This window comes from Cannabis sativa, chromosome 8 (assembly GCF_029168945.1).
Source record: "Cannabis sativa cultivar Pink pepper isolate KNU-18-1 chromosome 8, ASM2916894v1, whole genome shotgun sequence".
Classification (NCBI taxonomy): Eukaryota; Viridiplantae; Streptophyta; class Magnoliopsida; order Rosales; family Cannabaceae; genus Cannabis; species Cannabis sativa.
Genome location: NC_083608.1, coordinates 27,581,169 through 27,631,641, shown reverse-complemented (window position 1 = coordinate 27,631,641; position 50,473 = coordinate 27,581,169). Strand labels below are relative to the sequence as shown.

Sequence of the window (50,473 nt, the reverse complement as noted above, 5' to 3'; positions counted from 1 at the left end):
TGATAACATTCCATACTTGTGTGTTCGAATCCTTTTGGAACCTCTGTTTGGTCTTCATTATCTTTCAGCTTAGCATCAGCTTGTGTCTGCGCACTGTCTTCCGGTTCCATAATAGCCTCCATCTATGAACCTTCTTCTAGATGTTTCATTCTGTATTCCATTTCCATGTGTGTAGTGTTCTTGTTTCTTATTTTTTCTGCATCACACGGAGACACACTACCTTTCCTGGATGTTGTTATCCCAATTTCTATCCTCGTGACATGGCATGCTTACATGGATAGAATCTGTGCCACGTGGCAGTACAGTTCACCCAAAAGGAAGGCCAAGTTAGCATCCGAGCCAACGAAGACCCCGACACTCAAACGAGGATCAAGTGACATCCAGCTCGCTCTCGGGAGCTGGCCAGCCATGTTGGGAATATTTTACCAGGATCTATATTTACTAACAAGTATGTTGATCATTAACATCCTAAATATGAATATCTCTAAAACAATAAAATTAAACACATAAGAGTTTAAAAAACCTTACATTGATTGCAGCAGAATATAATGACTCATCCCGCTCAGATCTCTAACCCTTGTTCCTTTTTGTCGCAAAGTATTATCAAGATCTGAGCTTGGATCTCTTCTCTCCTTCGAGTTTAGTTACCACTGTCTTACTCACTATGATTGAGTACTTGACTTGCTATGTGTGGGCATGACACTCTATCACTATAGGCTCGAGTATGAAAAACAATGAAGGAGACTTAAAAATCACTATAGAAGGTGTCTCTCATCTACTAGTTGTTAAAGAATGAAAACTAAATTTGGTAGGTTGAAAAGTCAAGTGGGTGAGATGAGAGCATCATTTTGTAGTGTTTCAACTAGGACATAGGGTTGAATTATATGAAAATAAAAAAAGAATAAAATATTGGGCAAAAAATCACACTAGTGGCCGGCCATAAAGGGACCAATCTCTAGATACAATTTTGCCACTTTATTTCAACCACTTATTCTTCTTTCAATAATACCATATTTTCCAATTTCAATCCTATAAATGCCAAAACTATTTATTTGATAATTATAATTAATTATCAAATAAAATTGCCATTTATATTATTTATTAATTAGACCATACAAAATTTCTTAATTAACAAATTAACCTCAAAACCTCTTTTCTTCACAATTAAACCCTTACTTAGTAAAAATTCATTAATAAGACTTAGTCTGATTTTAGAATTATAATTGATTAATTAAAATCAACTGACTGAGTTTGCAAGCAGTATTGTCTCAACTAGTGTAGGGACTTTGGGCCTATATAACCAAGCTTCCAATAAGTAGCTCTAGAATTTACCAAGTAAATTCTCTAACTTATTAATTTCTTCTTGACCACTATAGATTTGGAATTGCACTCTTAATTATATAGAGCGCTCTACATGTTCTGCGATATAGATACGCTATGAAATTATCCATCGTTCTAATCTCAGTAATCAAAGATCCTCTATAGATGATTTACATCAAGTAAGGATAAATTTATCGTTCCATCCCTTAAGACATTTAGCTTCCTATAAATGATATTTTAGTAAATTAATATAATTACTGAAATAAGAGCTCTTCCATTTATCTCTAGTAAGCCAAGCTTGAAGGAAATCATCATTTCACTTCTATGTGCAGATAGAAGCTATAGATTTCGTATCTATGATTAGCGCTCCCACTCAATTGTACTATCATGTTCCCAAGATGTATGTGTGACCCGAACCGATTGGTAAGTTTTAACGAACAACTCTAAGAATATAAATAACACTCTTGAGATCGAACCTAACCATATCAAGATTAAGATCTTTTGATCTAAGATCAACTAGTAATATTGACTTAGAAAGATACAACGATAAGACTATAATATTCTTACCAAGATCAATATCGGTCCCATTCTAATGCATACTCTATACATCCGATACTAGGATACTTTACCAATGTCCTGGAAAGAACATAACACTTATCCAAGGTGTAAGTAAGCTTTATCGCTGACTATCACATCAGTATAAATCCAGTTCAGTGATGAATCATGGGACATAAACTTTTGAAGCATATAATCACAATTACCTTCCGTTGTGTTGACATCACTGTAATTGTGAATAACTATATGTTATGAATTTAACAGAAATTGTATATTAAACCTTAAACATGAATAATATATGTAAATATAAATGATTTCTAATCTTCTATTGATAACAAATAAGATTAGATTTAAATGAGTTTTATTTGGGACATAAAATCCCAACAACAAAAGCATCCCCCCAAAAAGATAAAGGTAGTTGAGCAAGGCCCATATCAGTGATGTGTTTATATTTTTTCTCAGCCCTACCCTATTGTTGATGTGTGTGAGGGTATGTATGTCTAAAGGTAATGCCTAGATCATAAAGAATTATTTTCAATGGTCTATTCTCTCCCCCTAATCAGCTTGAATGGATTTAATTTTGGTGTTCAACTATCTTTCAACATAGGTATTAAAATATTTGAAAACATTAGTTATTTCAGACTTTGCAGTAAAGGGAAAAATCTAAGAGAACTTTGTAAAATCATTAATGAAGCATATTTAGTACTTGAAACCTTTAGTAGAAGGATAAGAGAAGGGTCCCCAAAGATCTGTGTGCACTATTTTAAATGGACAACTGGTGATATTTTGTGAAGAGTGAAATAAAAATTGATGAAGTTTTCCATATTGACAAGCATGGCAAATAGGCATATCAGTAGAGGCAATTTTCAAAAAATTGAGAATTTTATTAAGAACTTTTTTATTAAGGTGGCAAAGTCTATTGTTCCACAAGGTTACAAGTTGAGAATTTCTTAAAAAAGAATATGGAAAAACATTGTTATTAGAATTATTACAAATGGCAGTAGAAACTGTATGAACTTGGTACAAATAATTCTTCTTTGTGACAGTAGCTGAGGGACTTGAGTGAGAAGAAGCAGGGGCCTGGTGAAGAAGTTGAGGGGTGATTTGATAAAGACCACCTTTAAGAGCACCTTGAAGGAGAGGGATCCTCGATTGATTGTCCTTGACAAAACACAAATCATGAGTGAATTCAACAATGACATTATTGTCACGAGTAAATTTGGAAATGCTTATTAAATTCTTTGTTATGGCTGAAGCATGAAGAATATTTTTAAGATAAAGGGATTTTCTTATAGCTAAAGTACTATTACCAATGTTATCTATAGAAAGAGAAGAACCATTACCTACAACAATCGTTTTTTTTGCCTTTTTAGGAGGTTTGTTGTTGGAGATTGCCACTGTCTTGAGTGACATGAAAAGAGGCAAGCATCATCACCATGAGTTCCAGTTGAAGCAACAAGAGCTTCAGGTTGATTTGGCTTGAGTTAGCATTGTTCTCATAAGGGTCATTGTAAGAAATGTCAAATCTTCTATAACACTTTTGAACTATATGGCATGTGCGACCACAGAGCTGAAAAATTGGACGATTACCATTCGAGTAATCTCTGCCACCACCATTGTTCGGTCTTCCACCATAAGAGCTTCTTCCACGGCCTCAAAAGTTGTTAGATCCACCGTGTCCATTCGGGTTAGGAGGGCCAGATCAATTTTTCTTGAACTGTGCATAGTTGGCCGAAGCTCCATGTATATCATGTTGGGTTTTATGCCCTAAATAAAACTTCATTTCAATGTAATCCATTTTATTCAATATCAATAAAGAAACATAAGTATTTTTCATTCATTTGTATGTTTTGGTTCACCATATCAATTGTTTGTCTATTTGATTTATAAATTCATCCAAACCCTTTTCACATACTTGATCCTGTTTATTGTGTTGTCAACACAGTGGAAAGTAAACATGACTATGTGATTAAAGATTCCTAGATTTATCAGAACACTGGGGTTTTATTGATATGACAATCTACAACAGAGTTTACTTGCATTTGGAGAAATGCTATGTTCTTTCCAGAGCATTGGTTAAAGTAAAGCTTGGGTTGGATGCATGGAGTATGCATCAGAAGGGACCGATATTGAACTTTGACATAGATTTATTAAACTCACCGTAATATCTATTCAAGTCAATATCACCTAGTTGATCCTAGATTAAATGATCTTAATCCTGATATGATTAGGTTCAATCTCAAGAGTGTTATTCGTGTTCTTTGATTTGTTAGTTAAGCCTACTTTTGGGTCAGGGTGATACGTACATTTTGGGAACACGGTAGTGCAATTGAGTGGGAGCGCTAACATAAATATAGAATCTATAGCTTCTATCTGGCAAATAGAAAGTAAAGGATGATTTCCTTCGAGCTTGACCAGACGAAAATAAATGGTGGAGTGCTCATTTCACTTAGCTGAAATATCATTTATACGAGGTTAAGTGTTTTAAGGATAAAATACATTGTAGGGTGTTACGGTAATCTAATCCTTTTACTGTTGGATATATTTTACCAGGATCTAGATTTACTAACAAGTATGTTTCATTAAGATCCTAATATGAATTCTAAAATAATGAAATAAACACATATAAAGTTTAGGAAACCTTACATTGGGTGCAGCGGAATATAATGACTCCTTCCGTTCAGATATCTAGCCCTTGATTCCTTTCTGTAGTAGAGCATTATCAATATCTAAACCTGGATCTCTTTCTCTCCTTCCTTTGATGCTGATTCTCCTTCTTGTTGGATGATTTTCCACAGTCTTAACTAACAAATCAAAGAACACGAATAACACTCTTGAGATTGAACCTAATCATATCAGGATTAAGATCATTTGATCTAGGATCAACAGGTGATATTGAATTGAATAGATATTACGGTAAATTCTAATATATCTAATCAAAGTTCAATATCGGTCCCTTCCGATGTATACTCCATACATCCGATGCTGGTAAACTTTGCCAATGTCCTGGAAAGGACATAACACTTATCCAAGGTGTAAGAATACCTATCGCTGATTATACCATGTCAGTCTAAATCCAGTGTTCTGACAAATCAGGGAATAAACTTTCGAACATATAATTAAGATTATATTCCATTGTGTTGACAACACTATAATCATTAACAAATTGATATGTTCTGGACTTAAATAGAATTCATACATTATGTACATATAATCATGAAATACATCATGTGAACCATGCAACATTAAATGTTATTTCTGATCTATATTAATAAGTAAATCTGATTATATTGAAATGAGTTTTATTTAGGGCATAAAACCCAACATTTACAGTGTAGATCATCTATATAGAGGATCACTGATCAAATTAGGATTATAACAATGGATAACTAATGACGTGTCTATATGGTGGAACATATAGAGCGTTCTGTTGGAATTTATTTTACCAGGATCTTGGATCTACTCACAAGTATGTTGTTTAACACCCTAAATATGAACTTTCTAAAACGATAAAATAAACACATATAAAGTTAAGAAAACCTTACATTGATGCAGCGGAATTAATGTCTCCTTCCACTCAGATCTCTAACCCTTGTATCCTTTCTGTCGCAGAGTATTATCAAAATCTGAGCCCGAATGTCCTTCTTCTTTTAGTTTGATCCTTCACAGTCTTCCAATCTATGATTGAGTTACTGCTTGCTGTGTGTGGGCACTTACTCTTTCACTAGGGTTCGAAATATATGAAGAGAAAAGAGAGAGAGGGATTTCGGCCAATAGAAGAGAATAGGGAAGGCTCAGTTTGCTAAAGAGAGAAATTTCTGTCAGAAGATGTTATAAAAACTTGTAATTTGACTGAGCCATCACTTTCTATTTATAGGCAACTACTAGGTTTATGTTAGGAATTATTTGGCATTAAAATAATGAAAATATTAATTTAAATTTCCACAATTAGTGGCCGGCCATGGTGTGATAATGGGCCCCACTTAATTAAAATAAATAATTAATTTACAACTCAATCTATTTTTCAAGAAAAAAATTCAAAAATATTGCATAAAGAAAATGCAATTTTCGAAATTGATGAATAAAAATAAAAAAATATATTTTGAAAATTATTTAAATTTAAGTTGAAAAATTAAATTTCAACTTAAAAAATAATTTTCTATTTAATTAAGTGTCATGAAAAATAAATATTTAAGTATCATGATAAGAATCAACTAAGATATTTAAATTATTCAATTTAATTAAATGTATTAAATTCAAGAAATAAATAATTAAGTGTAGAGAAGGCTTAATTATTAATTTCTAGTTTAATACTAAGAAAAATATACTTAAATAAAATTGTACCAAAATCAATTATTTAAATAATTAATTTCACAATGTATAATATTTTCCTATTTAAATATTAGAAATAATAAGTAGTCTAGAAATAACTATCTTGAAAATATCTTATTTGACTAAGTATCTTTTCAACAAAAAATTTGAAAAATATTTAATTTAAGTTGTATTGAAAAAATCTAAAACTTAAATAATTTCTAATTTATATTTAATTAAATATCAAAAATTAAGTTGTAACCACTTAATTTGAAAAATATTCCATTTTAAGTTTAAAACTAACTTAAAAAATATCTTAAGAATCTTTAATAACTAATGCGATTCCTCAACTTAATTTAAAATTTAAATAAAATATTCAAATTTAAGTTAGATAAGAAAAATCAGTTGATGCAACTAATTTATAACTTAAATAGGAATATTTAATTAAATAAGTTCCAGAATGAATCTAGTTAGTTAAAATTCTTTATTTAATTAAATACAAGAAAAATACAAATAGTTTGTCTAGAAAGAATATCTAAAACTAAAAGTGTTTTTCTTAAAATTAACTTTAAAATATTAAAATGAAAATAAATTTCATATATTTTAAAAGTTAATTATGTTGCTAATTCAATTTTATTAGGTCAAACTAATATAATTAACCTAGTACAGTTATTCAAATCAGGCAAATGAGCCTTCACAATTGGGGTAGTTCATGTGAGGGGGTGCTGGGTTCAGTATGTCGTACCCACTACTATGGCACCCAACTCTCACACAAGGCCCAAAAGAAAGGAATTTAACCTTAAAATAAATAACTGTTATTAATTGAATAGGTCCAATACTAAATGGACCTAAATAAAATCTATCATGGTGTGACATTTTATTTAGCAACAACCTATATGCATCTATATAATAAAATAAACACATAGGCTCACACAGGTACACACTTGGATGGATCCTATCATGTTGCTAGGTCATACACAGATGAAAGAAGATTGTAAAATTTACCTGTTACAAATTATTAACTTGACCAAGGGAGCCATGAGTTAAAATCAGATCATTGGATCTGTCAACAAGTTAACCATGGCTATTTGCAATCAAGTAATAATAGGTTTTGAAAACTTACACACAAGCTAAAACCACATACTCCTGCAACAAGGTTAGCTGGATAGTTGGAAGTAGGATTTATTTAATTTTAAATAAATAAATTTCGAAAAAAAATAATTAAATTAATAAATAAAATTAATATTTAATTTTTTTAAAAAATAATAATATAAAAATATAATAAAATTAATTTAATTTTGAAATTATTAAAAAAATAAATATTTAAAATTAAACCTACAATTTTGAAAAATTAGGTTTCGACTAACCTAAATATCATTTCAAAAAAAATTTGCTAACTACTTTTAAAATTAAATGTTATTTTATAAATAAAAATTAAAAAAGATAAATTAAATATCTTTTCCAGATTTCAAATTTAATTTAAATAAATAAAATAACAAAATTTAAAAGTTAGCAAAATATCTTACATCTATTTAAAATTACATGATTATAGTTATCTTATTTTAAATTTAAATAAGGTCAAATTATTTAAAAAAAAAATTAATTTAAAAAAAATATAAATATCTGACCTTAAATTTAAAAATAAGATAAGATATAATCAAATTTAAAAATAAGATAGATAATTAAGCAAAAAGATAGATATTTACTAATTTCAAATTCAAATTACACTAATATCATTAATTAAAATAAAAAAAATATTAAATAAATTAATTATGATAATTAGAATTGTATTAGGAATAGTAAATATATAAATACAAAACTACACAAAAAATTGGAACTTAAATCCATGAAAAAGCATGAAAAACGAAGAAAATCGAAAAATTTGTGAGATGTATGGACAGTATGCCAAGCATACTGTCCGCGCGCACAATTGAGGCTGCATGGGCGAGGTTGGGCGGCGCAGGAGGCTGCAAGCAGCCTGCTCCGCGCGCGGAACCCAGAATTTCAGACAAAAAAGTTGTCTGCGAGCGTGCTGTCCGAGGGACAAGCCTCGTGCGCGCGCGCGTGTACAGATGCACGACTCCGATATTTTTCGAAACTTCAAAAAATCATAACTAATTCAAATTAAATCGAAATTGAGTTTTGTAAAAAGTAACTTGCTTAATTTTTTCCATAATATCCAATAAATATAATTCCAGAAACAAAATTTCAATTATTTTTCACGAAAATTCACAAACATCAATCAATCATCATATAACACTCTATACAACATGAAACCAACCAAATAACAAATAATCGTTTTAAAGTCCAAATTTCTTGCAAGCAAATCAATTACCATGGCTCTGAGGCCAGTTGTTGGAATTTATTTTACCAGGATCTTAGATCTACTCACAAGTATGTTGTTTAACACCCTAAATATGAACTTTCTAAAACGATAAAATAAACACATATAAAGTTAAGAAAACCTTACATTGATGCAGCGGAATTAATGTCTCCTTTCACTCAGATCTCTAACCCGTGTATCCTTTTTGTAACAGAGTATTATCAAGATCTGAGCCCGAATGTCCTTCTTCTTTTAGTTTGATCCTTCACAGTCTTCCAATCTATGATTGAGTTACTGCTTGTTGTGTGTGGGCACTTACTCTTTCACTAGGGTTCGAAATACATGAAGAGAAAAGAGACAGAGGGATTTCGGCCAATAGAAGAGAATAGGGAAGGCTCATTTTTTTGAAGAGAGAAATTTCTGTGAGAAGATGTTATAAAAACTTGTAATTTGACTGAGCCATCACTTTCCATTTATAGGCAACTACTAAGTTTAGGTTAGGAATTATTTGGCATTAAAATAATGAAAATATTAATTTGAATTTCCACAATTAGTGGCCGGCCATGGTGTGATAATGGGCCCCACTTGATTTTGCAGTTTTGACAAATTTTATTTCTATTTTCTCAAAAACGCCAATTTTCCAATTCTAACCATTTAAATGCCAAAACTAATTATTTAATAACTAAAATAGATTATTAAATAATATTGTCATTTAATTTAATTATTAACTAGACATTTAAAGTCTATTAATAAAGAAATAAACCTAGAATCTCTTTTCTTTACAATTTCACCCCTGCTTAGTGAAAATTCACAAAATTAGACATAGTCTAACTTTAGAATTATAATTGATCAATCACGAATCAATTAATGAGTCTTACAAGCAGAATGTTCTTAACTAGAATGGGGATCATGGATCTATATGCTGAGCTTCCAATAAGTGAACCAAATTTACCAAGTAAATTCTTACTTATTAATTCTTCGTTGAATCCACTCTTAGAACTTAGAATTGCACTCTCAGACTTATATAGAGCATATTATATGTTCCACGATATCAATATGCTATCTCCTTTAACCATTGTTATAATCTTATTGTGATTTAAAGATCCTCTATATAGATGATCTACATCGAGATGAGATTTCTTTACCGTTCTCACCCCTCAATGTATTTTGCCCCTTAAAACACTTAGCTACCTGTAAATGGTGTTTAGTGATCTAATAATTAGTCAGTTAAACAAGAGCTCATCCATTTACTTCTATTTGCTAAGCTCGAAGGGAATCATCACTTGACTTCTATACACCAGTAGAAGCTATAGATTCCATATTTATGTTCAGCACTCCCACTCAATCATACTATCATGTTCCCAAAATATACGTATCACCCTGACCCAAAAGTAGGCTTAACTAATAAATCAAAGAACATGAATAGTACTCCTGAGTTGAGCCTAAGCATATCAGGATTTAGATTCTTTTAATCTTAAGATCAACTACTGATATTGACTTGGAAAGATATATAACGGTAAGTTTGTAATATCTTAACTTAGTTGCAATATCGGTCCAGTCTAATGTATACTCCATACATTCGAAACTAGTATACTTTACTAATGTCCTGGAAAGAACATAACACTTCAAGTGTAAGTACACATCATCGCTGATTATCACATTAGTGTAAATCCAAAACACTGATGAAACAGGGACCGAGTCTTTTGATTCATATGATCACAATCACATTCCACTGTGTTGACAATACTGTAATTGTGAATAAGCATATGGTCTGGATTTAACTGATTCTGTGTGTAAATGTAATAAACATATTAAACCATTAGCATGTAAAGTTCATGCAAACATAAATCACTTCAAATTTCTTATATTGATTACTAATCAGATTGTAAAGAGTTTTATTTAGGGCATAAAACCCAACACGTTCTATATACTGAGAGTGCAATTCTAAGTTCTATGCGTGGATTCAACGAAGGATTAATAAGTCAGTGAATTTAGGATGTAAATTCTTGATCTGCTTATTGGAAGCTCGGATATATAGACCCATGGTCCCCACACTAGTTGAGACAATATTACTTGTAAGACTCATTTAATTGGTTTTGATTAATCAATTATAATTCTCAAATTAGACTATGTCTATTTGTGAATTTTTTTCACTAAGCAAGGGCGAAACTGTAAAGAAAGAGTTTCTAGGGTATATTTGTTAATTAAGATACTTTGGTTGGTCTAATTAATAAATATAATAAATGACAATGTTATTTAATAATTATTTATAGTTATTAAATAGTTGAAATTGACATTTAAATGGTTGAATTTGAAAATTGGTGTTTTTGAGAAAATGAGATGCAGAAATGATAAAACAGCAAAATTGCAAAAGTGAGGCCCAAATCCACTAAGCCATGGCTGGCCACTTATGTAGGCTTTATCATTTAATATTTTCATTATTTTAATGCCAAATAATTCAAACCTAACCCTATGTGGCATGCTATAAATAGATAGTGTTGGCTTCAGGAAAAAGTAACTTTTGCATCTTATTCCTTTCAGAGAAAAACCTGAGCCATCACACTAAACCTAGCCGCCACTCTCCTTTCTTCTTCTTTCTTCATTGTTTCGAACCCTCTTAGTGATAGAGTAGTGCCCACACACAGCAAGTAGTACCTCAATCATAGTGTGGAAGATCGTGAAGAAAGATATTCAACAAGAAGGACATTCAGGCTTAGATCTTGATAACACTCTGCGACAGAAAGGATACAAGGGTTAGAGATCTGAGTGGAAGGAGACATATTATTCCGCTGCACCCAATGTAAGGTTTCTCATACTTTATATGTGTTTATTTATAATCGTTTTAGAAGTTCATATTTAGGGTGTTAATCAACATACTTATGAGTAGATCTAAGATCCTGGTAAAATAATTTCCAACATATCAATGGTTGTGTGAGCCTGGTTTTCTTCAATACGAATTTCATGCTTTTGAAGCATGAATTGATCATCTACAAGAGTAACTCTTTCTCTTGAAGTCAAGTTTACCACAACAGTTTCATACTCTGTTTCAAGGCCAGCAAGAATGTATAGAATAAGTTATTCTTCTGTAATTGGGCTTCTAACTGCACGAAGACCGTCTACAAGACTTTTCATCTTGAGTAGATATTCATCAATAGGCAATGAACCATTCTTGGTGAACTGAAGTTGATTCATCAAGTGAATTTTTTGAGCTTGAGATGCAGTTCCAAAGAGTTGCTCAAATGTGTTCCAGATTTCAAAGGCAGTAGCACAATTCACCACATGTCCAATCATATATTCAGAAATGGTTGACATTAGCCAAGAAAGAAGGAATTGATCTAGGTGCATCCATCTATTGAATCCAGGATTGCTTACCATTGTTGTGGATTCTAGAGCTTGTCGAATTCTTGGTTGAGGCTAATTTTGATTGAGAAGAATTCCTTCAAGATCATGAGCTGTGATCGCAAGGAGTACTTGAGATCTCCAAAAGAAGTAGTTATTTGATTTAATTGAAGAGGTGGAACAAACATTATTGTTAGTACAATGCATTGATGTGTTGTAGTGTCAGAGGAGGACGCCATTGATGTTGACCGTGAGTTTTGATACCAAGTTGATTATTGGTGAAGCATAATAGAAGAAAGAAGAGAACACTGTGTTTATTATTCAATGAATTAAAATGAATACAACAAAGTTATATTTATTGTAATCACTTTAATGAGAGCTAACTACCTATGAGACCTGATAACAGAATTTAACTACATTTCTAACTGTTAATTAAAAACAAGAACTCAAAGTGTAAAAACCAAATCTAACTAACCATTATCACTTAATACTATTCACAATACATATTGAGCTTGAGCAACATAGACTGATTATAAATTCCAATCACGATTGAATCTTTAGAAACATGATGGATGCATCAAGAAAATAATGGTAGTCGTCATGTAATTAATTATCAGTCTCACATCACAATTGATCGTCGCAAACTCAATGACGGTTTTTTTTCTTTTCTTCTCGAGGGTATCCGAATTTTAATATGAAATTTAAGAGAAATAAGTTGGATAGATTATAGTAATAGTATCAAGACAATCATATATACCTTATTTTAGAGAAATCGGAATAATATAATAAAGACAATAGAAAAAAAAATAAATCAATAACCAGACATAAAAATATAAACAAAATAATTTTTTTCTTGGATATGTAAATATACCAAAATGTTTCTCCATCCATGTTCTCCTTGTTTTTTTTTTTTTTTTTTTTGTCTCTTTTACTCATATAAGGTACCAAAACAATATAAATATATTTTTTTAACAAACAAATTAAATAAGAAAGGATTTGATCACGCATATATCACCATTTTTTATTGATTAATAAATTTTCAATACTTATTATTATTATTATTATTATTATTACTTATTATTATTATTATTATTATTATTATTTATTTTAGGGGCATGGTATGCGGTTATACTAATCCCTATACTTTCTCAGGTCACAACTACCCACTTCCCACGTCTTTCGCTATCTCTCTCTTATTTATACATCGTATATCTCTCTCTGTCTTTCACACTCATCATTTGTAAAATCACTACTCTGTAAATTCTACTCCTCACTTACCTTAGTTAGTATATACTATACAGCTCCAATGGCTTTAACCTTCTGCTCTAACAACTTCCCACCTTGTTATCCCAATTCCCACCACCAAAATCTCATAAACCCAGATACTGTCGTTTTTCCACAAACAAAGAAACAAAGATCATCATCCACATTGTCTTTTTTATCAAACACCTACTCTTTCACTACCAATCATAATGTGGATCCCCTCACTCTTCATCCTCCTCAACCATTGTTCTTCTCCAACCCAACAAACCCAACAAATCACAACCCTTTCTTCTCCTCACCCCAACCCCCATATTCCCCCTTCCAATATGATTATTACTATGATCATCCTAATACTAACAATAATCTCGATTATTCGGGACCTGGCTTTCCATCTGATCATCCAGAAATGGAGTTCTTCATCAATAGCAATGAGCCTTATTATGCTAACAGCGATGATCCTAATCAACACATTGACGATCAACTACTACTGGCTCCTTTATTACCCGAACAAGTAGCCGTTGCTGATAATTACCTTGATCAGAATCAGCAAGTGATGATGATTAATAACAACAATATTTATAGCGAGACCGCCGCTGAGATGGTAATCACTGGTGCTGATCATGTTAGTGAGTTGAAGAGGAGGAGCAGCAGCAGCAGTAAGGTGGTGTCGCCGCAGAGTATGGCGGCTCGAGAGAGGAGGAGGAAGATAGCAGAGAAGACACAAGAGTTGGGGAAACTCATTCCTGGTGGGAATAAGATGACCACTGCTGAAATGTTCCAAGCTGCTTCTAAATATGTACACTTTTTAAAGGCACAGATTTCAGTTCTTCAGGTAATCAATTAATTGCTGCTTAATATTATTTATTTCTAATTGATCATTTGTTACAAAAAATTAATATGCCAAATTGTATACTGAAACAGGAGATGGGTAAAGAAGAAGTATTGAAGCTCAAAGAGCTTGAGGTGTTAACATCCCCCATTGTTCAAGAGAGATTGTACTCAGAAGAGAAGTGTTTGGTTCCAAAAGGATTCATCGGACGATCTACCCATAATCAAACCAATATTATCACATCATGATGAGAGACTGGCTTTCAAACATATCAATCTACCTACCTAGCTAAGATAACATGTCCTCACTAATTTTCTTGTTTTGTTTATTGTTGTATTAATTCTTCCCTGTATTTTTTATTAGTACTTAGCTAGAGATAATCTAATTTTTCAAGCCAAACAAAAATTGATGATCTAGTTTAGTATATATTTTATCTAATTTCTTTTGATCATTGTTTTTTTGATGATTTATCTGTAGTTCAACTATGCAATCTCAATGAGTAATATCAATTTAACTATTAATGGATAGTTTCAGTTGAAACAAATAATAACTGAAATTGAACATTCGTTCCATAAAAAGAAAAGGAAAATGAAAACTGAAATTAACAATTCAAGAGTCTGCAACGTTAAAGAAATTAAAATGGTTCTAGACAACAGCAGTTTACAGGACCCCAATAGATAAAAATAAAAATGATAAAGGAGATTGGTGCAGCAAATGGTTTAGCATTTTACAAACGAGCAACGTAGGAATTGGACAGAGTAACATATCTCACCCATCTGTATGGATTATATGTCCCCGACTTCTTTGCTATCTGCAAGTACTTCACTTGAAGCTTTGAAGCATTGTACATTGGTATGGTAAATGTCATGCTAACAGGACCAGATTCTTTTGTTATATTACCATGCGATTCTTGTGAAAATGTTAGCCTTGTTCGCAGTGTATGTTCCGATCCACCTACAATCTTCTTTAAATTCCATTCAAGCTTCTTATTGGCTTCCTTGAAATCTGTAGTTTGTCCAACAGCTTCAGTTTCCAACTCAAAACTTGCTCTCATAGTATACTTAGGTAAAGGCATTTGTATAGAAATAGTGTTGGCCGTAATGCTAGAGGGAAACTCTGCTTGTACTTTGAGAATCAAATCAGCCTTAAGGGCTCCCGTTTCTTCAATCAAAGCATTAATACGAAAAGGAGGCTTGAATTCCTGGGTCATACGATAATTCATGACAGGAAACTCACCATCCGGAGGAACCAGGGACAAAGTTTTTTCTGCCTCAAAACTATCAAGACGTACGGATTCATGAAAATTACAGTCATCAAGAATCACTACTCCTGAGCCAAAGCTTTTATAGTCAAAGACTGATCTCCCACCTCTTCCTATGCTCAGGTCATCATTAAGTGCTAACCGAATTTCTGGGTTTCCACTAAGATAACTTTTCATTTGAATTGTGCCATCAATTTCAGAGGTCAGTATGTATCCACTAGAACTAAAAGTGATGCTGATCTTTTCAATTATATCAACAAAAATTTCTTCCCTATTTCTACCACTAGGATAATTTGCAACAACAGATTTTGTGACAGCAGTCCCTGGCATTCTTTTGGTCCCTTGCATGAATAGGGAAGCAGGACCAAGAGGTGACAAATGTGCAGAATCAACAACAATTGGCTCATTGAATACATAGGATTTCAACACTTCGGTTGATGTTGTTTGAACATACCCAAAATCAATGACTTCATCAAGCAACTCATACACGAGTACAAAATTTCTCCTTAGAGAATCTTCATTGAGAACTCCAAGGTAATCTTTGATAACACGGGCAATTCTCTGTAAAAGCTCGAAGACAAAAGAAGGGGACAAATTGATTCTTGTTGTTGCAACAAACAATAATCCCACAACCTTCACATGAAAGTAGTTGACACCATCCACGTTAAAGACAGGGGGAGCTTCCTCTTGGCCATCTTCTTTCCAAAACTTCACTTTTCGGAAGAATATCTCCGCGGTTTCTTTCTGTACTTCACCTCGATAGTCGCGAAACACGATGTTATCGCCGCGCTGAGATAGCACGAAGAACTGCGAGATCATGGCTACGGCTACCTACTTCGTATCTGGGTCTTTTGCTGCAACTATTAATGGATATTTATGTTTATGCAATCACCACTGGAAAAAGTATGATCATATTCAAAATTAATCTATAAAAGGATATAATATATATAAAAAAATAAAAGGTATGCTAATAACACAATAATTTATAACATTCCATATAGAACTATAAAATAATGAAATTTGGAAGAAAAATCAAACTGAATACCGTAATACATTAGGTTAACATTCCTGTCTTTGTGGATTCAATTGACCTTTTTTTATTCAATTTCCAAAATTTGACCAATTCCTCCAAGGCATAAAAATTCGCAGATGTTTTCGTTCTACATCCATTAAGATTAATTAATCTATTTATTTATCAATCTATCTAAATAACTTAAAACCTGTTTATTTATTTTTTTATTTTTTTTAATTATTTAAAACCTATTTATCTATTTTTTATTTTTTAATTATTTAAAACCTATTTATTTATTTTCTCATATTTTTAATTATATTTTTTTTTATTTTTCAAAATTTTTAAATAAAAAACACAGTAATTTTTTTTTAAAAAAAACTTTATAAATATCTAATTATCTATTTTCTATTTTTTTAATTATAATTTTTTTATTTTTCAAATTTTTTAAAGAAAAAACAAAGTAAATTTTTTTTTAAAACTTTATAAATATCTAACAACTAAGTTTCAAAAAAATTAAAATTAAAAAATCTATCTATCTATATATCTATATACAATTAAAAATCACTCAACATAGTCTTATCTAATTTTCTTAATTAAAATTTATAAAAAAAAAATTATATACAATTTTAAATCAAAAATTAAAACTAACACTAAATTTAATTGTATCTCAAATTAAGGACTTATTAATCGTGTAATTTAAGAATTTAAAAAAAATAATATAAAATCTAAAATATCTATATAAAAATCAATTAAGAAAATATCAATATATAGTCTCTTATAAATTTATTGCCTACTATTTTAAAAGTTTTGGTACTATATTCTCATAGTTTTTTTCGTTTATAATTATATGGTGAGTTTTATTCAATTTTATCAATTATTTTATAAATCTCTACTTTAAGGTACTATATTCTCACAGTTCTTTCCCTTTATAATAATACAGTGAGTTTTATTCAATTTTATCAATTATTTTTGTAGATCTCTATTTTAATTTAGTCTTTTATTACCCAATATTATTTGTCAATAATTCTTTTTTCTCTTTCTATTTTAGATTACAAATTACATGATGAGTTTTTTTTTTTTATAGATTTATTAATTTTTTTTTTCGAGATCTCTATTCTCGGTGAGAATTTTTTCAATTTTTAATATTTGTTAATCTCTATTTTGGTTTTGGTTTAGTCTTTCATTATATAATATCTCTTATTTCCTTTTCTTTTTTAGACCACTAATTATATAATGAGTTTTTTTTTTTTTCACTGTCAATTTTTTTTCGAAATCTTTATTCTTGATGAGAATTTTTTAATTTTTAATCTTTTTTATCTCTATTTTGGTTTTAGTTTAGTCTTTTATTACCTTATTTTTTTTATAATATTATTTTTTAATATTATTTTTTAGGTAAGAGTGATAACTACAAATAAGATATGATAATGATAGTGACTTTGGATGTAGTGACGACTACAAGTAAGATACGGTGATGACATCGGCTTTGAATGCAACAGTTTTAAAATTATATGATGAGTTTTTCTATAGATTTATCAATTAATTTTTTAGATCTCTATTTTGTGTGAGGATTTTCCAACCTTTATTTATTTTTTATTTTACTATAACGTTTGAAAATATCTTTTTGTTGTTTTCTTTTTTAAATAAAGAAATTGTATGATAAATTTGTTTACCATATTAATTTAATTTCTGTATAAAAATTATAAAAAAAATTTAATAGAATAATTACTCATACTATTAAAAAAATATCAACTTTATGTTATAAAATAATATAAAATAATATAAAGTAGATGAGAAGAAAGAAGAAGAAGATGAAGAGAGAAAGAGAAAGTGAATGAGAATTTTTGAGTTGTTTATTTCAATGGGGTGAACCCCTATTTATACAAATACAAGAGTGAGATATTAAGAAACTAAGAAAAAGGGAAACTAAGGAAAAGAGGAATGTTGATTACAATTAATGACAATAAATAAAAGATTTGGACATCCACATAATTAATAATATTTATAACACTCCCCCTTGGATGTCCATAATAGCTGCCTTATTAAAAATCTTACTGAAAAATTGGTCAAAGGAAAAAGAGTATAGTGTAAACTAACTCCCTCCCCCTCATTTAGGCATTTGTGGAGATCTTCTAATCGACGAATTTCGATCTTGTCTGTCGTCTTCTCAAATGTTGATGTTGGTAATAACTTTGTGAATAAGTTTGTAAGATTGACACTTGATTGAATATGTTGAACACCAATATGCATTTTCTTGAAGCGTATAAAGAAGAATTTCGTGAAATGTGTTCTAACTCTATCTCATTCAATGTACCTCCTTTTAGTTGAACGATGCAAGCAGTATTATCCATAGAGAATTGCTTGGGTTGATACTTCTTTATTGAGTGCAATCCATATGTTTCCCGAATATGCTATGCCAATGATCTCACTCACACACATTCTCTACTTGCTTCATAAAATGCAAGTATGTTAACATGATTTATAGTTGCCTCGTTAAAAACCTTGCCAGAAAAACCCAGTGGGACAAAATCTGAGCTAGGGAAAAGAGTACAATATATATTTCATATTCATAATTATTTGCAAGTTGCCTCGTTAAAAACCTTGCCAGGAAAACCCATTGGGACAAAACCTGAACTAAGGGAAAAAGAGTGCAACATGAATATGTCTCCCCCTCATGCACATATGATCCATAATTCTTTTGGTGATAATATATCTCATAAGATTATTGTTATCACTTTTAAAATATCACCATATATAATCTTTGATCATATATTTTCTATAACTCTTCCAGAGTATGCATGGACTTCTAAATTATAGATGAGGGGTTCGTGAAACATTAGTCTTTATCCAACTAATTGTATCATTCATGTGTGTACACAAATTTGTTCATACGAAAATTTAAAATTTCAAGTAGATATGAACATAACACATTAATGGTACTACAAATTTTTATTTGTGACAATGATGGTACTCCAAGACCATATATTTATTCCATCTTGTTTTATGATCTTAATTTCCATATCAAATGATCATATATCTATAATTCTTGATACATATGAAGTACTTCAGGACTTCAATACTAATGAACAAACTTTATACATTAATATTTCTCGAAATACAAAAGAAATAAAAGTTTGTTCTTCAATTAATCAAAAACTCTTCAAGAGTCATCACAACGTATAATTTACGTATTTATATTGCATAGACAACCATAGGTATTTTTCAAATAATAATTTATTTACATGTCTTTATTTCATACAAAGATCTTTGTCATATAGTGCGCGCGACTTTGAATTTATATCACTTAAGACATGTATTAAATTCTTCTAGAATTTTTAGATAAGGCTTATTTCAAATTCTCACTATATTAGGAGCTCCAAATAAATAACCTTTTGTTGCAACATTTATGTGACGCTTATAAATCCTCATAAAATATATTCCAGGCTATAATCAAATCATGATTATATTTTCTCAATATTTAAGCCTTACTTCAATCAATCTCATGTCTATGCAAACTTTGTACAGCAATTCATTATGTACAAATATATATATATGCAAATTTCTCATTAGAAATATTTATTTGCACACCCTACAGGTCTTACTTCACTTTATGTGAGTAAACTTGCCTGGACTGCGTCATAATATTTTGGCCAAAAATCAAAATGTATGTCGATAATTCTCGACAAATCTAATACCATGATCCTTGCTATCTCATGTTAGTTTATTGCATATGCAAACATTCAATATTTATTGTCGACAAAAATTTCATTATATGATAATTTCCTCCCATATTGACATAACTTATAGAGATCTCTTTAAATTACATATTTTCAAATATGTTTATCATTTATAGGTACCTATAACGAATCACTTCAGGGATTCAATTATGATGAAATGTGTTATGTCTAACTTCTCTTGGGAGTCTTTTCGAGTACCGTTTTCATCACGGTTATCATTTTAATACTTTATAACATTAAGGTATCTCCATGAGTACCTCTAGATTTAACAACTTCAGGGCAAATCAAATGAACATTTATTAATAATTTCTACATTGTTCATTTACGCTTCAGGCGTTTTCAACTCATTCTATCTCAACTTTGAATAATATTGATTTGCAGTTGGTATATATCATTTTGAACTATGTTGTTCTTATATACTTTGTGCAAGGATCATTTTTCAAAAATTATCATCGATCCCAACTGCTTCTCTCCCCCTGATCGAGAGATTTTTTAAAAATTGTGATATCTAATAATATTAATACACCTGTAGGGATTTCAATATATCACAATGAATCAATATTTGTTTAAACTCATATATACTATATGACATTGAACTTTAGGTTCAATAAACTTTAGTTTCAAGTTCAAACCTTATGAACTTAATTCATTTCTAAGAATGAGTCATACTTGTATAATTAGAAATACATAAATTTACACATTTTGTAAATGCATGATTATATAATCTTATCACATCGATAAGAAACTATGCAATAAAAATCTAACAATAGCTCAAGATTGTTAAGGAAATATAATTTAAATATTTTCTATGTGCAAATATATGCACATTCTTCTTTTGAGCCTTATAAATTAACAATGAGAAGAATCTTCTGGTTCTTCAACAAAATTTAGTCAAATTCTTTGACAATTTATTGCATATGATTGATCATGTCAAAATAATTCAATTCATGAACTTCAGGTTCACTATAATTTGTATTTCAATGAAACTTTCACAAGGTAATGTAAAATCACTACAATATATAAGTAATCATAAAAAGTTTCATTTTTATATATACACGAATAATATAATTATATTATTCTCCAAAACATATACACTCTTCAGGAGTCACTATTATGTTTATCAAACTTTATATTTCTTTAGGAATCACTATCATCAATTCAATGATGTGTATAATTTAAAAGATACATGACAACTTCATCATGTTATTGTAATGGTCAAATAGATATAACCATAATATATCATTCATTTTTCCTGGTATCTTTTTAACAAGTCGTCTAATTTATTAATAGACTATTCATCAGTCTAATTATCATGACTTGATATATTATATATTTAAATGTACAACCAGTACATATAATAAGTTATTTCTTATCACTTTTATAACTAGATCATATTGGATCATTTTGTGATTCTTTATCACTTTGATCATATTGGATCACTAACATATGTTAGTAAGTTATATATCCACTTTTGGGAATATGCAAACTGAATTATATGGTAACTATATATTTACATATCATGTACCAACAATAGTTTGAAACTATTGATTTCAAAAAATAATAAAATATGTATATATTAATTTGCTTCTGGCATTACCAATATATGTGAAATCTATATTCTTTGAAATAGAATTTCATGCCTATTCATTCTCTTTAGGTAATGATATTTAAATATTCTAAATGTACAATAAGTTTGTACAATTCACATTCTATTAAATAATCAAGTATACTTTTATCTTGATTATAAGTGTGTCCGTACTACAGGTACGCGACCACTATTATTCAATTCCACACATGATATATAGATTTCATGCACTTTGATTGTGTGTGGTATCTCATCTTTTGGTTGTTTCCACTTTTTTCTGGAAATATTTGAGTAGTAAATAATGTCATTGATTATTTAAAATCATTACATTCACTTCGGGGAATGACGTTGAACAAGTAGAACATTATTATAAATTTCTTAAAAATTTATTACTTGTTCATCCATAAAAATATAAGAAATTATTCAACAATTTCTTTTACGATATTTCAAAGAATATATGAATGCAATTTTTGCATAGTCTCCAAGATGTATGCAAAATTTAATCTTTAATATATGTCAGATTCAATAATTTCTAACATTGCAAGTAATAACAATGTATAATAACATGACTAATACGAGGAATCTTCAAAAGTAATTGACTTCAATCCGTATCATTCTCTGCAGGGAATGATGAACAATAAATACATGTCTCATGTATTTAAATAACATTAGTCATGCTCATTGTTATTCTTATACTTTGATGTTTCAATGCAATTTTCTTAATATTCTTTTTAGGTATTCAAAACCCACTATAAAATTTCATCAATAATAATCATTTTTAATGATTATTTAGTTGTATTCACATAAATACAATCATTTTTTTTTTTGACAAATATAAAACATTTACTTCAGGAAATGTTTGTCAAAATGTATATCGATATTAGATTACTTTTCATTGTCCTCAAAGAATACAAGAACATATATATAAATATGTATTCATCTCTTTCATTATATATCCATCAACTATATAATGAATATTACGTTTGCATAATCTTCAGGATATATGCAAGATTTTATTGAGGACGCATAATCATCAGGATATATGCAATATTTTATCGAGGATGCATAATCTTCAGGATATATGCAATATTTTATCGATGATGCATAATTTTTAAGATATATGCAATATTTTATCGATGATACATAATCTTCAGGATATATGTATAATTTATATAGATTTTCTTTATCATATCATAGGCAAACATATATTGTAAATATTATGAATGATAAGAACATAATATGTATATATATATATGAATCAATAATAAATATATAAAAACATATACATATATATAATATATAGATATATATATAGATAAAAAGAAAAAAGAAAACCAAAGGATTCTTGAAATTGTTTCAGTCAGATAAGTATATATATAAATATATATTTAGTGTATCGTGACTTTGAAACAATTCAAGAATTTTAACAAAATACTTACATTGGGTCTTAGGCAGAGACTCATGCTTGAAGCTTGGGCAGAGACTCGTGCTGATAACGTGTTATAAAATAATATAAAATAATATAAAGTAGATGAGAAGAAAGAAGAAGAAGATGAAGAGAGAAAGAGAAAGTGAATGAGAATTTTTGAGTTGTTTATTTCAATGGGGTGAACCCCTATTTATACAAATACAAGAGTGAGATATTAAGAAACTAAGAAAAAGGGAAACTAAGGAAAAGAGGAATGTTGATTACAATTAATGACAATAAATAAAAGATTTGGACATCCACATAATTAATAATATTTATAACACTTTAATATATTTTTCGAAGACATACAATTATTTTAGGCTGCCAAAGAAAAACGCCAAGCTTTAATATTTGGAAAAATTTGCGAAATATCACAAGGTCCACTTCTTTTAAAACTTTCTTTATTATGAAATATAAGACATTTCTTTTCTTCTTATATGAATTTCAACAATAATAGTGGTGATATTTTAATTTTAGATTTTTTGGAAAGTTTTGAAGTCTAGCTGCTAACTGTGCAATATTAGCTAACTGTGCAATATTAGGCAGAAGAAACGCAACTAAAAGTATTATTGATTCGTGTCAAAGGGTGTCGTGCCTGCCCCCCTCCCCCAATTTTTTTTTTAAAAAATACTTAAAAATAAAAATAAATAAATTTAATTTTGTTATATGTATTGACTCCCATAAATTTTTGAGCTGGTTTGGTCATTGCTTATGTTATCCACATTTCGGGAAAGGAACACATGTCGTTCCCAATTCCTATATCAGTCAATTATGGCCTGATTAGAGGTCCCACCAAGAGGACATGCCCAACATGTATGGAATGATGGATCTAAGCCCATCTGAGGCCGAAGATATACACCCTAGACCGGCTCTATACGGATCCAGAAGGGCCTCTCGCTCTCATGATAAGAAGTGATTGAAACTCTCTGAATAAGCATCTAGGACGCATCCGGAGAAAGCATTTCAAGAGGCACCGCAGAGACCTAGTACAGGATGACGTGGCAAAGTCCTTTGACACCAAATCCCATAGATACAGGGTATTATCCCCTATGTTAGACCTTAAGAATGCACACACTATCAAAAGAAAACAATCTCTTTGTCCAACGACATAAATTTGACACTACAATACTTAAAACGATGCACCCATGACACCTGTTGAAGATTGCGTGCTCCTCAAGCATAGGGATTGTATACTAAAACAGGAGATAGGTAAAGAAGAAGTGTTGAAGCTCAAATTAATTAATTGCTGCTTAATATTATTATTTCTAATTGATCATTTGCTGCAATAAATTAATATGTCAATAATTATAATACTTGTTGTTCATTGAATGAAAGCATGATTAATTAATGAAATTGTAAATTGAAACATGAGATGGGTAAAGAAGAAGTGTTGAAGCTCAAAGAGCTTGAGGTGTTACCATCCCCCATTGTTCAAGAGAGATTGTACTCAGAAGAGAAGTTTTTGGTTCTAAAAGGATTTGTCGGACGATCTACCCATAATCAAACCAATATTACCATATCATGATGAGAGATTGCATTCCGAACAAATCAATCTACCTACCTAGTTAAGATAATATTTCCCTGTATTTTTTATTAGTCCTTATCTAGAGGTATCTAATTTGTTAAGCAAAACAAAAATTGATGATCTAATTTATTTTATATTTTATTGGGCTTTTTTTTTTTAGTTTAAACTAAAAAAAGTAACAATATTACAAACATACTTCAAACTGGCCAAATAAACAAAAATACAGCTCAAATAAAAAAAATTACACAAATACCACTTACACAAACCTTCAAATCCATGCTTCAGGGCAACTATCGCGCAATCATCGGGCAGCTACGTAGCAACCCAACGCAACCGAAATAAAAATTCAACTAGAACGAGAACCACCATTAATTTCGGCGACTTCACCTGAGAAGACGACCAGAATCAATCAAAATAGGGGTTGTTTCGAATTCATAAAAAAAGTGTAGAAACACTACTACGAAACTAAAATTCAACTGAAAATTCAGTTTAATTTGCATAAAACTAATGTCCTGACTTCAATGTTTAGATCCATGAAAGGTAAATCTCAAAAAGTTGAACTGGAGTTTCCAAACAATCTAACTCAAGTATAATCCAAAAAAAATTATACCAATACTATAGTAAAATATTTATCCTGGTATATTTTTGTTATTTTTCGAATTTCTAATGTTAAATTTGTTCATATTAAATCATAAAGAGACATGTTGATAAAGTTACGTACTATTCTGATTTTTAATGTTTCGCAACAGTTGCATTGCAGTTGCATGAACATTTTGCTAACAGTTATTTTTTTTTATTGAAACCTTCGTCTGATGCAACCTTCGGCCAACCACCTAGCAACCACCCAGAAACTTTTGTCTGATTGAAACCTACGTCTGATGCAACCTTCAGCCAACTACCTAGCAACCACCCTACAACCATCGTCTGATTGGAGCCTTCGTCTGATGCAACCACCGCGCAACCACGTAGCAAGCACCCTACAACCATCGTCTGATTGTGTAAGTGGTATTTTAGTAATTAAAATCACATAAAAGGTATAAATGTTGTCTTTACCTTATGGAGGTATTTTTATAAATAAAGTGTTAATTTATATTTTTTGATGTAATAATTCATTTATATAATGCTTACTCATTGGCAAAATTAGCTATCATGATCATTATGTATGGTGACCTACCTACTCTGATTATATTTGTGCCACAAAATAGACTAACAATAAAATTGACTAATGATATATTTTGATACTTTTTTTCTTCTTGAAGTTTTTCTCTCTGAAATTACTCTTGTGATTTTAATGAAGTCAGTTTTTTATAAAAAGAAATTTTTAAAACTATTTTTTTTTATATATATTATTTATAATTTTATATCTTAAATTTTTTATTTACAAAAATACAATTGTAAGGTTTTAAAATTTCAAAAGTACACTTTTCTTAGTAAAAAGTAAGAAAACAATTAAAAAACAACCAAAAATAATTCATGATAACTATAAATAAACTATAAAATAATTAAAAAAATGATCAAAAGAGGTATTTATGTAAATAAAAAAATTCAAAGCCTAAAATTAAAAAAAAATTCCATATTAATTTCTACAGCCTCTATCTAATTTAGTGGAAACTAAAAAAAAGTAGTTTGCGAAAGTATCCGATGACATATTTTGATATATTATTTTTAAAAAAATTTAAACTTTTCATAAATAAATTAAAACAAGAATTTTGTATTGGATATTTTTGACAAAAATTACTTATCATCAAGACTATAATGTGAAACAATTTTGAAATAAAGTTTTATTATAGAAAAAATTAAATAGTTTTATGATTTATTTATCATACCCTGAACAAATTAAAAAAAATTAACGGACAAATACATTCAGACAATGAAATAAAGGTAAGTACTAAGTAAGACCGGACTAAAACACAATTACAATGAAAAAAAAATGGTGATTATTTCAATGTTAAATTCCGTTGGTTTCTCCACTTTAGTTGTCTCTTTTAAATAATGGGGGTATCAATAAATAGCACATTCTAATTAGTAACAAAGAACATATTATCACTTGTAATTTATTAAAGCAGAACCAAAATTTCAAGAAAATCTTAGTGTGATCATCATGGCAGACCCGAAACAAGGAGGAGTAGTGAAGAAAGGTCATGAAGAAGGGTTGAAATTGGCAGTTTCTCTATTGGAAGAGTTTGGGTTACCAATGGGGCTTTTACCTCTTGCTGATGTAATTGAAGTGGGGTTTGTGAGAAGCACTGGCTACATGTGGATTCAACAGATGAAGAAAGTAGAGCACAACTTCAAAATCATTAGCAAACTTGTGAGCTATGACACTGATATCAATGGCTTTGTTGGACCAAAGAATATCAAGAAGCTCAAGGGTGTTAAGGCGAAAGAGCTCATGTTATGGCCACCGGTTAGTGAGATCGTCGTCGATGATCCCGCCACGGGCAAAATTCACTTTAAGAGCTTTGCTGGGATCACCAAAACCTTCCCCGTTGAGGCTTTTGCTGCTGGACAGTAAATTATGCATGCAAGCATGCATATATATAAATGAGTATAATAAGTTCTAATACTTATATAATATAACCACCACATGATGCCCTAAAAGTAATATTTTCTTCATTTGTAGTCTTAGTTTTGGTTTATTTGCATTATCGGATTTCTAGTTCTTTTTTCTTTTCTTTCAAACATTATAAGGGGGTTGGAAGTTCTCATGGTGATCTATGTTTCAAAATAAAGTAATATGATTTATTATGCCATAAGGTTTTAGTGGTGACCATATATAAGATTTTAAATAAGCACATTTCAAGTACATTTAAACTTACTAGTATTTGGTTTTGTGGAAAAGTGAGATCAAATAATATATATATATATATATAGAATACTTTTTAATGAGTATTACCTATATTGTTAGTAAACAATTTAACTATAAATATTAATTTTAAAAATATTAAACTATTAAATTTTGATCCAACGACGAATAATATATAAAAAGAGAAATTTGAATTTTTATGCGTAATTTAACTACTTAATTTAAAAATATATATAAAAAAAATATTACTTTTCACACTATATTAAAAATATGTTTATATACAATATACTTAAGTCAAATTTAACTTTTTTTTTGCCGAAAAACTTTTTTTCTTAATTTTTTTTTCAGCTGATGGAACAATCTCAACTCATATAATGTAAAAATGAGAGATTATTTTAATTAGATAGAAAAATTGAACATAAAAACTCAAATTTTCATAATACTACCCATGAATGGCTACTAATACCCATTAAAAGTACACTCATATATATATATATATATATAAATTCATATAAATATATTGGTGGTTATTCAATAGTATTATATTAAAAATGTAACTAGTTACATTCTATTCTTTTATGATATGCTATAATAGATTACTAATAGCAAAAAATTTTATTTTTAAACTCAAAATAATTATATATTTAAAATAAACTAATTTTTAATTAAAATATTTAATTAGATATTTTTACAATTAATTTTTATAAGAAACAAATAAAATCAAGTTAGTATCAGATTACATGTAATTTATTAATTATTTTTATTTAATTTTTAAATTAATCATAACCGTTGAACAATGATCCAACGACTAAAAATAAATGTAACTATCGTGGTTAAATATTTGATGCAACCATTGAAATATATATATACTAGGTTAATGTCAGGGGAGGACCCACATAGAGGCGAGGTGGGACAGTCGCTCCCTAAAAAAATTGGGAAAAAATATATATGCACTTTAGTTAGTTACAACATATATTTATAAATAAAAGTGATGTTTATAAACATATGTAAGCTTTGGTATAATGGTAAAGTCATTTCATGCATTTAAAGAAGGTCATGAGTTCTAATCCCTTTACTTTAGTATTTGTATTTTACATTTTGAACCTTTACCAATAATACTTATATTTAATGTCTTAATAATTGAACCCAATATTTTTATTCTTACTTTTTTTTTTACTTTATACTATATTTAATACTAAAATATAAATTTGCATCAATTTTTAACATGTTATACAATGTAGAAAAAAAAAAAGACTCCCCCCTCACTTATAAAAAAAAAAAAAAAAAAAAAAAAGTACCGCTCCCTCTCAACTTAAATCCTGGGTCCGCCACTGGTTGATGTTACGTGCAATGCACGTATAATTAATTTTTTTTTAATTAGGTTCAATAAGGTGATGTTAAGTACAATACATGTATGTTTAATTTTTTTTTAATTAAGTAATGTATTTTTTTTTAATTTTTGAAATGGAGTTTGAGATTTGGATCTTTAAGAAAAAATTTTTAGCTATTGCTATATTGGTGTGTCATTTAAATGTGATTATATGTATGTGTTTTTTAAAATTTTTAATTTTTTTTAATTAGGTAACGTATCTGATAATGCATACATTGTAATTTACTTATTCTTAACCAAAACTCACATAACCAAATTTGAGTTTGTCTATATATAGGTTGGATTCGTAAATTTGATATAAAAGTTTTTTATTTCCAAACTTTACGAAAAATATGGTGAATTCAATTTAAAATATAAAATAATGAATTCAATTTAAAATATAAAATAAATGATAATAAAGTTAAAAATATTTATAATATTTTAAATTTAAATTTCTTTATATAAAATATTTACATAATTTTTTATTTTATTTTAATTTAAAGTTAACCAATAAATTTAAAAATAAGATTAAAAATATCAATAATATTTTAGGTATTTTAAATTAAAATAAAAATTTATTCATATAAAATATTTATATAATTTTTATTTTTAAATATATATAATTATATCATAAATTAATGAAGAATATTTTGTTAAGTTATAGGATATTTTGTTAAAGTTAACGTAGAAACTAAAAAAGTATCGTTAAACTAAGAATTCTGTTAAATAGACATACTTTATATACAATATATATATGGGTATGCTCTTAATGGGTATTACCCATGTATGGGTATTTTATTCTTGACCATTGGATCAAATATCTAATGGTTGATATTTATAATCATTAATTAAATATTAAAAAATTAATATTTCCTATTTTTTTATTCTCTATATTCCTAAAATAGATAAAACTATTAATAGAAATAAAAAAATTTATAAATTGAATTGTTATTTAAAAATAAAACACAACTAAAAAAATTAACAAACTATTTTTTTTTAATAAAAATCATTTTAAAGATTAAAAAGAAAAAAGTGTATATTTATCTTTTTAAAAAATTTCTTCATACTAGAATTCTAAATTGCATTACTAAAAATAAAAAAATAATAATTTTAAGATTTAAACTGTAATGCACATAAAATGTATAAGATTTTTTTGAAACCTAAAATCTTTAATTTTATAATAATTAACAATTATTTATATGTTTTTATTTTTTTTTAAAAAAAATACTTGAGCTTACCAAATCTATAAGAACAAAACTAATGAAGAAAATTTTAACAAAAAAAAAAAAATGAAGGAAGAAGAAAGTGTCATAAACATTATTGAATAATGGCAATTGCCAACACAAGAATTTCAGCACAAAAAATTATATTTGACCCCTAGACAAGATTATCATCTTCCAATCCTAAAAATATAAATAATGAACAACACCTCATTAGTTATTCTAGGAGAATGATTCATGGTAATATCAAAAAAATCATTGGATGGTAATTATATTTTAACCTAAGTAAGAACTAAGAAGTATTGTAGCATTTTATTTTTAAGAATATAAATAATATTAAGACAATTGGATTCCACAATCAAGCTCCTATTCTTCTAATAAAAAAAAAACACATTAATATACATGTAAATGATTTTTAGTTTTACAATAATAAATTATTAATAAACTCATAATTTCATAAAATAATAAAGTAGTAATTTTAATTAATTTTTAAAAATAATTTACAATTTTTTTTCCAAATTATTAGTTGTAATTATTATTTCTAATTTTATAAAAAATAAATATAATTTTTTTTTTTTTAAAAAAAATAATTTTTAGAAACTTTCCATAAAAAGGTTATTGGATTATTACCTTATTAATTTTTTTTAGTTCCCATCAATGAGTATTACCTATTAAAAAGTGTTCCATATATATATATAGTAATTAAGGTGAGAGCAAAGAAAATTTAAATTAAAAAAATTAAAGTGAGTATTAATAATTTGAAAGGAGAGGAATTGGTGGAAGAAAAACGTGAAGCATAGAAAAAAAAAATTGAAAAGGAACCAATTAAATCTATCTAAGAGAAAAAAATATCTCTAATAATTATTAAATTAAAATTACGTAAATAAAATAATAATTTTGCATTAAAGTGTACATATGCTTAGTTTTTTTATAGGAGAATCTTTAAAGATATATTTTATGTTTTATTCATACTTTTATGACTTGAAATTTTTATTTACAAAAATATAATTTTATAGTTTTAAAATTATTAAAATATCATTTTCTCAAAAAATAAAAAAATTCATAAAAAATAATCTCACCACAATTATAAATCAATTATAAATAAACTATAAATCAACAAAAAATAACAAGAAAACCAAACTCATGACAACTATAAATAAATTATAAAACAAAAAAAATAATTTATTATTCTTATTGAAGTCCGTATTTTTATAAATAAAAAGTTCAAACCTTAAAATAAATTTTTTTCCGTATTAACATATTTTTATAATTGTTTTCAAGATTTTTGTTTATTATTAGAAAATTTCTTTTCATATATATATATATATGTATATGTTATTAATAATAGGGTTAATTGCGGCAAAACCCCTAAAACTTTTATTCCACTAGCAATTAACCACCAAAACAAAAATTTTAGGGGCAAAACCTCCAAAATCCGTGTTCTGTTAGCAGTTTAACATTTCCATTCATTTTTTACTGTAAGTGTCATGTTGAAATATCCACGTGGCACAATTTAATTGGTCCACGTAAATAAATATTTAAAATTAAAATAAAATTTAAAAATAAATTAATTTAAAATTGTTATACCCAAGTTTTAAAAAATATAAAAAAAAGTCAACCTTACGACTTTGACCAAGGCTCATAAATGTTAAATAAATCAAGACATCCTTCTTGAGGGCCTCATGGCACTTCTAGAGGGCTCGAAAACGTCAACCAACCTTTTGGCGCCGGCACTCACACACCCAAGTGTGCCCAAACTAGGATTCATGGGCCCGTGTGAGCGTTTTCACCCTAGAAATATCAATTTGCCAAGGAAACCAATAAGGACTTGTCTTGTTTGGGCATCAATTGACTAAAGTTTAAGCATAAAGCCAATATGGCATTAAATCCTCAAGAAAAAAGGCATATGCGCCCACTATAAGGAAATGGCAGTGCTCTCCAATTTTGGGGAGCACTACCATAAGGAGATGGCAGTGGTCTCTCTTTACAAACCATGAAGGGAAAATTGTTCAAATGGATTTTCTCAATACCAAGGAGTAAAAAACAAGTGAGAAAAATCATTTCCTGCCTATAAATTTCCCTAGCTGACTAGTGTCATAAGGAAATGGCAGTGCTCCCCAATTTCGATGAGCACTGCCATAAGGAGATGACAGTGGTCGGCCAATAAGAAGGGAAGTGAGATTCCTTTTCAACAATGCATTTTCATCAATAATATGTCAAAACCAAGTGAGAAAAGCCACCAAGTGGTAAAGAAACCACTTGGCCGACCACTGCCACAATGGAGTGGCAGTGGTCGGCCCCTACACAAGAAATTGGCCAAGTTACATTTCCAACATATATGTATCAAATACAAATGAGAAAAGTAACCCAATGCTTTACAAGACACTACCATAGTGGAGTGGTAGTGGTCGGCTACTACACAAGGAAAAGGTATTTATGGGTCAAATTGTATTTTTAACATCCATTTATCAAATACAAATGAGAAACACCACCCATGGCTTCCCACAAGCCATGATCGACCGTTGCCATTGTCTGGCTCCAACTGGTGGCAGTTGTTAACGCAGATTTTTGTTAACCAAATTTGAGCCTCGTAGTAGCGATTTCACACAGAAAAAATAAAAGCTGTAAAAATAAAAGTATGAACACAGGGTTTTTTACGTGGTTTTGCAGTTAAAATTTTGCATAGTCCACGAGTCAATCTTATTCAGATTTTTGATTGTTTTTTAGGGGCTCCTCCTGTATGAGTTTTTTTTGCCCCTCTTTTCATCTTATTTGCCACTATTTATAATTACATAGTGGGCAGTTAATTACAAAGTTGACTGTAATATGCTTACAACAATTATCCCTAAAATCATGGAATTTGATTACATATCACGTAGTGTAAATGCAGTTATGATCTGAAAATCATATAGCTGTGATTTTCCCACTTTTCTGGGTCAAAATGATCGTGTTTTAAACACGTCTTTAATTATTGTATCTGGAGATATCTTGACAGAAGCTTGGTTCCAGTGACCTCAATAGCAAGCTGGGGCCATTTTTCCTTCCGAGGTCGACAATGCATGTCTTGTGTCGATCGCGGATCTTATTTACAAAGAGTTCTTTGAAGCTCATTTGAATGTTATCTTCTGACTTGTCAGGGTTGTAAGCCTCACTGACGCTAATTGGATGATTATAGGAAGTCTTCCCATAGCGAGACGGGCACCTCGCTTGCTTGGTCTCGAGCCAATCCGACTGTTACACTTAGTTTGTACATTATACACTAAGGACTTTTGCGATTGATATATGTCGCTTTCGTCTTCCTATGTGTACTGTTCTTGATGCCTCGCTATTCGCATTCAGTAACATATAGTTTCTCGCTAATATACTAAACACCAGTTTGTATATTGATTCCTCGCCTAAGACCTTACAGTCTGCAGGTTACAAATATACTCTGATACTCACGTAATTAATGAGTTATTCCATATAAAGCAATTTCATCAATCTATATTCCCTTTATCTTGACACGTGTCCTCCACTAAGATGGCAGCCGAATTTTGTGTATAACAGCAGTGGTCTCTCGTTAAGGTTTTGGACATTAAAATGAGTTTTTTGGGTCCCGAGACTCCCAAAATATAACCCACCATCAAAAAACAAGTCAAAGCACACCTCGAGCGGTTCGAGAACATGCATGGCTGACCACTGCCATTTGGCCATGTCAGTGCTCATATCTGGTACAAGACATCATAAACTGCCTTCAATAAAATGGGCATAACTCTCTCAATTTTTATCCAAATAACCTGGTTTGACTTGTAGTAGAAGGATAATTTCAAAGTGGATCAAAGTGTGTCTCACTTCCATGGCTCAATTCTGAAGTCATAGGGTCCAAAATTGGCTTACAAGGTAGGCGATACATTTTACTCTGGAATTGAGGGAGGGTTGTTAAAGGACACTGCCACAGCCCATGTGGCGTTGTATGCGAGCATTGACACTCCAAAATACATGTTTTCAGTAATCATCACTAATATCATGCATTTCTAGCTGAGAGGTGTCATCCCATCTCTCCATTTCAAATTGGTGAATCCTTAACCGAAAATAACAACTTTCCCAATGTTTGTGGGATATTTTTCTAGAAACAAGGAGATTTTTATAGATATTTATTTTATTGTAATATTTTATCCATTATCAAGACTAGGATACAGGATTTGTTAGGGAGATACCCTGACATGTGGGGGATCACTAACAAATCCTCTAGCCTATCTATACATCAAGTGGGAGGCTGAGAAAAGAATCTTCTTCTTTTTGGACCTTTTTTTCTCTCTTTTTGGATCTACTACTTCGAAATCTTCTCCTAGAAAATTACTTGACAACAGCCAAGAACACCACATTGATTCCTTCACCTTTTCCATTGAGTCCACCATACTCAATCGACACCAGTCCTCAAAACACTATTGATACACACCTTCCTTTACAAATTATTGGTTTATTGTTCCCAAGAACTTTACAACCCTTAATTTAGATCATATTTATGAATATCAAGTCTCCCATGAGCCTTATATTCATAAATCTCGATAAGGAATTCACCTAAAAATTCTTTGTTGTATTTTTATCCAGACACTCTTGAGAACATAACTCTGGTGTGTTGGATCTAATCAGTAAAACTAAAAGTAGACGTAGCCCCATTACCATCGTGAAATGGGGGTGAACTACTATAAATCCCTGGTGTCCATTTAATTTATTGCAGTTTTATTTATCAAATTAATTCACCATGGTCCTCTTTTATTTTACGATCTTCTTAGATCAGTTGACGAAAAACCGTATCAACAGTTTGGTGCTTTCATTGAGAGAGTTTCGGTGAAAATCTAATTATTTTTCCCCTTAGAAAATTCATTAATTTACTTTTTCTCTACAACAATGGTGTTAAGTATAAGAAGGACCAATTATGAGGAGGATACTAAAGTCCCAAGAGAAACTAATCAACCCCAAAGTGAAGGAACCTTTGTCCCTCCACAACCACATGCAGAGGGAACCTCTAGGCGCCAAGAGAAGCGTCTCATGCCACCTATGCCATAAGATGAGGGACATGTCCAAGATTGTGAAAGTTCCTCATCTCCATCTAGGGAGTGCCCACTAGTCAAGTCCACACTTGTGCATGAAGTGTTCCAAGAAAATGAAACTCTTTGCGCCTAGTTGGAAGAAAGCCTGCGCCGCAATAAAGAGCTCCAAGAGCAAACCCAAAGGCATGGGGACCAACACCCTGTACCAAGAAATCCTTCTCCACCTAGGAGAAGAAGGGGGTGCCCAAGGAGAGAAGATGCCCCCACGAATAATCCAACAAGGAGGGGAGACCAAAAACCCTTACCAAGTGTTGGAGCCCATGAAAGACATGCACAAGAAACCCATGTATCATTACATGGAGGTGGTCATGAAACTCATGGGACCCAAACTGTTCCTCCTAACCATGAGAATAATAACATGAGTGGAGAAGAAAGAGAGACCAACCTTATCTGATTTGAGCACCACCATCACCTATAAGGTACTTCGATCCGTTAGTTGGTACCACTATGCAGGAACCAAGGAGAGCCACTTCCGTGTTAATGCTCCACATGCTCAACCACCTAGGGGCATAGGCGACGCACCGCTCCTCATGAAGATCGCGCCCATCAAAGGCCAACTTATTGTGGGCAAAAGCAAAGGACGCCCCCAAGGCGCCAACCTGCCCAAGAAAATAGTTAGGTGTCCAAATCAGACACTACTTTGACACCATACTCCGAGCAACCCCCACACCCTCCTCATCATCCACAACAATAAAGAACAGTAAGCTTTGCCGAGGATAGTGGTCGGTCTGACTCTAAAATCCGCTCCATTAATGTTCATAATAATGCACCCCGCAATTATGAACGACGCCACAACAACTGTAACGCCCTTAATAAATAGGCACGCTACCCAAAATACTTATGAAACCCTAATCCCCTAAACGGGATTACTAATCAAAATAGCGTAGAATTTAAACTTTTATATTAAACAGAATGAAAATAAACTTGTAATATATTTAAACTTTTAAAATAGTTGGGATCCCAAAAAATATTTACAAACGCTATTACAAGTCATTTATTTCTAGCCAACCTAAATGGCAAAATTAGAATTCAAAAGTTCATCACTGATAGACCCTTAACCCGCTTGGTCTGATATGGCTTGAATATGTACATTCTTCATCTTGCTCCTCAAACTCATGGTTGATCAGCCACTGACTTACCCTTTCCTGCACAGTAGAGCACCCGTGAGCCAAGCCCAGCAAGACAGTATAAATCATAACAAATATAATATGCTAATTCACATATGTCTGTATAGCACAGACCTAATCATTATCTCATCATGCCCATTTATGTCTACGTGTCGTAGACCTATGTGTTACGCTCACACATCCAATTAAATCTACATGACGTAGACCCACGTGTTACTCTCACACGTCTAAATACATTAAGGCCTTAGAAGTGGTTCATCTCGGTTATGAGTACCGAGTCCAACCTGATTATGCCTTGAGCGCATAATCCCTAAATCTCATTTCAATTAACATGGCATGGCATTTATACACATATATCACTAGGGTAATAACCCTAGGCTATTAGTGTTGGGTTTTATGCCCTAAATAAAACTCATTTCAATATAATCAGATTTACTTATTAATATAGATCAGAAATAACATTTAATGTTGCATAGTTCACATGATTTATTTCATGATTATATGTACATAATGTATAAATTCATCTGAAACCCTTTTCACATACTTGATCCTGTTTATTGTGCTGTCAACACATTGGAAAGTAAACATGACTATGTGAATAAAGTTTCCTAGATTTATCAGAATAGGGTTTTACTGATATGATAATCTACAACAGAGTTTACTTGCATTTGGAGAAGTGCTATGTTCTTTCCAAAGCATTGGTTAAAGTAAAGCTCAGGTTGGATGCATGGAGTATGCATCGGAAGGGACCGATATTGAACTTTGACTTAGATTTATTAAACTTACCGTAATATCTATTCAAGTCAATATCGCCTAGTTGATCCTAGATCAAATGATCTTAATCCTGATATGATTAGGCTCAATCTCGAGAGGCTATTCGTGTTCTTTGATTTGTTAGTTAAGCCTACTTTTAGGTTAGGGTGATACGTACATTTTGGGAACACGGTAGTGCAATTGAGTGGGAGCGCTATCATAAACATGGAATCTATAGCTTCTATCTGGCGAATAGTAAGCAAAGGATGATCTCCTTCGAGCTTGACCAAACGAACATAAATGGTGGAGTACTCATTTCACATAAGCTGAAATATCATTTATACGAGGTCAAGTGTTTTAAGGATAAAATACATAGTAGGGTGTTACGGTAATCTAATCCCTTTACAGTGTAGATCATTCATATAGAGGATCATTGATCACATTAGGATTATAACAATGGATAACTAATGATGCGTCTATATGGTGGAACATATAGAGCATTCTATTATACTGAGAGTGCAATTCTAAGTTCTATGCGTGGATTCAACGAAGAATTAATAAGTTAGTGAATTTTAGTAATAAATTCTTGATCTACTTATTGGAAGCTCGGTTATATAGACCCATGGTCCCTGCACTAGTTGAGATAATATTGCTTGTAAGACTCATGTGATTGGTTTTGATTAATCAATTATAATTCTCAAATTAGACTATGTCTATTTGTGAAATTTTCACTAAATAAAGGCGAAATTGTAAAGAAAGAGTTTATAGGGGCATATTTATTAATTATGATACTTTGTATGGTTCAATTAATAAATATGATAAATGACAATATTATTTAATAATTATTTATAGTTATTAAATAGTTAGAATTGGCATTTAAATGGTTGAATTTGAAAATTGGCATTTTTGAGAAAATCAGATGCAGAATTGAGAAAACTGCAAAATCCAAGTAAGAACCATTACTGTACATGGCCGGCCACTTGGTTTGAATTTTTAAACTGATATTTTCATTATTTTAATGCCAAATAATTCAAACCTAACCCTAGTGGAATGCTATAAATAGATAGCGAAGGCTTCAGGAAAATTACACTTAAATTTTATATTTTTCCTTCAGAGAAAAACCTGAGCCTTTCTCTCTCCCTATCTTTAGCCGCCACTTCTTCTTTCTTCCCTCTTGAATTTCGAAATCCTTAGTGTGAGAGTAGTGCCCACACACAGCAAGTGATACCTCAATCATAGTGAGGAAGATCGTGAAGAAAGACTTTCAGTAAGAAGGAGTTTCAGCATCAAAGATTCAGAGAAAGGGATCCAGGTTCAGATATTGATAATGCTCTGCTACAGAAAGGAACCAAGGGCTAGATATTTGAACGGAAGGAGTCATTATATTCCGCTGCACCCAATGTAAGGTTTCCTAAACTTTATATGTGTTTATTTCATCGTTTTAGAAAGTTCATATTTAGGGTGTTAATCAACATACTTGTGAGTAGATCTAAGATCCTGGTAAAATAATTTCCAACAATTAGACCGATCCTATTAGGGTAATAACCCTAATCCCGGTTACTAAACATTCATGCATATCATTCTCAATATAAGCGCCACTGCGCATACTCTACGTGCTAATCACTGTCTTACCTGATGTCCCGCAATAGTAGAGATTCCAAATCCCCAGGTGCTCCTGACCAGGTGCCGGTAATCCTAGTCACACACAATCTGGGATTTTCACAAATAGGGTTAACCCTTGATTTCACATTCATAAAATAAATTCATGGCATAGATAATCACATAGAGCTCGAAAAGAGCTTTCCAACGGTATAAAGAACGTCCCAAACGGAGTCCCGAGTCAAAAGTTATGACCAAAACAAAATTCAGCATTTCCCGATGAACTCCAACCGGAATTCCGGATGGAGCAGCCCTGAACCAACCGGAATTCCGATTGTCTGGGCAGAGAACACGAAATTTCTCAATCTTTAAACCCCCAAAACTCACTCAAATCATCCCCAAACATTCCCAAACTTTCGAGAGCATCAAAATATGTCATAATAAACATATTCCACAACTTAAACACAACAATTGCACTAAAAATCAAAAAGTGCCATTAAAGCACCAAGCTTGAGTTCCATGAACTCAAGCTTGCTTATCACAACCAAATTCACAATTAATCCACTTACAGCAACTAGATTATATTATAGGGTCAAAAACATATATCTCATGCATCCAAAATCCCACAATTTAGTTCATATATAATTTCAGATTGTAAAAACACATAAAATCCATGCCTTAACTCCATAAAATTCAAGCTTGCTTTTTCAATTAAAATCAACAAGAATCACAACAATAATTCTAAATCACTTCAGCTAGAAGATACCTCAATTCCAAGCTTAAAATCCTTCCAATTTCAAGCTTCAAAGCCAAGTAATTCACTCAATATCTCAACAATTTCACTTGAAGTTCAAGAAAGTGTTAAAGAGGGAGAGAGGGTTCGGTTGTGAGGGAGAAGCCACCAGAAAATTATCAATCTATTTCCCTCAAAAATTCATTTTCCAAACATAGTAATTAGGGGTCAAATGACCAAAATACCCCATGGCTTAATATTCACACCTACACCCTCACAAGGGTAAATAAGTCATTTCAATACTCAATTAATTTCAAATAAATTTCAGATTATCATTCATCAAATAAAATGCCAAATAATCAATCCAATTTACATTTCGGGCCCGAACCCAGTTCGGCCCGAAATTCCCGGTTGTGACTATACCGCGCTAACCTGTCAGAACACACCTGAAAAGACAACACAGGCATACTATATAATAATATAGTTCTATTAAGCACGTAATTAAATTAATTTCATCATTTTACCGTTCTCGGGTCATAATTACCAAAATATCCCTGGCTCACCAACGGGGTCTTTAATATATTAAAATTCATATAAAATCACATATATTGAACTATATAATAATATAATTCCTCAATTATACATAATTATCTAGTTAGGGTTTTGCTAATCCATTTCTTAATTCCGGGTATTACAACAACCGTCCCCCAAGGGACGCGAGAAGGCTTATTTTGCACGAACACCTCAATCAAAGACAACCTGATTTGAGGGAACATCAGAACAGAAGGCAAAACCCAATTCCACCAGTGGCAAATAACAACCATAATATCAATGGGGGACATTAGAATAACATCCCCTAAGCTGGCCATGGTGAGGAAGGACAAGTGAATAATCCTAGGCTCAATGCTTTAGAACAAATTATACAACAATTAATGGTGACCAAAACCTTACTCTCCTTGAATATAGGCCTTACCATATCCGCAAGGGTTTAAGATGCCAACCACAACCAAGTACAATGGGAGTACAGATCCTTGAGTATACATAAGTGACTTCAACACACTTATGCGTGCGCACCAAGTGGTTGATGACTTGAGATGTGTGTTATTTCCTGTAACACTTACTGGAGCAGCCAAGACTTGGTTCAAGAAATTTAAAAGGAACTCCATTACCTCATGGGACCAACTATCACCTGACTTCAAGAAAGAATTTTGTGCCGCCAAGGCCAGAAAATTAGAATGTTCCTCCCTTGCCAATGTGAAGCAACAACCAGGCGAAAGCTTAAAGACCTATATAGACCGTTTTAGTGTCGAGGTCGCTAAGGCCAGAGACGTTGATGGTAGTGGAAGACTTATGGAACTGGGGATCAAAAACACTAAGAAAGGGAGCACTAACCACCCTCTTTATACCATCTTCATGTTAGAATTGTTTTACCATGATCTTAGATTTACTAACAAGTATGTTATTAACATCCTAAATATGAACTTCCAAAACGATATGAAATAAACACATATAAAGTATAAGAAACCTTACAGTGGTTGCAGCGGAATATAATGTCTCCTTCCACTCAGATCTCTAACCCTTGTATCCTTTCTGTAGCAGAGTATCACCAAGATCCGAGTCTGAATCTCCTTCTCTTGAAACTGGATTCTTCACAACCTTAAACACTATGATTGAGTACTACTTGATGTGTGTGGGCACTCACTCTTTCACTATAGGCTCGGTATAGAAGAGAGGAAGAGAGAGAGAGAGAGAGAGAGAGAGAGAGAGAGAGAGAGAGAGAGAGAGAGAGAGAGAGAGAGAGAGAGAGAGAGAGAGAGAGAGAGAGAGAGAGAGAGAGAGAGAGAGAGAGAGAGAGAGAGAGAGAGAGAGAGTGGTTTCGGCTAGGGTTAGGAAGGAGGCTCAAATTTTAACTGAAGGAATGAGATGCACCATCTTTTCCCTTAAGCCATCACTACCTATTTATAGGAAACCACCTAGGGTTAGGTTAGATTTATTTGGCATTAAAATAATAAAAAAAATTAAATGGTAAATTTCTATTAGAGTGGCCTGCCATGGGCTTAATATTGGTCCCCACTTTGCAATTTTGCCATTTTCTCATTTTTCACCTTATTTTCTCAAAAATGCCAATTTTCCAATTTAACCACTTAAATGCCAATTTTAATTATTTAATAACTAAAAAATTAATTATTAATAATATTTTCATTTAATATATTTATTAATTAGACTTATCTAAATCTCTTAATTAACAAACAAACCCTGGAAACTCTTTCTTCACAATTAAGCCCTTGCTTAGTGAAAATTCATAAACTAGACATAGTCTAATTTTAGAATTATAATTGATTAATCAAAATCAATTAATTGAGTCTTACAAGTAGTATTGTCTCAACTAGTATGGGGACCATGGGCCTATATATCTGAGCTTCCAATAAGCAGACCCAGAATTTACCAAGTAAACTCACTGACTTATTAATTCCTTGTTGCATCCACCATAGAACTTGGAATTGCACTCTCAGTTATATAGAACGCTCTATATGTTCCACGATATAGATACGCTATTAGTTATCCATTGTTATAATCGCAATAATCAATGATCCTCTATAGATGATTTACATTGTATAGGGATTAAATTACCGTTACACCCTTCAATGTGTTTTATCCTTAAAACACTTAGCCACCTATAAATGATATTTCAGTGAACTAACATAATCTCTGAAATGAGTACTTAACCATTTATCTCTATTTAGCCAAGCTCGAAGGAAATCATCATTTCACTTCTATGTCTTGATAGAAGCTATAGATTCCATATCTATGTTTAGCGCTCCCACTCAATTGCACTACCATGTTCCCAAAATGTATGTATCACCCTGACCAAAAATTAGGCTTAACTAACAAATCAAAGAACATGTATAATACTCTTGAGATCGAACCTAACCATGTCAGGATTAAGATCATTTGATCTAGGATCAACTAGGTGATATTGAATTGAATAGATATTACGGTAAATTTATCATATATGATTCAAAGTTCAATATCGGTCCCTTCCGATGCATAGTCCATTCATCCAACCCAAACTTTACTTTAACCAATGCCCTGGAAAGGACATAACACTTATCCAAGGTGCAAGTAAACTATGTTGTAGATTATCATATCAGTTAAACCCTGTGTACTGATAAATCTAGGAATATATATTTAATCACATAATCTTGATTACTTTTCACTGTACTGACGACACAATAAACAAGAACATAAATGTGATAAGGGTTTGGATGAATTTATATATCAAATAAACAAATAAATGATAACATGAACCAAATGATAGAAAATAAGTGATGAAAATACTTCTGTTTCTTTATTGATGTTTAAATGACAGAGATTACATTGAAATACAGTTTTATTTAGGGCATAAAGCCCAACACTTCACAAAACTGACAGAAACGCCAAAAACTATTTTCCTCACTAATGAGAAAACTGTGAATTTAAGAGTTCCAGAGCTAATGAAAGGAATCAGGAAAAGTCGAGATACCTCAAAGTATTGTCAATACCACAAAGACATTGGCCACACAACCAATAAGTGCAAAGCCTTAAAAATAGAAATTGAAGATCTCATTCGAGCCAGACCACTTGCTTGTTATGCACGCAACAAGCAGGGAGAAATGCCAAAGCACAAGGGTAGGCCCAAAATAATGCCCAGGCCGCGCCAAATAATGTGCTAGCCCCGTGTTGGAAATATTTTACCAGGATCTAGATTTACTACCAAGTATGTTTGATTAACACCCTAATATGAATTCTAAAATAATGAAATAAACACATAAGAGTTTAAGAAAACCTTACATTGGGTGCAGCGGAATATAATGACTCCTTCCATTCAGATCTCTAGCCCTTGATTCCTTTCTGTAGCAGAGCATTATCAAGATGTACGTATCATCCTGACCCAAAAGTAGGCTTAACTAACAAATCAAAGAACATGTATAGTACTCTTGAGATCGAACCTAACCATATCAGGATTAAGATCATTTGATCTAGGATCAACGGGTGATATTAAATTGAATAGATATTACGGTAAATTTTAATATATCTAATCAAAGTTCAATATCGGTCCCTTCCGATGTATACTCCATATATCCGATACTGGTAAACTTTGCCAATGTCCTGGAAAGGACATAATACTTTTTCAAGGTGTAAGAATACCTATCGCTGATTATACCATGTCAGTCTAAATCCAGTGTTCTGACAAATAAGGGAATAAACTTTCAAACGTATAATTAAGATTATATTCCACTGTGCTGACAACACTATAATCATTAACAAATTCATATGTTCTGGACTTAAATAGAATCCGTACATTATATATATAATCATGAAATAAATCATGTGAACCATGCAACATAAAATGTTATTTCTAATCTTTATTAATAAGTAAATCTGATTATATTGAAATGGGTTTTATTTAGGGCACAAAATCCAACAAACTCCCACTTGCACTAATATAAAACAAAATGTGCATTTCAAATAATCTCAGCACCTTGATATACAAATCAAGTGTAGTAGTAGTAAACTCCTCGTAATAGGATCTGACAGGTTGAATTAACCACAACCTATTCTCCACCATTGCTGTTCCTTAATCACAAAATTCTTGATATTGTGAAATTCCTCTCTGTATGTCTACTCTTTTGGGATATTGGATTCTATACCTTTGGCAACCACTTTTGGTTAATCAAGAAATAACACTAGTAGTTAAGACAAGTTGGAACGGTGCCACAATTGTATAGAACTTTCCTAGGACTGAATAAGTACCTTTCCTGCAACTTTAACATTCAGTCTCTCTCTGGTAGACTAAGAGATTTCAGATAGGTTTTTACACTTCTCCAAAATCACTACTCCACCCCCAGAGTAATCACCATCTTATCAGCAGACTTTCTAGCACAAAGGCAAGTCTCGAAATCTGATGTGGTGTAGTCCAAGAGTTTTAAACACACCCTTATAGACTAACATATAGTTCCTCTTCTTTACTTGATTGTCTTCCAATGTTCCTCTCCTGGATTAATCTGATACTTACTCATTACTCCCACTCAACAGCGGTGTCTGGTCTAAGGCATACTAAAGCATATCTGAGACCTCTCATTGTTGATTTAAGAAATTCTTTCATGGCTTTATCTTTTCTAGAATAGTTGAGACTTTTCCTTAGATAAACAAAATCTATGCTTAGAAGTTGTGAAGCTTCTATAGATTGCCATTGGAAAGAAAATACTTCAGCATCTTACTAAAGTAAGTTGCTTGCATTAGAGTAAGTAATTACCAGGTATACCACAAGCCATAGGTTTAGATAAACTCAAACCTATAATACTAGGAACAAGAAGTTTTGTTAAATCCATTGAATAGACTTTATTAACGAAAATTTCCTTTTATGTCCTTGTAATAGAAAACTTTAGGTTACTCCATGTGAATGGATTAAACCATAGTTCTCTTGGCTTTCTTCTTAGTTTCTTATCTTGACAATCCATTACTTGTTTAAACTCACAATGGATTTTAATCACTAGTGTCTTCCAAGTCATAAGAAGGTGAGTTCCTAGAAACTCTCCCATTACGACAAGGTACCGTGAATTATGTCTAAGAAAACTAAATGGTATTGACCTCTTCGGCTGCGTTAAAACAACTGAGGCAATGGTATCATCATATGTAGAATAAGATGATAGAACACTTTTGGAATCAAGAAAAAATATCTCTTTTATTTGCTACTTTGTTTTTCAGACTTAGTCATTTTCTTAGAAAAGTAGTATTTGTTTAAACAAACACTTTCTTATCTATTGACTATGGGATGTTCCACCCCTAATCACTTAGAGTAGCTAACAAACATGCAAACCAAGGTTAACAGTTCTAGCTTTTCTTAAGATTTCGATTAGGTCATCCATGAATCTAGTAATGATTTACATTAAGTATACAACCATTGCATCATTCTGAAATTATATTACCATAGAAGGATTTGGGCAACGACTAGTAATTAATTATCAATATGCAAATCGAATTTCTGGGGAGGTAAGTTTGGATATAATTCAAAATCAATTTAATGATCTTTGAACTGCATATCTATTAACTATTTCTCCACCCCTATCAGTTCGCAAGATCTTTAACCACTTACCTTGATGGTCTTTCACCATTACTAGAAATTCATGAAATTTTTTAAACATTTCAAATTTCTTTTGCATAAGGTAAAATCTAGAGTGATTGTTTTAAGAACACAACAAAAACTCATATCCACCCCTGAATGTACATCCATCTGCGAATGAGATGAGCTTACTTTCAGTGGATATAGGCATATTAACTCTTTGCAGAGAATGATCTTGTCAAAACCACTATGAACAAGATACAAATGCCATAGATTTATAAAATATGTGGTTGTATCTTTTGATGACTTAAGTTTAGTTACATCAAAGAGTTCTTAGAATAGTGCAAGTGGATTCTGGTCACAGAATACTAAACTCATACAGTTTGAATCCATTGATAGAAAATGGTTATGAAACACTTATGAAAGTGTAACTGTATAATGAGTAATTCTTTCTTGGACCACCACTACTAATTTAACTCTAAGTTGATTTGCCCATACAAGTAGGAGATTTTAAGATCGAGAATTTATATCATTTCGGGATAGAATTTCAGGAATATAATCATATTCGTCATTTAATTTCTTAAGAGAAAATATAGAATGACTTTATATGAATTATAGACCATTCATCCAATGATATGTCATTGAACTAATTCGAAATGAATAAGCTAAGAGGAATTAGGATAATTTTGTTTTAAATAAGAATCCAACGATGCTCCGATTAGCGAGAGTCAAAGTAATCTTATTTATACAATATTCTTGTTTCATATTGTAAATACTAGTCTAAGGTGTCATCAATTGATGAACAGCTAGATGTTGCATTGACAATACTTATCTTTCGAGATCTAACACTATTATGTTAGTCTAATGGTGAAAATCTATTAGGGATTTATCTCATTAGAAAAACAAACCAAGTTAGACCAACAATGAAAATTCGAAATTAAACTACAATTTAATAACAGAAAATAACATGGTTCAATATAAATTCATACACAATTAAGAAATTATTAATCACATAGCAAGTAGGAATGATAAGTGAAAATACTAAAACATACAATCCTAAATAATTTCCAAGGTCTTCAACAAACTGATATCAGTGTCCCGTTTTGGCGAGAGTCAGTGATACCATCCATTGAATAGAGTTGTCAGCTCATCTAAAATGATAAACATTCTAGCAACCTTTTATTCGATCAAGATTGGAATCCGCGTTGTCCCGTTTAGGCGAGAGTCAAGGCTATTCTATCTTATGAGCTTCCACCATTGTTTCATATTCTTGCAAGTCTTATACAGTCGCCACCATTAGGGTGATCAATACTATATAAAAAACTTACAAGATTACTTATCTTTCGAGACTAAACGGTGTTAACTTGCTAATGAACGTTCCTCCATTAGGGAGGATTACTCACTAAAACAATAGCTATGTAAAACCAACAATGGAGATCGAATATCCTAATAATAAAGCTCATTATTTAATGAAAGTTGTATTTTCTTCTGAAACTTATTTTAATTTATTTATTTTAAATATATATATTTATTTAATTAAAATTTCCAATTTAGAATGAAAAATTCTAAATATAAATTTTAATGTAATATTTATAAATTATACTTAGATGGATATAAAAATAACGTGAATTATTTCCATCTTAGTAATAATTTCCATAAATATTTAGAAAAAAAATGCAATTTAAGTTGTTTCAAAATTAATTTAAATTAATTTACAACTCAAATTTAATTTTCTATAAATATATATTGCATTTCGAAAAAATGAAGTGTATAAGAATACTACTTTCGAAAATGCTTTAAAATATAATAAAAATAAATCCTGGAAAAATTATCTTAATTTTATGTTGGCCCAAAATTAATTAATAAAATTAATTTACAACAAAAAATATAATTTTCCTATTTAATTAAATATTTAAGAAAAAATTTCAAATATTTAAGTATCATGATTAAGAATCAACTTAAATATTAATTTTCTATTTAATTAAATACACTAGAAAAATACTTCAAGCAAAACAGATAATAACTATCTAGACTTTCATGGACTAATTAATTTAATTTCTAATTATAATATATTTTAGTTCATTTATTTTAATTAATCATTAAATAAAAAATCATTGATTTAAGTTGGTCCAAAATAAAAAAGTTCAATTAATCTATTTTCAAATAAAATTCAAAATTTCTGCATTAAAGAAATGCAATTTCAAAATTGTGGGAAAAAGATAAATAAAATAAAATAAAATATATTTTGAAAATTATTCAGATTTAAGTTATTCTGAAATAAGATTCCAAACTTAAGATAATTTTTAACTTTAATTAAATAACATGAAAAATAACAATATTTAAGTATCATGATGAAAATCAACTTAGATATTGAAATTCTCAATTTAATTAAATGTATTAAATTCAATAAATAAATAATTAACTATAGAGGAAACTTAATTATTAATTCTAGTTTAATACTAGGAAAATATTCTAAACTTAGATTGTACCAAAATTAATTATTAAACAATTAATTTCACAATCAATGATATTTTTCTATTAAATATTAGAAAAATAATTAGTACTAGAAATAACTATCTAGAATATATATCATTAACTAAGTGTTTTTCTAAAATTAACTTTAAAATATTAAAATGAAAAATAAATTTCATATATTTTAAAAGTTAATTATGTTGCTAATTCAATTTTAATTAGGTTAGACTAATATAATTAACCTAATACAATTATTTAAATAAGGCAAATGGGCCTTCACAATTGGGGTAGTTTATGTGAGGGGGAGCTGGGTTCAGTATGTCGTACCCACTTCTATTGGCCCCCAACTCTCACACAAGGCCCAAAAGAGAGGAATTTAACCTTTAAATAAATAATTGTTATTCATTGAATAAGCCCAAATCTAATTGGGCCTAAATAAATTTACTTATGTCAAAATTTATTTTAGCAACTTAGTCCATTTACTTAGTAAAACTTAAAGGGGTAAGTTGAAAAATACCACTTTTATTAATCAATTAATCAAATTTACCTCTATTTTTAAATTTAGTTGAAACATACCTCTTTTTATATGTATTTTACCCAAAATACCCTGACATAAGAGAGTCACATGGAGAGTATCTTGAAGTGACAAGGACAAAATTGGTACAATATTTAAAAAAAAAGAGGTAAAAATGATAGACTTTAAAAAAAGAGGGTAAAAATAAGAAAGGACAATATAAAAAGGGTATAGAGTATAATTTCCTCAAACTTAAATGGGTTTCCTATATGCATCTAAGCCCAATAGCAAACATATAGGCTCACGCAGGTCAAATGATTTGGATGGATCCTATCATGTTACTAGGTTTACACAGATGAAAGAAGTACAAAATTTACCTGTTACAAATTATTTATAAGATCTATTGACAATTGGACTATGATTAAAATCAGACCATTGGATTTGTCAACACGTTAATCATAGCAATTTAGATCAAATAAATAATAGGTTTGTTAAAAAAAAATTTGAATAAACAATATAAAATTAAACAAACATTGTCCAGGTAACAAATGTGAAATAAGATATTAATTTAATTAAATTATTATTCTTAAACTAACCAATTAAATTTTGAAAATTTAGGGTTGTTAAAACAAACCCTAAAAAATCTCAAAAAAAGAAAGGAAACTAATTTTAAAATATCTATGTTTATTTGAATCAGATTAAATTAAATATCAAATAAGATCAATGATTTGAAAGAAAGAATCTTCAATATCACTTTCAAATCTTATAATTTAATAAAATAAACCAATTTTAAAATAGATTTGGTTAGATAATTATTATTTTAGAAAAATAATAAATAAATAATAATTACCATAATTATATGTCAAAATATCTCGAATTAAGCATTATTCAAATTTCTACAAAATATCTAAGTTATTTAAATATTTAAGATATTATTTATAAATTTCCAATAAGAAAAAAAATGATTTATATAGAAAAATATCATTTTTAAACTTATAATTTATAAATAATTAAATATTTAACAAAATAACAAATTTTGAATTTGAAAATATTATGGTAAGTGTATCTATAAAAATATCGATGTTAATTTTAAATTTATTAATTATTTAATTGGTCATATAAGATAATTTTAATATAATATTTTAAATAAAAAGACAAAGTTATCTTTTAATTTAAAATATGTTAAATATCAAAATATCTAATCTTATAATTAAATAATATATAAATATTAAAGAAGTTAACAAATTTTTAAATCTTACCATAATTGGAAATATTTAAAACTGGAAAAATCTAAAATTGGAAAAATTGAATTTTGGGAAACAATACCATGAAAAAATTGGATTTTTGAGGAAAAAAACTCAAAAAATCGCAATTTCTGGGGGACACCATTGAACCTCGATTTTTCGAAAATCATAACTCTTTCAATTTTTATCGGAATCGAGTTCCGTAAAAACGAAAATTGCTTAATTTTTCATAAGGAATCCAAATAAAATATTTTCAAAAATAGAAAAAATTATTTTTTATGGAAAAATTTCGTACAACACATATATTCATCACATAAGCACATAAACCAACATGAACCATCCAAATCAACACAAAACATATAAAACATCATTTTAATTCATATTACATGAAAGTAAATCATTACCATGGCTCTGATGCCAATTGTTAGAAATATTTTACCAGGATCTAGATTTACTACCAAGTATGTTTGATTAATACCCTAATATGAATTCTAAAACAATGAAATAAACACATAAGAGTTTAAGAAAACCTTACATTGGATGCAGCGGAATATAATGACTCCTTCCATTCAGATCTCTAGCCCTTGATTCCTTTCTGTAACAGAGCATTATCAAGATCTGAATCTGGATCTCTTTCTCTCCTTCCTTGATGGTTGATTCTCTTTCTTGTTGGTTGATTTTCCACAGTCTTACACACTATGATTGAGGTACCACTTGAGGTGTGTGGGCACTACTCTAACACTCAAGGATTTCAAAAATTCAAAGAGAAGAAAAGAGAGAGGAAAGTGGCGCGTGACTTTTTCTCTGAAGGAAACAATGTGCAAAGTCATAAGTTTCCTGAAGCCAATACTTTCTATTTATAGAATGCCCTCTAGGTTTAGGTTAGAATTGTATGGCATTAAAATAATGAAAAAA

At 30.4% G+C, this 50,473-nt stretch overlaps 3 protein-coding genes across 4 annotated transcripts; 2 read left to right on the top strand and 1 right to left on the bottom strand.

The window, feature by feature from the left end:
* Positions 1–12,957: 12,957 nt before the first annotated feature.
* LOC115701506 (transcription factor bHLH52-like) lies at positions 12,958–14,391 on the top strand. Its single transcript, XM_030629319.2, has 2 exons — positions 12,958–13,943; positions 14,033–14,391. Exons 1-2 carry the CDS (start codon positions 13,155–13,157, stop codon positions 14,186–14,188), a joined length of 945 nt encoding a protein of 314 aa, XP_030485179.2. The 5' UTR covers positions 12,958–13,154; the 3' UTR covers positions 14,189–14,391.
* A 45-nt stretch (positions 14,392–14,436) lies between these two features.
* On the bottom strand, positions 14,437–16,355 carry LOC115701505 (AP-4 complex subunit mu-like). Of its 2 annotated transcripts, none has more exons than XM_061102680.1 (2): positions 16,247–16,355; positions 14,437–16,061 (listed from the first exon to the last, which is right to left on the bottom strand). In XM_061102680.1, the coding sequence occupies exon 2, from the start codon at positions 16,018–16,020 to the stop codon at positions 14,668–14,670; it is 1,353 nt and encodes a 450-aa protein (XP_060958663.1). In that variant the 5' UTR covers positions 16,021–16,061; positions 16,247–16,355; the 3' UTR covers positions 14,437–14,667. The 2 variants fall into 2 exon arrangements, with proteins under 2 accessions (XP_060958663.1, XP_030485178.2); XM_030629318.2 differs by having other exon boundaries at positions 14,437–16,095; positions 16,247–16,351.
* A 10,271-nt stretch (positions 16,356–26,626) lies between these two features.
* Positions 26,627–27,291, top strand: LOC115699634 (uncharacterized). Its single transcript, XM_030627137.2, has one exon. The coding sequence runs from the start codon at positions 26,627–26,629 to the stop codon at positions 27,038–27,040; it is 414 nt and encodes a 137-aa protein (XP_030482997.1). The 3' UTR covers positions 27,041–27,291.
* Positions 27,292–50,473: the final 23,182 nt, after the last annotated feature.

Bases quoted from the DNA above. Each gene is read 5' to 3' on its own strand.
- LOC115701506 (XM_030629319.2), top strand. From the start codon at position 13,155: ATGGCTTTAACCTTCTGCTCTAACAACTTCCCACCTTGTTATCCCAAT. The intron at 13,944-14,032 runs GTAATCAATTAA...ATACTGAAACAG, and splicing joins CACAGATTTCAGTTCTTCAG to GAGATGGGTAAAGAAGAAGT.
- LOC115701505 (XM_061102680.1), bottom strand. From the start codon at position 16,020: ATGATCTCGCAGTTCTTCGTGCTATCTCAGCGCGGCGATAACATCGTG.
- LOC115699634 (XM_030627137.2), top strand. From the start codon at position 26,627: ATGGCAGACCCGAAACAAGGAGGAGTAGTGAAGAAAGGTCATGAAGAA.